The sequence below is a fragment of the Pecten maximus genome, chromosome 1, assembly GCF_902652985.1.
Source record: "Pecten maximus chromosome 1, xPecMax1.1, whole genome shotgun sequence".
NCBI lineage: Eukaryota > Metazoa > Mollusca > Bivalvia > Pectinida > Pectinidae > Pecten > Pecten maximus.
The window spans coordinates 15738494-15806179 of NC_047015.1; the positions used below are offsets into that span (position 1 = coordinate 15738494).

At 38.0% G+C, this 67686-nt stretch overlaps 5 protein-coding genes across 5 annotated transcripts; 2 read left to right on the forward strand and 3 right to left on the reverse strand.

The window, feature by feature from the left end:
* The first annotated feature begins 707 nt into the window (after positions 1-707).
* Positions 708-3359, forward strand: LOC117330517 (uncharacterized threonine-rich GPI-anchored glycoprotein PJ4664.02-like). The gene has a single exon (XM_033888922.1). The coding sequence runs from the start codon at positions 708-710 to the stop codon at positions 3357-3359; it is 2652 nt and encodes an 883-aa protein (XP_033744813.1).
* An 11416-nt stretch (positions 3360-14775) lies between these two features.
* Positions 14776-19477, reverse strand: LOC117325916 (ras-related protein Rap-2a-like). The gene is made up of 2 exons (XM_033882430.1): positions 19344-19477; positions 14776-15697 (listed from the first exon to the last, which is right to left on the reverse strand). The coding sequence occupies exons 1-2, from the start codon at positions 19386-19388 to the stop codon at positions 14978-14980; spliced, it is 765 nt and encodes a 254-aa protein (XP_033738321.1). The 5' UTR covers positions 19389-19477; the 3' UTR covers positions 14776-14977.
* An 11747-nt stretch (positions 19478-31224) lies between these two features.
* Positions 31225-48784, reverse strand: LOC117325925 (NAD-dependent protein deacetylase sirtuin-1-like). Its single transcript, XM_033882443.1, is given in 12 exon segments — positions 31225-33789; positions 34855-39520; positions 39522-39559; positions 40509-41378; positions 43528-43714; positions 44270-44349; positions 44544-44691; positions 45190-45342; positions 45930-46174; positions 46346-46445; positions 47172-47254; positions 48610-48784. Coding segments are annotated over 11 exon segments (2505 nt in total). The 3' UTR covers positions 31225-33789; positions 34855-39094.
* Positions 37556-38731, reverse strand: LOC117330590 (A-kinase anchor protein 5-like). The gene has a single exon (XM_033889041.1). It carries the CDS (start codon positions 38729-38731, stop codon positions 37556-37558), a length of 1176 nt encoding a protein of 391 aa, XP_033744932.1.
* Positions 48785-48909: 125 nt separating the features above from the next.
* LOC117325933 (J domain-containing protein-like) lies at positions 48910-55336 on the forward strand. The gene is made up of 5 exons (XM_033882454.1): positions 48910-49114; positions 51003-51081; positions 52398-52537; positions 53313-53436; positions 53816-55336. The coding sequence occupies exons 1-5, from the start codon at positions 48953-48955 to the stop codon at positions 53896-53898; spliced, it is 588 nt and encodes a 195-aa protein (XP_033738345.1). The 5' UTR covers positions 48910-48952; the 3' UTR covers positions 53899-55336.
* Positions 55337-67686: the final 12350 nt, after the last annotated feature.

Genomic DNA, 67686 nt, shown 5'->3' on the forward strand with positions numbered 1-67686 from the left:
CTAGGATAGCCCCAACCCCTACTCCCAGCCTCACTCCAGATCCCACACCATTACGACCCTAGGATAGCCCCAACCCCCAACCCCTATCCCCAGCACCACTCCAGATCTCTTACCATTACGGCACTAGGTTGCGCCCATCTCCCCGCCATAATTCCCACCACACCACACCTTTTGTATTACGACACCAGAATAGCACACATTTCCCAATCCTCACTTCTACCCCATCCCCATCTCCATCCTAGGTATCAAAACTATAGTTATTATATAATGATTGTGTTATCATATTACACCCACTAAAGAAACAAAAGAAAGAAAGAAACAAACAAACAAACAAACAATAGATAGACAGACAGACAGACAGACGGATAATAAAGAGATTAAAGTTGACCAATCACAGAATATATAACTAAGCGGCTTACTAAGGAGGTTGATATACGGTTTGTGTCTAACAGCCATTCCTAGAAATATCTACAGGGCCTTACCACTAATGGGTAAGCATTCTACGGTATTCTTTGGTCATCGACATTGTTGGGAAATTGATGTCGGGTCTGTAATAATAGGCTATTCCCCAGTTGTGTGAGTGACCGTTAGTCTGGACAATGGCCTACTCTTTTATATGTTCTATTGTTAACGTGAATTGTCCTATAAAGGAACAATTGATTACATGCATAATACCAAGTAAGATGATGGCTTGAACAGAAGTACGTATGTCACCGTCAGACAGCGCAAATCTGGTGGCTGTTGGTACTGTGTCATCGTCAGACAGCACAAATCTGGTGACTGTTGGTACTGTGTCACCGTCAGACAGTGCAAATCTGGTGACTGTTGGTACTGTGTCACCGTCAAACAGTGCAAATCTGGTGACTGTTGGTACAATGTCACCGTCAGACAGCGCAAATCTGGTGACTGTTGGTACTGTGTTATCGTCAGACAGTGCAAATCTGGTGACTGTTGGTACTGTGTCATCGTCAGACAGCGCAAATCTGGTGACTGTTGGTACTGTGTCACCGTCAGACAGTGCAAATCTGGTGACTGTTGGTACTGTGTCATCGTCAGACGGTGCAAATCTGGTGACTGTTGGTACTGTGTCATCGTCAGACAGCGCAAATCTGGTGACTGTTGGTACTGTGTCACCGTCAGACAGCGCAAATCTGGTGACTGTTGGTACTGTGTCACCGTCAAACAGCGCAAATCTGGTGACTGTTGGTACACTGTCACCGTCAGACAGTGCAAATCTGGTGGCTGTTGGTACTGTGTCACCGTCAAACAGCGCAAATCTGGTGACTGTTGGTACTGTGTCACCGTCAGACAGCGCAAATCAGGTGACTGTTGGTACTGTGTCACCGTCAGACAGCGCAAATCTGGTGACTGTTGGTACTGTGTCACCGTCAAACAGTGCAAATCTGGTGACTGTTGGTACTGTGTCACCGTCAGACAGTGCAAATCTGGTGGCTATTGGTACTGTGTCACCGTCAAACAGCGCAAATCTGGTGACTGTTGGTACTGTGTCACCGTCAGACAGCGCAAATCAGGTGACTGTTGGTACAATGTCACCGTCAGACAGCGCAAATCTGGTGGCTGTTGGTACTGTGTCACCGTTAGACAGCGCAAATCTGGTGACTGTTGGTACTGTGTCACCGTCAAACAGCGCAAATCAGGTGACTGTTGGTACTGTGTCACCGTCAGACAGCGCAAATCTGGTGACTGTTGGTACAATGTCACCGTCAGACAGCGCAAATCTGGTGGCTGTTGGTACTGTGTCACCGTCAAACAGCGCAAATCTGGTGACTGTTGGTACAATGTCACCGTCAGACAGCGCAATTCTGGTGACTGTTGGTACTGTATCATCGTCAGACAGCGCAAATCTGGTGAGTATTGGTACTGTGTCACCGTCAGACAGCGCAAATCTGGTGACTGATGGTACTGTGTCACCGTCAAACAGTGCAAATCTGGTGACTGATGGTACTGTGTCACCGTCAAACAGTGCAAATCTGGTGACTGTTGGTACTGTGTCACCGTCAAACAGTGCAAATCTGGTGGCTGTTGGTACTGTGTCACCGTCAGACAGTGCAAATCTGGTGGCTGTTGGTACTGTGTTACCGTCAGACAGTGCAAATCTGGTGGCTGTTGGTACTGTGTCACCGTCAGACAGTGCAAATCTGGTGACTGTTGGTACTGTGTCACCGTCAGACAGCGCAAATCTGGTGGCTATTTGTACTGTGTCATCGTCAGACAGCGCAAATCTGGTGACTGTTGGTACTGTGTCACCGTCAAACAGCGCAAATCTGGTGACTGTTGGTACTGTGTCACCGTCAAACAGCGCAAATCTGGTGACTGTTGGTACAATGTCACCGTCAGACAGTGCAAATCTGGTGGCTGTTGGTACTGTGTCACCGTCAAACAGCGCAAATCTGGTGACTGTTGGTACTGTGTCACCGTCAGACAGCGCAAATCTGGTGGCTATTGGTACTGTGTCATCGTCAGACAGCGCAAATCTGGTGACTGTTGGTACTGTGTCACCGTCAGACAGCGCAAATCTGGTGACTGTTGGTACTGTGTCACCGTCAAACAGCGCAAATCTGGTGACTGTTGGTACAATGTCACCGTCAGACAGTACAAATCTGGTGACTGTTGGTACAATGTCACCATCAGACAGTGCAAATCTGGTGACTGTTGGTACTGTGTCACCGTCATACAGTGCAAATCTGGTGGCTATTGGTACTGTGTCACCGTCATACAGTGCAAATCTGGTGGCTATTGGTACTGTGTCACCGTCATACAGTGCAAATCTGGTGGCTATTGGTACAATGTCACCGTCAGACAGTGCAAATCTGGTGGCTATTGGTACTGTGTCACCGTCAGACAGTGCAAATCTGGTGACTGTTGGTACTGTGTCACCGTCAGACAGTACAAATCTGGTGACTGTTGGTACAATGTCACCATCAGACAGCACAAATCTGGTGACTGTTGGTACAATGTCACCATCAGACAGCACATATCTGGTGACTGTTGGTACTGTGTCATCGTCAGACAGCGCAAATCTGGTGACTGTTGGTACAATGTCACCGTCAGACAGCGCAAATCTGGTGACTGTTGGTACTGTGTCATCGTCAGACAGCGCAAATCTGGTGACTGTTGGTACAATGTCACCATCAGACAGCACATATCTGGTGACTGTTGGTACTGTGTCATCGTCAGACAGCGCAAATCTGGTGACTGTTGGTACAATGTCACCGTCAGACAGCGCAAATCTGGTGACTGTTGGTACAATGTCACCGTCAGACAGCGCAAATCTGGTGACTGTTGGTACTGTGTCATCGTCAGACAGCGTTAAGTTGATTGGCGACTGTCGGAACTAATGTCACAACTTCAGAGCGCACGGCTGGTGTCTATTCTTGTGAACAATCACACGTCAAAATGCATAAAAATGTCAAACAACAGAAAGGGATTTTAATTACCACCAAATTTATCTAATTTTGATACATTATGCATATTAAGTAACTTACAGAAACACAAGGCCATAAAATGCACATATATATTTATTTATTTATTATGAACCACTATTCATAAGAATTCAAACGTGGCCAATAGTTTGGACAGCTGAGTTTATAGCGAAGCAATTGCAAACATTCAAGATCGTACAAAAGAAAAACAAGAACACTTTTAATATATGGATAATACAGTTCGTAAGTATGTCAAATGATGATCATATACATTCTAAAACTCGGGATGGGACCAAACGTGTGGAAATTCAGAATAAGCAAGTCAACCTGGGTTTAAGCGATGCTAAAATAAAGACTTATCAGTATTTGGTAATTCTGTCATCTTCCGCTAGACTGTTTTATCTTAGCGTGACATCTAACACTATATTCTCGCACTCAGTATGCATACTGACCTAGTTCTATAATGATCCTCCATGAGATAAATGCTGACACTGTGATGTTGGAAATTAACAAATCCCTTTGACAATACATATGCAATCTGAAATCAATGTAACCGATAATAATGTGTATCTCTTCACGGGTAATTAATCGTCTAACGATACTGCATTGATCAGTGCATTCGACCCTTTTAAGTAAGCTCTTTCTAAAACATAAAAGATCTCACTTAAACAATTAAGCGAAGCCTTATATGTGTTCATTAGTTCCGGAAATTCCGCAGGCTGACGCTCCACCCGCCATGACGTCGGTACACATAGGGCTTCTGCTTGTAAGTGTATAGAAGCTTGCTAACAGCCACGCTTCACTATAAAGTCCTGTTCTACTAGAAGGTTACCGAAAAGGTCAATGTCTCCAAGTGCCTGGTCAATCTTGATCGGAGCGACAAAAATCAATTACACGCTCAAACTGTAGACAATCTGACATTTAAAAGTTGTTTGGAAATCTCGAAAATGTAGCCTCGTTTGTGGTGATTAAGTTACCTCTAACTGGATCCAATCACCCTTCATCATTAATCAGACCGATACATTTTTGAAGATTTAACAATATACCAACAGTAATTTCACGTCAAGTTGCCTGGATGAAAAAAAAAATAGAAACAAACACACATGCACATACATGTACTTCGATTTTATAATATTATATCGAGAGCCGGAACGATTATAAATGATCGCTGTACCAAACATATTGTGGGGTTTGCACATGGTATAAATAGTCTTGTCTACTTTGATTGGCTCGCTAGCATTATTTATACGCAGGGATTGGTTACCTGTTGTCGGTGATGTTACTATTCGTAGAGGTACCATTGGGGAATTTTTGCAAAGAGAATTTGATTGATAAAATCAGAGAGATCCGAATGTTTAAACAGGTTTTTTGAACATTGTTCTGCTATTGCACGACAAGATGATGGTATTCGTTATTTCGTCATGCGGAGAGAAAAGAATGCATCAGCTGTCCGTCATGTTCGAACTACAGTGGAACTTCGTTAACTCGAACTCGAAAAACTCGAATACCCCGCTTAACTCGAAGTACCTCGTCAGTCCCGGCCGAATTCTCTCTTTATCTTAGTAAAGAAAACTCGAAAACTCGAAAAACTCGGATAATACGAAGTGAAAATTTGGTCCCAACAATAAAAATCCTATTTGAAATGATCGAATAACTCGAAGTATAATTTTCGTGTCCAACAACGATCGGTGGTAAACGCCGATATTTTTTAACAGCTAACTTCCGTTTGCAATACGGAATATATCGGCACTACAAACCTACTTGCTATTTATTATAAGTGTTTCATAAATTCATTAAAGAAATTGTCGGTGGAATCTTATAAAAACAACTCTTGGTGATAAAGTACTGCTTTACTTACATCAGGTAATTTCCTAAGGCGGTCACCGATATTAGTACACACGATAGTCAACAACTCATCTACCCGCTCGCTCAAGCGGAACTAATCTCTGACACACCGCCACCGGTAGATCTACTCGGCTGATGTTTTTACAGGTGTAGAAATGAAACAGTCACCGGTGCCTACTAAATCTTTAAACTATTGAAACAATAGCGTAATTACTGCCGAGGTGTTCAGAGTACGACTGTAACGGTCAGCGCTGTCTATTAATCGGATATAATGCCAACTCAGTAACAGTAACATTTTATATGCACATGCGCAGCCCAACTTCCGGTGCACATGGAAATTACGTGGTTATCAATAAAACGTAAGTAGGCCTATCAAACAGCATTTTATATGTCCAATATAAGGTAATGGTTCTGTTACGTTTTACATACGATCTGTGTTAAACTTAAACGGTTATTTGATTTGACATGAATAAATTGTTATTCTGTCGAATTCCGTTTTATCGTTATTCCTTTTGCAAACATGACTTGCACATCAGAAGATCGTTATTGAAGTGACTAAGTGAAAGGAACTTTATTGTGACTGTGTATCGACAAAACTACACCAAAGTACAAGTGACAGAACGAAACATTACATATATATTTACATGTATTGACCAGTCTTCACACTAAACTGATGAGCGACAGAGCGGAGTTATAATGATTATATAATTTTTGCCTCCACTGTAATAAAACTCTCTTCAAATTTATGACAAGTGCTTATCCTCCTCCCTTTTACAAATCAATTTGTTATTTGACATGTTACCTCCATGTTGTAGAGCTCTGTTTGCTGCATTGACTCATTCTAAACGCGTGTACCAAATAAAAACCAGCAAGACAAATGTGTGGCGATAAATTGGCTCACTTTTTTAGGAGTGGCCGCAATTATTTTATTTTATTTTCATTCTTTTATGTTGATAATGATAATTGAAAAGATTTTGATTATTAATAGTATTTCTTTGAATTCTTTGTATGAATAACACCTTATACAGCAAAGGTGAGCGGAAGATAGATTAGTCCGCTTTACAAACGCTACAATGCACCATAACATAATGGCAAAATAGCACACATACAAAACATTTCTCACATACAAAACATTTCTCACATACAAATATTGCTCACATACAAAATATTGCTCACATACAAAACATTATACAGATAAATCTAACATGTACATGCAATAAAATATGGGAGGGATGGGAGGGTAAGCAGTAGATTTGTGAAATTCGTTGACAAGATTTTGTTTCTTCCAAATTAAAATGGCGACTGTCCGAAATTTTTTTTCTCAGTGCTGGGATGCCCAGTTAGAATTGACCAATGAGAGATGACCTTTGCTCTATGACCCCGGATGTGACGCTTACCATATAAGGGTCACGGGGCGTGGTTTATCGTTATCGAACTATTGGTAATAAAATTCTGCCAGTTAGTGCAAAAACATGTTTGTTTGTTACAAACTATCATTTTTGCCTCCACTGTAATAAAACTCTCTTCAAATTTATGACAAGTGCTTATCCTCCTCCCTTTTACAAATCAATTTGTTATTTGACATGTTACCTCCATGTTGTAGAGCTCTGTTTGCTGCATTGACTCATTCTAAACGCGTGTACCAAATAAAAACCAGCAAGACAAATGTGTGGCGATAAATTGGCTCACTTTTTTAGGAGTGGCCGCAATTATTTTATTTAATTTTCATTCTTTTATGTTGATAATGATAATTGAAAAGATTTTGATTATTAATAGTATTTCTTTGAATTCTTTGTATGAATAACACCTTATACAGCAAAGGTGAGCGGAAGATAGATTAGTCCGCCAAAATGACAATATATAAATGATATATATTGTCATCCGCCACCCGAATGTTGACAAATATTGACCAAACTTTTCACCAAAAATGACAACTCGCTTAATTCGAACACTCGGATAACTCGAAGTTTCTTCGTGGTCCCGTCGACTTCGAGTTAACGAAGTTCCACTGTATTTTGTATTCGCTTCCCCTGCCAGTTTAACGTCCTGCTAAACATGTTTAGTGACCTTTGAGAAAGTACAGAGACCCCGTCAAATTATCGATAGCCTGTCCGTACACAAAGCCTCAATGATCCAGGCACTCGGCTCTTTTTTGAAAGTTTCCAACAAGGGAATAAATGATATTGATATCAGCAACATTCTTCAACACAATAAGTCTGAACAAGCTTATATAAACTGTACCGCCATGGGTTCGACACACGAGTACCTCTGTCATTTATTACAGTAATTCTAAACTCTTTGCTTCCTTACATTTTGATTAAAACAACAGCTGCGACAGCTGAATGTTGGCGTCCTTCCATTTACTCCTGCAGAAGAGGAATTTATGGAATTTGGATTTTGAAAAACTGATGGGGTGACAAACTTTGTAACATTGGTCGCAATCTTGAGGCGACATGTTTGCCACTGCTGAAGTGAGCATGTGTTTTTACGGACAAATGACCCATACAGATTATGATGTAATTCTGTAATGTTGGATGGTTGATTGTAGTTGCCATATAACAAACCTCTGGAAAGGTCGGTAACAAAGCTGGTCATTCAAGTGAACTTTGTAGTTTTTGTATGGCCCGAAATATTTTGATTAATCTTGAAATCCTACTCTTCCCCAAACAAAACAAAGGCGAACGATGTATTAAACTATTTTCTTTTGAAATTCAATGTTTCATCAATTTCACAGGATTACAAACAAATTGAATAACAGCTAAGAGTAACTTTTCTACAATCCTGTCAGAAGTATAGGACAATAATTTTCCAAAGAAGCGATTTTGATAACAACAGCGTGTCGCCCAAAGACATCCCAGATCTTCCAACAGTTCATGGGAGCAAACTGTGCCCCTCTCTTGGCCGACTTGATTTTGTTTTTAAGTAACAACACTTGCATTAACCAAGTCTATCGGATATACCATGTAGAACTTGAAATCAAGTACAAACTCTACAACGTCAGCCGCTTACCTTATCTTATGTCTACTCGGTGTTCAATGGCCTGTTCCCATTATCACGATTGTCGTATCTGATGTCGACGGCTGTCGGAGAAAATTAACAAAACAAGGTTTCGAGAAATACAGGTTGATGGACGACATCATGTTCTCACTTTACAAGTATTATAATACGATATGAAGCTTGCTGGTTTCCCTAGTGGTTCCGTTGTCACCCTCTAGTTCTAATTTTGAGAATGTGATTTCACCCAGATTTGACCTAGATTGATTCGTATGTAAACGACGCTTTCTCTCCCGGAGCACCAGGTCATGTTCTCCATGTGTTCGATCGTTTTGTGTCATGAAATATATGACGAGTGTAGCATCGAAAGTAGAATCTATTTAAATACTAATTTTTAACCAATTAATTATCTAACGTGTTCTTCCTATGTGTGTTCATCGATTCTGAACACGACACACGTATGTCCTTTGCGTTTCTTGGGCAATCTTAGAGTTTGTTTGGAACGCCAAACATCCAACGTACTGTTAAGGGATGTGTGCATGCTGAAATATTTTGCAAGAATATCATTCTATTTCGACCTCTCACGTTCATAATGATCATCAAGATATCATACGATTGGTGGCCACGAATTGAGCAAGATCGCAACGCTTAAATCTCTCATTTGATCCAGGGAAACCAAAAAGGCACCTGGCAGAAACGTGGTGACATCGTAATGAAACTCGGAAGAAATCGTGTTCCGAATTCACCCACATACCCTACGCTAGTGTATCAAGGTCTGCCGTGCATTGTTAAGGTCTGTTTAGTTCTAGTACACCGATTACCACGTTCTTCACGCTCTCCTAAGATTTGGCATCGAATCGGGATAATCGTGACAATATTTTGGACAATAAAATGTATTGTCACGGTCCTTATGCGAAATAACCACGTTAGCAGTCAACAGTATCTGTAGGAACAGTAACGACGTCAGTCGACAGCAGCTGTAACGAACAGTAGCGTTAGCACACGATAGCAGCTGTAACGAACAGTAGTGTTAGCACTCGATAGCAGCTGTAACGAACAGTAGTGTTAGCACTCGACAGCAGCTGTAACGAACAGTAGTGTTAGCACTCGACAGCAGCTGTAACGAACAGTAGTGTTAGCACTCGACAGCAGCTGTAACGAACAGTAGTGTTAGCACTCGACAGTAGCTGTGTGAACTACAAGGTTTTGTAGTCACTTGTAGAAATGTTGTGTATGGTGTAAGAGAGGAAGACGGAGTCCAAGTAGTTGTATCTTGGTTTATTCACGTGTGTAGAACTGCTCAGTCCAGTCCTTGGAAACCGACTAAATGGTACAATAATATCTAATCTTATATAGTCCTAGGTAGTCCTAGGGGTGAGTATGATTGATTGATACATGATAATACAGAAGACGTCTGTCATATAGCCTGAGACAATATTAGATAACCATGTACAACATGTTCTGTTAATATCAGATCAACTACGTCAACAGGTAAACAGAGTTGGTGCCAAAGGGCAAATATGTGTAATATAGACAGACCTAGGAACAGTTTTGGATATAAAATCTTATATATATTTTTAACTAAATTTTAAGATAATTTATTATATTTCATTCGTCCCTTTGTCAAAAATGATTTCAAATTAGATATAATTTCGACATCATATAAGTAGATTTTAAAATAATTAATTGTTTATTTTATTTCATTCGTCCCTTTGTCAAAAAATGATTTCAAATTAGATATAATTTCGACATCATATAAGTAGATTTTAAAATAATTTATTATATTTCAGCTGTAACGAACAGTAGCGTTAGCACACGACAGCAGCTGTAACAAACAGTAGTGTTAGCACTCGACAGCAGCTGTAACGAACAGTAGTGTTAGCACTCGACAGCAGCTGTAACGAACAGTAGTGTTAGCACTCGACAGTAGCTGTAACGAACAGTAGTGTTAGCACTCGACAGTAGCTGCAACGAACAGTAGTGTTAGCACTCGACAGCAGCTGTAACGAACAGTAGTGTTAGCACTCGACAGTAGCTGTAACGAACAGTAGTGTTAGCACTTGACAGTAGCTGTAACGAACAGTAGTGTTAGCACACGATAGCTGTAACAAACAGTAGTGTTAGCACTCGACAGTAGCTGTAACAAACAGTAGTGTTAGCACTCGACAGTAGCTGTAACGAACAGTAGTGTTAGCACTCGACAGCAGCTGTAACGAACAGTAGTGTTAGCACTCGACAGTAGCTGTAACGAACAATAGTGTTAGCACTCGACAGTAGCTGTAACGAACAGTAGTGTTAGCACTCGACAGCTGTAACAAACGGTAGTGTTAGCACTCTACAGTAGCTGTACCAACAGTAGTGTTAGCACTCGACAGCAGCTGTAACGAACAGTAGTGTTAGCACTCGACAGCAGCTGTAACGAACAGTAGTGTTAGCGCAGACAGCAGCTGTAACTAACAGTAATGTTAGCACACGACAGCAGCTGTAACTAACAGTAGTGTTAGCACACGGCAATAGCTGTAACTAACAATAGTGTTAGCACTCGACAGCAGCTGTAACTAACAGTAGTGTTAGCACACGACAGTAGCTGTAACTAACAGTAGTGTTAGCACTCGACAGCAGCTGTAACTAACAGTAGTGCTAGCACACGACAGTAGCTGTAACGAACAGTAGTGTTAGCACTCGACAGTAGCTGTAACGAACAGTAGTGTTAGCACTCGACAGTAGCTGTAACGAACAGCAGTGTTAGCACTCGACAGCAGCTGTAACGAACAGTAGTGTTAGCACACGAAAGTAGCTGTAACGAACAGTAGTGTTAGCACTTGACAGCAGCTGTAACGAACAGTAGTGTTAGCACTCGACAGTAGCTGTAACGAACAGTAGTGTTAGCACTTGACAGCAGCTGTAACGAACAGTTGTGTTAGCACTTGACAGCAGCTGTAACGAACAGTAGTGTTAGCACTTGACAGTAGCTGTAGCAACAGTAGTGTTAGCACTCGACAGTAGCTGTAACGAACAGTAGTGTTAGCACTCGACAGTAGCTGTAACGAACAGTAGCGTTAGCACTCGACAGTAGCTGTAACGAACAGTAGCGTTAGCACTCGATAGCAGCTGTAACGAACAGTAGTGTTAGCACTCGACAGTAGTTGTAGCAACAGTAGCGTTAGCACTCGACAGTAGCTGTAACGAACAGTAGCGTTAGCACTCGATAGCAGCTGTAACGAACAGTAGCGTTAGCACTCGATAGCAGCTGTAACGAACAGTAGTGTTAGCACTCGACAGTAGTTGTAGCAACAGTAGTGTTAGCACTCGACAGTAGCTGTAACGAACAGTAGCGTTAGCACTCGACAGTAGCTGTAGCAACAGTAGTGTTAGCACTCGACAGTAGTTGTAGCAACAGTAGTGTTAGCACTCGACAGTAGCTGTAACGAACAGTAGTGTTAGCACTCGACAGTAGCTGTAACGAACAGTAGTGTTAGCACTCGACAGTAGCTGTAACGAACAGTAGTGTTAGCACTCGATAGCAGCTGTAACGAACAGTAGTGTTAGCACTCGACAGTAGCTGTAGCAACAGTAGTGTTAGCACTCGACAGTAGCTGTAGCAACAGTAGCGTTAGCACTCGACAGTAGCTGTAACGAACAGTAGTGTTAGCACTCGACAGCTGTAACAAACGGTAGTGTTAGCACTCTACAGTAGCTGTACCAACAGTAGTGTTAGCACTCGACAGCAGCTGTAACGAACAGTAGTGTTAGCACTCGACAGCAGCTGTAACGAACAGTAGTGTTAGCGCAGACAGCAGCTGTAACTAACAGTAATGTTAGCACACGACAGCAGCTGTAACTAACAGTAGTGTTAGCACACGGCAATAGCTGTAACTAACAATAGTGTTAGCACTCGACAGCAGCTGTAACTAACAGTAGTGTTAGCACACGACAGTAGCTGTAACTAACAGTAGTGTTAGCACTCGACAGCAGCTGTAACTAACAGTAGTGCTAGCACACGACAGTAGCTGTAACGAACAGTAGTGTTAGCACTCGACAGTAGCTGTAACGAACAGTAGTGTTAGCACTCGACAGTAGCTGTAACGAACAGCAGTGTTAGCACTCGACAGCAGCTGTAACGAACAGTAGTGTTAGCACACGAAAGTAGCTGTAACGAACAGTAGTGTTAGCACTTGACAGCAGCTGTAACGAACAGTAGTGTTAGCACTCGACAGTAGCTGTAACGAACAGTTGTGTTAGCACTTGACAGCAGCTGTAACGAACAGTAGTGTTAGCACTTGACAGTAGCTGTAGCAACAGTAGTGTTAGCACTCGACAGTAGCTGTAACGAACAGTAGTGTTAGCACTCGACAGTAGCTGTAACGAACAGTAGCGTTAGCACTCGACAGTAGCTGTAACGAACAGTAGCGTTAGCACTCGATAGCAGCTGTAACGAACAGTAGTGTTAGCACTCGACAGTAGTTGTAGCAACAGTAGCGTTAGCACTCGACAGTAGCTGTAACGAACAGTAGCGTTAGCACTCGATAGCAGCTGTAACGAACAGTAGCGTTAGCACTCGATAGCAGCTGTAACGAACAGTAGTGTTAGCACTCGACAGTAGTTGTAGCAACAGTAGTGTTAGCACTCGACAGTAGCTGTAACGAACAGTAGCGTTAGCACTCGACAGTAGCTGTAGCAACAGTAGTGTTAGCACTCGACAGTAGTTGTAGCAACAGTAGTGTTAGCACTCGACAGTAGCTGTAACGAACAGTAGTGTTAGCACTCGACAGTAGCTGTAACGAACAGTAGTGTTAGCACTCGACAGTAGCTGTAACGAACAGTAGTGTTAGCACTCGATAGCAGCTGTAACGAACAGTAGTGTTAGCACTCGACAGTAGCTGTAGCAACAGTAGTGTTAGCACTCGACAGTAGCTGTAGCAACAGTAGCGTTAGCACTCGACAGTAGCTGTAACGAACAGTAGTGTTAGCACTCGACAGCAGCTGTAACGAACAGTAGTGTTAGCGCAGACAGCAGCTGTAACTAACAGTAATGTTAGCACACGACAGCAGCTGTAACTAACAGTAGTGTTAGCACACGGCAATAGCTGTAACTAACAATAGTGTTAGCACTCGACAGCAGCTGTAACTAACAGTAGTGTTAGCACACGACAGTAGCTGTAACTAACAGTAGTGTTAGCACTCGACAGCAGCTGTAACTAACAGTAGTGTTAGCACACGACAGTAGCTGTAACGAACAGTAGTGTTAGCACTCGACAGTAGCTGTAACGAACAGTAGTGTTAGCACTCGACAGTAGCTGTAACGAACAGCAGTGTTAGCACTCGACAGCAGCTGTAACGAACAGTAGTGTTAGCACACGAAAGTAGCTGTAACGAACAGTAGTGTTAGCACTTGACAGCAGCTGTAACGAACAGTAGTGTTAGCACTCGACAGTAGCTGTAACGAACAGTAGTGTTAGCACTTGACAGCAGCTGTAACGAACAGTAGTGTTAGCACTCGACAGTAGCTGTAGCAACAGTAGTGTTAGCACTCGACAGTAGCTGTAACGAACAGTAGTGTTAGCACTCGACAGTAGCTGTAACGAACAGTAGCGTTAGCACTCGACAGTAGCTGTAACGAACAGTAGCGTTAGCACTCGACAGCAGCTGTAACGAACAGTAGTGTTAGCACTCGACAGTAGTTGTAGCAACAGTAGTGTTAGCACTCGACAGTAGCTGTAACGAACAGTAGCGTTAGCACTCGACAGCAGCTGTAACGAACAGTAGTGTTAGCACTCGACAGTAGTTGTAGCAACAGTAGTGTTAGCACTCGACAGTAGCTGTAACGAACAGTAGCGTTAGCACTCGATAGCAGCTGTAACGAACAGTAGTGTTAGCACTCGACAGTAGCTGTAACGAACAGTAGCGTTAGCACTCGATAGCAGCTGTAACGAACAGTAGTGTTAGCACTCGACAGTAGCTGTAACGAACAGTAGCGTTAGCACTCGATAGCAGCTGTAACGAACAGTAGTGTTAGCACTCGACAGTAGCTGTAGCAACAGTAGTGTTAGCACTCGACAGTAGCTGTAACGAACAGTAGCGTTAGCACTCGATAGCAGCTGTAACGAACATGTACAGTAGCGTTAGCACTCGACAGTAGTTGTAGCAACAGTAGCGTCAGCAGTTGGCAGCAGACATCGCAACAGAAGCGTTAGCCATTGACTGTAGCTTGACTTTTGCTGTTGTTGGATAGACATAGAAAGGTATTGGTTAGTGTATAATGTTTGAATTTTTACATAATTTAGTCTGAATAAGTCTGAAAACATACATAAAATGTAGGTTTCGGCGTAAAATGTTCTGTTTACAGAAAACTTTATTCTAAGGATGTAGAATAAAGAGACTATGAACAGGATATGTGTATAGAAAACACCAAGTCTGGAATATAAATACGTTTTAGTGCGTTTTGTATTTGAATATGAATAATACTGCTGATTTCCATAATATTATTAAATAGTGACAGACATCATCAGTTATTATCGTTTTATTTGGGATAAGTTTTTATTTTCTTTATAAAATTTACATAATTACAAAATATTTATTTCTTATTCGCAGAAATATATAGCATATTTACATGATTTACTGAATGTGCATTTGTATACATTGTATATATATATATCATATAATATGTAATATTGCGATTGTTACGAGGGTCCTTGCTATGACACTGCACAGCTGTTTCTCTTTGGAGCCTTGGGTGTTTCGAAAACGTGATGAATTGTCGGTAAAGGCGCCGAAAGAAGTCGTTTTCGTTTTGTTCTCTGCCCTTCTGGTATCGTAAGGCAAGGAATATCACTGAGTCTTAACATTTCCGCGAAAATTTGCGGGATGTTTATATTTTGTTTGGCTGAAGCCTCAACATAACCACAGCCCCATTCCACACATGCTATAGTTTCGGCAGTCTCCTGTTCCATAATCCTGGTCTGCTCGTTCACATCCGCTTTGTTTCCCACTATCACAATAGGCACATTGACATCGTTTCTCTCCTCTATGATCTGTTCACGAAGCACTTTTACCTCCTCGAAAGAGGCATCGTTGTCTACAGAATACACTAGAATGAACGCGTCGCTAGTTGCTATTGCCAGTTTGCGCATGGCCGGGAACTCGTGAGTCCCAGCAGTGTCTAAAATGTCCAGGATTACTTTACTTCCGTTTATGTCAACAACTTTCCGGTGGAGATCTTCAACTGTTTCGTGATAATCTGAAGAAAATGTGTCATACAGGAACTGGGAAATAATTGCCGACTTTCCGACGCACGATGCCCCCATGACCGACAAACGACAATGGCGTTCCTCTTCACTCTTTTTCCCGCCAATTTGAATACTATGGAGTCGCTTGGAAAGCATGGTATCGTCGCCTGGCATCATTAGCGCAGGAAACTGAAAACATTAACAAGATAGCACATGAGTCGAGAACAGCAAACAGACGGCTTGATCTTATAAAATAATTACTGCCTTTGAAACTGAAGACAATGCTGACTCATCCCCTACCGGTAAGTCCATCACGGACAAACTCCAGAGAAAACCTTAATCGATTAAACTCTAACAAAGGCCTCTTTCAACACACGAATTGATACTCAAGATGGCATAAATATTGGACACATTAAATCGTTCAGCACGCACGCGTTTAAGGCACACTCTCCCGCTGACAATATATATATCTAAACACCAGTACAACACTCGTCACCGTGGCAATAGACATCGGTAATATATCTAAACACGTGTACAACACTCGTCACCCTGACATCAATTACAGGTAATATATCTAAACACATGTACAACACTCGTCACCGTGGCAACAGACATCGGTAATATATCTAAACACGTGTACAACACCCGCCACCTTGACAACAATAACCAGTAATATATCTAAACACGTGTACAACACTCGCCACCTTGACAACAATCACCAGTAATATATCTAAACACGTGTACAACACTCGTCACCCTGACAACAATTACAGGTAATATATCTAAACACGTGTACAACACTCGCCACCTTGACAACAATCACCAGTAATATATCTAAACACGTGTACAACACTCGCCACCTTGACAACAATCACCAGTAATATATCTAAACACGTGTACAACACTCGCCACCTTGACAACAATCACCAGTAATATATCTAAACACGTGTACGACACTCGTCACCCTGACAACAATTACAGGTAATATATCTAAACACGTTTACAACACTCGCCACCTTGACAACAATCACAAGTAATATATCTAAACACGTGTACAACACTCGTCACCCTGACAACAATCACCAGTAATATATCTAAACACGTGTACAACAATCGCCACCTTGACAACAATCACCAGTAATATATCTAAACACGTGTACAACACTCGCAACCTTGACAACAATCACCAGTAATATATCTAAACACGTGTACAACACTCGCCACCTTGACAACAATCACCAGTAATATATCTAAACACGTGTACAACACTCGCCACCTTGACAACAATAACCAGTAATATATCTAAACACGTGTACAACACTCGCCACCTTGACAACAATCACAAGAAATATATCTAAACACGTGTACAACACTCGCCACCTTGACAACAATCACCAGTAATATATCTAAACACGTGTACAACACTCGCCACACTGGCAACAATTACAGGTAATATATTTTAACACGTGTACAACAGTCGAAACCCTGACAACAATAACAAGTAATATATCTAAACACCTGTACAACACTCGTCACCGTGGCAACAGACATCGGTATAAATATATCTAAACACGTGTACAACACTCGTCACCCTGACAACAATCACCAGTAATATATCTAAACACGTGTACAACAATCGTCACCTTGACAACAATCACCAGTAATATATCTAAACACGTGTACAACACTCGCCACCTTGACAACAATCACCAGTAATATATCTAAACACGTGTACAACACTCGCCACCTTGACAACAATCACCAGTAATATATCTAAACACGTGTACAACACTCGCCACCTTGACAACAATAACCAGCAAACCTAAACACGTGTACAACACTCGTCACCCATACAACAATTACAGGTAATATATCTAAACACGTGTACAACACTCGCCACCTTGACAACAATCACCAGTAATATATCTAAACACGTGTACAACACTCGTCACCGTGGCAACAGACATCGGTATAAATATATCTAAACACGTGTACAACACTCGTCACCCTGACAACAATTACAGGTAATATATCTTAACACGTATACATCACTCGCCACCTTGACAACAATCACCAGTAATATATCTTAACACGTGTACAACACTCGCCACCTTGACAACAATCACCAGTAATATATATAAACACGTGTACAACACTCGTCACCGTGGCAACAGACATCGGTATAAATATATCTAAACACGTGTACAACACTCGTCACGCTGACAACAATCACCAGTAATATATCTAAACACGTGTACAACAATCGCCACCTTGACAACAATCACCAGTAATATATCTAAACACGTGTACAACACTCGCCACCTTGACAACAATCACCAGTAATATATCTAAACACGTGTACAACACTCGCCACCTTGACAACAATCACCAGTAACATATCTAAACACGTGTACAACACTCGCCACCTTGACAACAATCACCAGAAATATATCTAAACACGTGTACAACACTCGCCACCTTGACAACAATCACCAGTAATATATCTAAACACGTGTACAACACTCGCCACACTGGCAACAATTACAGGTAATATATTTTAACACGTGTACAACAGTCGACACCCTGACAACAATAACCAGTAATATATCTAAACACCTGTACAACACTCGTCACCGTGGCAACAGACATCGGTATAAATATATCTAAACACGTGTACAACACTCGTCACCCTGACAACAATCACCAGTCATATATCTAAACACGTGTACAACAATCGCCACCTTGACAACAATCACCAGTAATATATCTAAACACGTGTACAACACTCGCCACCTTGACAACAATCACCAGTAATATATCTAAACACGTGTACAACACTCGCCACCTTGACAACAATAACCAGCAATATATCTAAACACGTGTACAACACTCGTCACCCTGACAAAAATTACAGGTAATATATCTAAACACGTGTACAACACTCGCCACCTTGACAACAATCACCAGTAATATATCTAAACACGTGTACAACACTCGTCACCGTGGCAACAGACATCGGTATAAATATATCTAAACACGTGTACAACACTCGTCACCCTGACAACAATTACAGGTAATATATCTAAACACGTGTACAACACTCGCCACCTTGAAAACAATCACCAGTAATATATCTAAACACGTGTACAACACTCGTCACCGTGGCAACAGACATCGGTATAAATATATCTAAACACGTGTACAACACTCGTCACCCTGACAACAATTACCAGTAATATATCTAAACACGTGTACAACACTCGTCACCGTGGCAACAGACATCGGTATAAATATATCTAAACACGTGTACAACACTCGTCACCCTGACAACAATTACAGGTAATATATTTTAACACGTGTACAACAGTCGACACCCTGACAACAATAACCAGTAATATATCTAAACACCTGTACAACACTCGTCACCGTGGCAACAGACATCGGTATAAATATATCTAAACACGTGTACAACACTCGTCATCCTGACAACAATTACAGGTAATATATCTAAACACGTGTACAACACTCGCCACCCTGACAACAATCACCAGTAATATATCTTAATATATACAATATCATATAAGCACGTGATACTCTGAATAATGCTAAGGGTCACTTTCATATTAGATAATATTCTACTTCAAAATTCTGTATTTCAAAAGTTTTGATATTTTATGTTTAAACCTCCACACGTTAGCACTACGATACATTATAAGGTAGACAAACTTCAAACAACATGAAATACTTATCAGTACATTATCTATACTTACACGTCCATAACTGACAATTCTACTAAAGCGAATTACAGAGAGCGATATGTCACTTGACTACTTACTGTGAGCTGCAGTGAGGGGCTGTCGATGAGTGTAACTCGGTTCATTTACTGACATTCAGTCTGACAACATAACACCATATACCTAAAGAGTATGCAGCACTGTCTCGCGTGACGCATGCTAATATGGATGTGTGCGATAATAGGCCACGCCCTCCCGAATGACTGACAGCAGGCGTCGCGCGACCTCTCACGCTGGAAAGTCTATAATCCCCTTTCGCTGCTATATATATATATATATATATATATATTTCAATAAATAATCTGACATTCTCCTCCTGGCGAAGTTATGGACTGTCTGTAGGTCTGATATGTGAACTTTCTGTACCCAGAGTGCGTATTGAATGATTACTGGTCACTCCTGTGACCGGTTTGTAACAAACACGAGATATCGTTATATGTGTTCAAGTTAACTTTGTAAGTGTATATCACAATGGAGTCCCAACAACATTTTTATACAGCATACATAGGTAATTGACTAGTTCTAAAACAGACGAATGAGCAACAGACTCACAAACAACATTTGTGTCATGCAAAAAAGCAGAAAGTGGACTAACTCTGATTATTGAGAGGTTTGAAATGACAAGCAATGTTCAGTAAGAGGTCGCCCAATGAAAGAATTTTAAAGAATATGGAACAATCCGAAAATATTGTAGTAACACCGAATGTAAACACTTCATAAAATAGAATGGATAAGCATTGGGAGAACAAAGAACTCCATTATAATTATAGATAAGTAAATGATCCAAACGACGTCATTTTCATCTATTATTATATATTCAATTGTTATGATTTGAGTCCAGTGGAGAGGATATTTACAGATCCTGTATCGAGAAAATAACTTCACTACTACCTTATGAATCCCCAGGACTCCAATATAATGTCTTGGTGTTATGGGTTGGGTCCACACATACTTAACGTCATTTTATATCGTACGCTACGACTTTATATCATAGTCTTCATTTACGGTCCAAATAAGATACAGATGTACATGCCGGGTGTCGTTGTGATCTAGATCTGCATGCCGTGTGTCGTCGTGACCTAGATCTGCATGCCGGGTGTCGTCGTGACCTAGATCTGTATGCCGGTTGTCGTCGTGACCTAGATTTGCATGCCGGGTGTCGTCGTGACCTAGATCTGTATGCCGGGTGTCGTCGTGACCTAGATCTGCATGTCGGGTGTCGTCGTGACCAAGATCTGTATGCCGGGTGTCGTCGTGACCTAGATCTGCATGCCGGGTGTCGTCGTGACCTAGATCTGTATGCCGGGTGTCGTCGTGACCTAGATCTGTATACCGTGTGTCGTCGTGACCTAGATTTGTATAGCGGGTGTCGTCGTGACCTAGATCTGTATGCCGGGTGTCGTCGTGACCAAGATCTGTATGCCGGGTGTCGTCGTGACCTAGATCTGTATACCGTGTGTCGTCGTGACCTAGATCTGTATAGCGGGTGTCGTCGTGACCTAGATATGTATGCTGGGTGTCGTCGTGACCTAGATCTGTATGCCGGGTGTCGTCGTGACCTAGATCTGTATGCCGGGTGTCGTCGTGACCTAGATCTGTATGCCTGGTGTCGTCGTGACCTACATCTGTATGCCTGGTGTCGTCGTGACCTACATCTGTATGCCGGGTGTCGTCAATGACGCAGAAGACGCTTATCCTTCCGGAATTTCTGGTTTGTTGGAAATGGAGCTAAACTGGCCAACGAAATGTTGGCTATATTACAGCTTACGTGACCGTATACTTGTGTGACAGGGATTGGTACGTGACTGTTTACCTGTGTGACAGGGATTGGTATGTGACTGTTTACCTGTATGACAGGGATTGGTATGTGACCGTATACTTGTGTGACAAGGATCGATATGTGACCGTATACTTGTGTGACAGGGATTGATATGTGACTGCATACTTGTGTGACAGGGCTTGGTATGTGACCGTATACTTGTGTGACAGGGATTGGTATGTGACCGTATACTTTTGTGACAGGGATCGGTATGTGACCGTATACTTGTGTGACAGGGATCGATATGTGACCGTATACTTGTGTGACAGGGATCGGTATGTGACCGTATACTTTTGTGACAGGGATCGATATGTGACCGTATACTTGTGTGACAGGGATTGGTATGTGACCGTAAACTTGTGTGACAGGGGTTGATATGTGACTGTATACTTGTGTGACAGGGATTTGGTTGAGACCGTATACTTGTGTGACAGGGATTGGTATGTGACCATATACTTGTGTGACAGGGATTGGTATGTGACCGTATACTTGTGTGACATGGATCGGTATGTGACCGTATACTTGTGTGACAGGGATCGGTATGTGACCGTATACTTTTGTGACAGGGATGGGTATGAACTTTCCCACATGGTCTTTATCATCCCGCACGTTTACCGCAGTTGAAATATCTCGCGGAAATCGCGGTACCAGAATATTGAATAGTACAGTAAGGAACGAGTGTGACTGTCTAGAAATGGAAAATTAACAATTACACGGTGAAGAATCACGTGATCTGAAGTTACGAACTGAAAATGGGGGTCACTCGTGCAGAAAGCAAAAACGAAGTAAGACACTAAAGATACTCATTAGATAGACCTTATGTATGCTGGAAAAGTCCGTAGTTTTTCGTAACATTCTGACCAAAGTTTCGAATTGGAGCGATTCAACTGACGGATTCGGTTCGAAACTTTCAATCGGTGAATTTGAAAAATGAAATGATCACGCTTATCTTACTTGTATTTAACTTCCCACTGGTTACATTGTCAGTAAATATCGGGGTAAGTGGCTGATGTTAAAAGTCTGTAGTGTAATTGATTCTGCGAGGTTTATCCGGAAATGTAACCTGTAGCAATGTAATCAATACCAGTTAATAGGTTTGAGACAATGAGAACCCTATCAAGAGGATAGACCTAGTAAATTTGTTTAAGTCGTTGAATGGTACCTAATACAGTAATCTGAAGTGGAGAGCATTATGGTATATATCTACAACCACATTAAAAAAATCAACTGAAACTGGAATATGACACAGCACTACGAAACATGACGGAACGTTAAACGACTGCAAATAAAATATCGATTTCTACTTATAAGATATATCTTAAAATATTACAGCAATGATCCTGATTTATATCGCTATTCCTCAGAAACTTGGTGAAATTATTATTATAATTGTCACGGGAAAATAACACCATTTTCATAAAAATAATTAACATCAACAATATATATCTTCTCGTACATTATTTAAAATGGATGATTTTGTACATCATTTTACAAATTTTAATGACCGATTGATTCGGTAAAATCTATTGAAATCTCTCTTGAGAAAACCCATGTAGACGAACAAGTAATCCTTATGTTTTCACGTCCGAACCTGGGTTGTCTGGATGAAAGAGTGCGTTACCGCTGCGCCACCCGACCACCCTGGTGTTTTTCGAAAACATTATTTGAAAAAAAAAAATCTGTCGTGATACCGTGCACCATGTAGCAAGAACAATGTATCACATACACGAGATCGCGTGGTAGATTATTATATAGACAGAAGTAATATAGAATATGTCCATCATAATGTCACAGTCAAAAATGTAGCATCTATCTGTACAAAGCCGTCTCGGCATTTTTGTGAGATCTCAACACTCTCAATGTTCTGACCACTTCGCGGCGGCGACATAGGAACGTAACACTCATATTACCTTCACTAAAACCGAGCTACCAACTTCATATTGCACGTCTTGTATAGAGTCGTGGTGCCATTTTTATTATTATTATTATTATTATTCGTTTCAGACGTTTGGTAATCTTACATTCGGTTACACCAGACGCAATATTTCTGGAAGACGACGACGGCTGAGGACACCAGACCTCCACTTGACCTTTATCAATAAAGCCAATAGTAAACAGCTGTCACAGGGATTTACAGCTTTGTTTTCTCCTTAGAGCAGATATATATTGTATTGCCGCTAAGCTGTTTTATGAATTACAGCATTGAACACTGCCATACATGTATATAAAGTACTGGTGTAATTATACTATTACAATCGATTGGTTTTCTCTCTTCACCTTTTGACATCAGATTTACGGGAAATTAAGTGCTACATTTTCTTTATGTTAACCGATTGAATGATGAACCTACAAAATGTGAGCCTCGTATTGAAGGATTTGAATGTTGCCGGACATTCTGTATTGTTTTTTAACATTATCCCCTGCAGTATCTATACATTTTTGTGAGCGATATGTAAGGGCCTCAATGCCACTTTTATAGAACTCCTTTTCTTTGCTATTCAGAAAGTCATCCACTGCATGTTATTGTTAGGGATATGGTGCCTGAATAGCTGTTTTTGGTTTTGGAAAAAGATGAAAGTCTCTAACCATAACCGATTTTGTCCTTTGCAAAAGCCGCTTGTCTTATTCACTTTAGAGTGCTACCTCGTCGATATAAACTTGCCAGGATCCCAGGCCGAGAGGCCGACAACCCAACATTATCAACTACACCTGCTCCCACAATGTCCAATGTCAAAGCCTTCAATGAAAAACTAACAAAAAGAATACAAACTATTTTCAATAAGGGTATCTGTATGCAGTGTTTGATCATGATATAGACCATTTTGCGTCTATCGGGACAGGTTTAAAGTTCTCCCATTGTCGTTTGTAAGCAGTAATTTGATTGGTCAAATCAGAAAAAGTAGTATTTTTCACCAGTGAAAATATCACTTTTAAAGAATGAATAATTTTCGATATTTCATTTGTAAAAATGTTATAAATAAACTTGTTTTGTTTTTGTTTTGCTAGTGACACTAATCGGCTTTCTAGGTAGGGGATGGCACTGAAGGGAGAGAGAGTATGCCCTGTCAAATCATTACCGGGAAACAAAGTACGTGAAACATGGAGTCCCACTAAAGATGATGTACGTCTGTGTATGGATTTTTACAGTAGAAAGTAATCCAGTAATGGTGATACCATGTAGTACATTGGCATCAGACAACGTTGATACTTTTATCCTATAGTGTTACCTGAAGCGATTAAGTCATCTGGCGCAGTTCAGAAGTGCACGTGCCCCCGGGGAAGTACTGGTAATGATGGAAACACTTTTAAATGCTTTATATCGTCTCAAGGCCAGTAACACTGAGAAACGCCTGATGTATCTACACATACAATTCCACATAGTTAGCATCCGCTTATGATTTTATATTTGTTTTTCGGTTTTTGGCCAAATAAAGGAATCACGTCCACTATTTGTTGCGATCGAGTAATCCTTCTTGATGTAGATCTTCAAAAGGCTATGTGTCAATATATAAATTGAACAGAAACCAACAGTGACATACTCCGAAACGGGCCATGGATACGCCATTTTTGTGTTACCGAGTCCATGCATGTGACGTAGGTTCCTATCCCTGATATATAATTATATTAAACGTGATTTCACTGTAATTTAACAATTAACGTTTAGTACAGTTCTCAACAGTAAGTTCTAATAAACTTTAAACTCACCCAAAGTTAGCTTACTCGCATTTTATATATTTTGGCACATACATTGTCCGACGGATTCTTATCAAATTTAAGAAAATAAACCCTCTAACACTTTTGTTACTGTCGATAACCGAACATGGTGTAGTTATATAAGATATCTGATATATTTTTTCTGAAATACAAGATCGACATTGCTCCTTGAATAAATGTTAAGTTGGCTTGCCATAGTCTCAATGGCACTTTTATAGAACTCCTTTTCTTGGCTGTTCAGAAAGTCATCCACTGCGTGTATGACGTCATAATCGGACTGAAAGCGAGTGCCTGAGATGAAAGTCTGATGGAGTGAGGTAATAAGGCGGATGCTCAATCAATTTAAAGCCACAATCGTCGTTAATGGCATCCATGGCAATGACAGACTTGTGAACAGGAGCATTGTCCTGATGGAATAACACACCTTAAGTGAGCTTTCCGCGGCTCTTAAGTTTAATATTTTCCCATAACTGCCTCAGAAGTGAAGCATAGTATGTGCCATTGATTGAACGGAACACCATCTGCATCCCAGAAAACCCGAGGCCACAACCTTCCCGGCTGATGGAACAGTATTTGCCTTCTTTGGCGGGGGAGGACCAGGTTGCTTCCATTGTTTCGATTGTTGTTTGGCCTCTGGGATAAAATGATGGACCCACTTCATCCATAGTGACACATCTCTAAAGAAAGTTGACAGGATCTTCCTCAAAAATGTTAAGATTAACACGAGATAATGTGCGCCTGGTGTGCTTCTGATCAACTGTCAGAAGAATTGGTACCCACCGGGCCGGAAGCTTGTACTCTTTCCTGCGCAATGCCAACTCTACTGGCTATATATCTTTCTGTGACTCGTCTGTCAGTCATAACAATGTCATGAACTTTATTGACCTTTTCTGGGATTGCAACATTGACAGCTTAAATTCCGCCACCCACATTTACACTGTAGCATTTGAAGGTGCATCTTTCCCTAGTGTTGCTACCATACCATTATGGATACCCTTAGTTGTTAAACCTTTTTATGCAAATACTGGATCACTGCTCTTTCACCGATTTTGTCCATTTTGCAAAAGCCGTTTGTCTTGTTTACTTTAAAGTGTTACCTCGTCGATATAAACTAACCAAATGAGACCAGTCCTTGGGTACACGGCCCTATATAGTCAGAGAATAGTAAGACTTAAAAAGAGCATCATTGAGTACCTCCTTCAATACGAGGCTCGCAACATATCAATCATCCCTCGTAGGTTTTCAAAGAATGCTTCAATGGACCCACGGTTGTTTTTAAGTATTTCTAGACGTATTCCCATGCCATAAAATGAGTTCCCGGGGTATGGATTAATGGTGTACTCTATTGTCTTTGAGAGAAAGGGTGAGCCTGTCACAGTGAACCGTGGTTCCTTGTATGACTATAGTTCCTTAGACAACCTACACGCCGAAAAGATAGATCATAACGCTTTGAGTTATATTTCGTCATCAACTACACGAGAACAAAATCAAGTCGCTTCCAATGATCAAACGGCCCGGCAATATTCATATGGTGACCATCTTCACAGGTTGGAATGGACTTTTAGATTATTTGACCATATCTTCGGGAACCATACATATCTTTGTGCTCAATACCCGGATTGTTGTTGTGCGACTTCCCGAAAAGCCATCCCATATCCGGATCTGCTTTCGTCGCGGTCGAGGTACGCTAATTCGATCATTTGCCTTTACTTAAGTAATTGTGGATTCCGTTGAAGAATATGCCAGAATGTGGGTAAAACGAGAACATGTCGCACTTGCTGTCGGAGTGAAAATAATCGGAGTAACAGCGTTAATTCCAAAATGAAAACACAAGTCTGTATTTCTTGATCCCCGATGTGAAAACCACACTTAAAGATTAACATGACAGGTTTGTGCTCGAGCCTGCAGATACATGTGTAAGGCATCTAATAATTTAATCCTCGTTTGTAGCCACTATTACATTTCCTGCTCACAAAAATAACCAGGCTTTGCTTGATAACCAGCGTAACACTACCTACGCATTTTTTGTTGTTGTTTACTAAAGACGAAATACTGTCCAACCATTCTTAGTATTGAAATTATTGAAATTCTTTATAGTGAGAAGGATGCGGATCCCCCTCGTTTATATTGGATTTCTAACCTTCATAAGAATTCTTATAAACAACGTTATATTGCCGAGTGGAGTAGTCGGTCAACTAATCGACAACATCTTTGTTGAGTTTGATGACCTTGTAAAGGTCTTCAATTTCAGCATTATGAACATTGACGATGTCTTACCTTTAAATAACCAAAATATCAATAGACCAGGTCGATCGGATATACTCTATAGACCTTGATATCATGTCCACTAAATACTCATCAACATCAACCGCTTACCTCAATCTTCAACATGTAACCAACAGGGACAGGGACAGCTTACAATTAATCTTTATAATAAGCGTGGTGACTTCAATTTCCCCATTTAATTATTGTTAATTTTCCATTTATAGATATCAACATTACAGCTTCCCCTACCTACGGTGTAAGCATGTCCCTGTTGATTCAATATCCCAAGGTCTGTTCCCATTACCACTATATCCGTATCTGATGTCGGCTACTGACGGAGAATCAACAACACAATAGAGATGTCGGTTGATGGAGACATTAACAACACAAGGTTTCTAGAGATGTCGGTTGATGAAGACATTAACAACACAAGGTTTCTAGAGATGTCGGTTGATGGAGACATTAACAACACAAGGTTTCTAGAGATGTCGGTTGATGGAGACATTAACAACACAAGGTTTCTAGAGATGTCGGTTGATGGAGACATTAACAACACAAGGTTTCTAGAGATGTCGGTTGATGAAGACATTAACAACACAAGGTTTCTAGACGGTTGATGAAGACCGTGTGAAGGCTTTATCGCCGACATCGTGATTGTATGTGGATATACTCTGTTCCCTTACCCGATATGAAGTCAGACATGTTTAATGCTTGTTGTCATATCTAGTGGTTCTGTTGCCATCACTCATTTGAGATTGTCATTTGTATGGCGAGTGTCGTCGATGAAACAAAAGACGCATTTTCTTCCGGATCACCTGGTCTTAATAGTCCCCTACCGATGAAGCCGTGAAACCGGGGGGACTATAGGTTTCCTCTCTGTCTCGTATGTATGTACGCAACGCCGAAATTTGTCAGCGCTCTGGCGGCTTCATTCCTTTAAGGAGACTGATCAAATTTCACACTGTGTAAAAAGGACCATAATATCAAGTTTGAGTTTCAGGGATTCGGGGTCAAAGTCAGTGTTACTGTTACTATTTTAACGGGGCCAGTAGGGGACAAGTATTAGCCTTATCCGATTTGCTTGTTCTCCATGCACGTTTTCAGAGTTCCCATATAAATCTATATCTTTGTATTTTGCCCGCGTTTAATAAGTTTTGAGTTTGATGTTTTCCTCCCACATAGCTTGTGATCGATTGAAAGTGTAAAGTGCATACCGTACAGATAATGATAACTGATGACAACCAAATGTATTCTCCAACGGCTCCTTTCTTTTCTGGGAGTAATATAATTCGGTCTTCGCGCATATACATCTGTTTTCCTGGAGCAATCACCAGTTACATACCGGGCACCTCGAATATCAAAAGTATTACAAGCGCGCTTGCATTCCTGTGTTCATTTAACGTCATTAACCTTTTAAAAGTGGCCAAAGGCTCCAATATGGTAAGGTTCATATTTAATGTAAACTTCTAGAAGTGATTAACGTACCAAGTAAGGTCCCTCTGGTTTCAAAATTACCTCACCCTACATTGTACCTCATTGAAAGCTGGACCACTGGGGTCGGGATGCCGTGGAAAACGGAACCAAATATTAAATTTTCTTTACATACCCGTTGAAAATGGACTCCTTTGAATAGTGAACCACAAAAGTATTGGATCTCGGTACCAGTTTACATTGTCATAGACGTTGACATAAGATATGCTTACATGATACAATGTATAAGCGATATTGAAGAACATTTGTAAAATAAAATGGCCTGTGACCTTAGGTGACCTTTGATATCACATTAGGCTATAATGAGAAGTGTATATAAAATGTACATGTGACAACTAGTGACCCAGATAATGACTATTAGCATCACTTTAAATAAGATGTCCCCATACATGTATACGATTTATCGACATTGACCGATAATTTGACCCGTGACCTTTATTAAACCAGATAATGACCTTTCGTATAACTTTACACTATTCTAAAATATGCATATAAAATGTATACGATATTGATCGACATTGATTAATAATTTGACCTGTGACATTTGGTGACCCATATAATGACCTTTGGTAAAACTTATCACTGATATTAGATATTCATATGACATGTACACGATATTGATCGACATTAATAAACAATTTAACCTTTAACCTTTGGTGACCCCGATAATGACCTTTCGTATAACTTATCACCGTTCTAAGATATGCATATGAAATGTATACGACATTGGTCCACATTAATTGAGAATTTGACCTGTGACCTTTGGTGACCCAAATAATGACCTTCGGTACATATTCACACTGTAATATGATATGCATATAAAAAGTATACGACATTGGTCCACATTGATTAATAGTTTGACCTTTGACCCTTCATGACCCATATAATGACCTTTGAAATAGCTTAACACTGTTACAAGATATTCATGTAACATGTACACGATATTGATCGCCATTGATTAACAATTTGACCTGTGACCTTTGATGACCCATATAATGACCTTTGCTATAACTAACTCATCACCGTTATAGGATGTTCATATAACATGTACACGATATTGATCGACATTGATAAACAATTTCACCTTTGACCTTTGGTGACCCAGATAATGACCTTTCGTATAACTTATCACCTTTCTTAGATATGCATATGAAATGTATACGACATTGGTCCACATTAATTAAGAATTTGATCTTTGACCTTTGATGACCCATATAATGACCTTTGGTAAAACTTTCACTGTTATTAGATATTCATATGACGTGTACACGATAATTATCGACATTGATAAACAATTTAACCTATGACATTTCGTGACCCAGATAATGACCTTTCGTAACATTTTCAACGTTACACCGGCCCTTGTTGAACAAGACATCATCTATAATAGGTATTGATCATCTCTTAGAATGTTTTTCGTTTCAAACAACTTCCATAACTACCTACTAGTAGTGGGGGAAATGTCGGGTTGTACTGGCTAATGGCCTACCATAAGTTAGGATTAACGTAGACACCAGACGTTATATCTACTACGGACTTCGTTGGGGATGACCCTCGAATACATAACGTTTGTAGCGAGAGAGCAGGTGTTTTTCATGGTTTCAGAAAAACCACACGTTCTTCAGATTAATTGACGAACAGGAAACACTAGATATGGGGTATCATCTGCTTGGTGTGACGTCATCAGAGACCAGATATAAGATCCCAGTGCCTCGCTGTATCTTGAAAAGGCGTATTTAAAATATTTTGGCTAATTTAACTCTTTGAAACTTAAATCATGGCCAAGGTACATTTGAACAGACTTCCTAACCTTCACCGAAGCAAACTACAAGCAAACTATCAGATCTCTGAACCTTTAGTTTATTGAAAAGTCATGAAAATATTTTAGTCTATTTGACCCCTGTGACCTTAAATGAAGGTGAAGGTAATTCATTTGAACGAACTTTGTAGCCCTACAATTTGCACTAATTTAACCTTTCACTTGAGGTCAAGGTCACAGTTACATAACGGCAGTGCACTGCAGTCAAATGTTTCACCAGAAACTTTCATCGATAAAGACTTGGCGTGAAAGTATCAACATTTTGCTTGATATCGATATTCATTTTTTTCATACAATGCTCACTTGGAGGTACTATTTTCATCAGAAAATGCTAAAATTGCATTGACCAGTCCATTCAAAATGGCGCCGTCTTGTGAAGTGAAATATTGTAAGGACACAACATCAAAGATTATACTATTGATCCCCTCGGTTTTTAATTTCATTTTTTTCCTATATATACATTCTTTCATATTCATGATACACAATATACTCATTGGAAACCATTCCTACCCGTACATGACCTTTTATTCATTTTACAATATTACCTTTTTTGGACTATCAGCCTTCTGACTATCTGGCCTTTGGACTATTTGGCCTTTGAACTATAAGACATTCAGTATAATAGAAATCACCCTTCATTCGAAGGAGACGCAATTATAAGATCTCTATAAATGGGAACCTTTTCACATTTGATTGTGAATGGCACTGACTGGATGTCGGACACTGCAGGTAGGCAACACTAGCATGCTGATTTACAAATTAACTACAGCCAATCACTGAACAAGTAAGTATAGAAAGAGTATAACACATCACATATCAGGTAATGCTTTATTTTACCATTGGTTGTTATGTACAGTGTGTACAATGAGTGAGGTACCAGACAAGGTGTACAAAACATTCACAAACCTCTTAAATACTCCTCTGTACATCATAGCCATGTCCCAATGAAATTTTAGTTTGACTGATACAGTCCAGAAAACTTCATGTCAACGAAATGCAGTACTATTCATGCTAGAGTTTTGTACTGTTCCATCTCTGGCTCATTCAGTGAAAGTCAATTAGTATTAGTTTATCATTCAAAGTTATACAAAGGCCCATGGAGAAAGTTAATTACTAACAGCTTGTCAAGTATACCTGTATCAGCACCAAGTAGGATTTCCATCCCACAGTGTAAACTTTTATTACCAGAAAGTAAGTAATTACTATAGCTAGTTGTCCACTTGTGACAAATAATACTTCTTTTTTTTCGCCTTTCACTTTTCCAAATTATTATTCTCTTAAAATTATCAAAACTACATCAAAATGAAAAATGAAAATCATACATAATATGTAGACTCTAGCATGAAAAGCCAAAAGTATTCCATAAAAAATGCCCCTAGAGCTGTCCATTGTATACCACTTGTACACACATTTATATACATCACAACTTTATTACATGACAAGTGATCCCAGAGGGATCTTGGTGTCTACCAATGAATGATCCATATCAGTCAAATGAAAGACTGAACTTTTCTCTTCTTTTCCATTCTTTCACTCTTCTTTCAAAACATTTAATAACTTTATATAACATATAGCAGGAGCAACCTGCAATTGTCAAAATCCAAGATGGCTATCTGTCAGCTACCGTATGTTGTTTTCCGATCAGTCACAAGATCCCTTCAGCACTTTCTGAGAAAATGCGATAACAAGAATTGTTTATGGAGGGACAGACGAACAGACGGATGACTGATTAAGGATGCATGGAGATTAAATTTCTCTCGCCCTGGACAGGAATATCCGCAGGTTTACTTGGTCGAGATTTTCTTATCTCACCCTAGGGAAAAGACAAGCTACACGTGCTCTTTGAATGTGCTCTTGTTCTTGATAGGATGACGTCACTATGACCTGACCCGGAACATTTGAATGTTAAATATCAATATTATTCACACAAAAAATTAAAATAAGTATTAATTATCAGATTTAACCGAGAGTTTGGTGTTCTTTTTGACAAGCTAATCAGAACTATATTTTGTATGAAATCAACACCGTAAGGTGTAAAGCGTTTGCTGCAGCTTTATCACAACAGTCATCCGCCGTCCATGTGTTGTTGTTTACATACGATTGGATTTGGTTCACACTTAGATTGAAAAACAGGGCAAGAGAGAAATAATCATTCACCCCTTTTTGGGATGAGATAGGGGGATCTCAACCCTCAGAGGGAGATTGTTAAGTTCCTGAACACTCGGCAAGCCTCGTGTTTGGAAATTTAACGATCTCCCTCCTCGGGCTGAGATCCCCCTATCTCACCCCAAAAGGGGTGAAAGATTCTATTAATCTGATGATGGTGGATTAAAAAGCTGTTTGTCAGCTTTTATATGCTGCTAGGACAGACCATGGTTTTGCATTTCATGAATAAAAGCAAAATAAATCTGTCAGTTTTTATGTTCAAATAAACTTAATTAAAATATTTCAATTATAATCAGTAGCCACTTTATCACCCATTCTACCCTTTATCTCTCACAAAATATTTCAGCAGTTGTGGCTAAGCTTTCTTAATCAAGGTTATATTATATCTACCTTGCATGTGGACACCTTCAACATGTTAATACATGCATAACATTTGTTGTTCTGGTTTCAAAAATGATTAAAGAATGTCAGTTGAAAAAAAAACCCAATTATTGATAGTTTTAGAGCTCATTATTCCGCTCTGGGATGAACAATCCACACTTGAAATGTCACGTCAGCCATTCATCTAGAAAAAAAACCTAACCAAATTTTCAGTCAAAATAAATGCAAAATATCTGGACAAGAAGCTTTTGAAAGAAAGAGTTGACAGACTGATGTTTCACCATGGCAGGCATGCTAAATATAAGGCTTCTTGCACTTTTCTACATTTACTACTTTCTACAAATTAACTACAGCGATATCATATCCTACCCCTCAAATGACTAAATACAGTAATAAAGGCTAGTTACAGCGAAAGCATTAAACACAAATACCAGGCAACTGACTAACTACAGTAATTTAAACACACACACATACCAGACTATTGACTAACTACAGTGATATCACACACATACACCGGACTACTGACTAACTACAGTGTTATCCCACACATACACCGGACTACTGACTAACTACAGTGATATCACACACACACACATACCAGGCTACTGACTAACTACAGTGATATCACACACACATACCAGGCTACTGACTAACTACAGCGATATCACACACACATACCAGGCTAATGACTAACTACAGTGATATCATACATACATATCAGGCTACTGACTAACTACAGTGATATCACACACACACATACCAGGCTACTGACTAACTACAGTGATATCACACATACCAGACTACTGACTAACTACAGTGATATCATACATACCTGGCTACTGACTAACTACAGTGATATCATACATACCTGGCTACTGACTAACTACAGTGATATCATACATACATACCAGGCTACTGACTAACTACAGTGATATCACACATACCTGGCTACTGACTAACTACAGTGATATCATACATACATACCAGGCTACTGACTAACTACAGTGATATCATACATACATACCAGGCTACTGACTAACTACAGTGATATCACACACACATACCAGGCTACTGACTAACTACAGTGATATCATACATACATACCAGACTACTGATTAACTACAGTGATATCACACACACATACCAGGCTACTGACTAACTACAGTGATATCATACATACATACCAGGCTACTGACTAACTACAGCGATATCACACATACATACCTGGCTACTTACTAAATACAGTGATATCATACATACATACCAGACTACTGACTAACTACAGTGATATCACACACACATATCAGGCTACTGACTAACTACAGTGATATCACACACACATACCAGGCTACTGACTAACTACAGTGATATCACACACACATACCTGGCTACTGACTAACTACAGTGATATCACACACATATCAGGCTACTGACTAACTACAGTGATATCACACACATACCAGGCTACTGACTAACTACAGTGATATCACACACACATACCAGGCTACTGACTAACTACAGTGATATCACACACATACACCGGACTACTGACTAACTACAGTGATATCATACATACATACCTGGCTACTGACTAACTACAGTGATATCACACACACATATCAGGCTACTGACTAACTACAGTGATATCACACACACATACCAGGCTACTGACTAACTACAGTGATATCACACACACATACACCGACTACTGACTAACTACAGTGATATCATACACACATACCAGGCTACTGACTAACTACAGTGATATCATACACACATACCAGGCTACTGACTAACTACAGTGATATCACACACATACACCGGACTACTGACTAACTACAGCGATATCACACATACATACCTGGCTACTGACTAACTACAGAGATATCACACATACATATCAGGCTACTGACTAACTACAGTGATATCACACACATACACAGGCTACTGACTTACTACAGTGATACCACACACACATACCAGGCTACTGACTAACTACAGCAATATCACACATACATACCAGGCTACTGACTAACTACAGTGATATCACACACACATACCAGGCTACTGACTAACTACAGCGATATCACACATACATACCTGGCTACTTACTAAATACAGTGATATCATAAACAGCTTTTGACTAACTAGTGATATCATAAACAGCCACTGACTAATTAAGGTGATATCATAAATAGCTTTGGACTAACTACAGCGATATAAACAGCTATTGACTAACTATAGTTACTTTTTACATAAACCTATATATCTACCTACAGTGATATTGTACATCTGATGATTCATACAAAATCTATGATACTGACTTAGTAATGGAATACTCACAATGAATTTTCGGCACCTTCTGATTTTGACTTTGTAAGAAATATATATAGACATCTATATAACTTATTCTTACAAATGTAAAGATATATACAATAAATATCAACAAATACAACAAAAAGAAAAGGGAACATTCAAAACAGGTTTCCATATTTGTAAGAAAGAATTGACCACAGATATCCGAAAAAAATAATTAAGAAAGGATTAATGAAGTTCCCTGACATGTCAATTTCAATAAATTGAATCAACAGGCAAAGCAATATTCATTTTTGCTGAATTATATTTATACTTGTAAAGAGCCCTAGTAAGGAAATCTGACAGTTGTTTCCCAAATACATTCAAACTTAATACTGTAGAATCAAGAATATTTTGTGAACAATGATGGATAACTTTTTTAGACAAAAACAAATACATACATATGAAAAAATTATGAAAGTAGATATAATATTTCAATTTTCAAAACTTAAGGGCTGAAGAGGTGGTGTTCAAACTTGAAAAGAGGAAATACATTTACTGTTTTAAGTCTCTGAAGTGAGCTGACAGTCAATATAAACTCTCTTTCTCTCTCTCTCTCTCTCTCTCTCTATATATATATATATATATAAAACAATTCTATATACAAAAATATTTACATTCATCTATGTACATGTATTATTATACATAATGGTTTAGAAAACCATGTAAAAATACAATACTGTATTCATACATCTAAGTATACATACTTTATTTCTTATTTTACATCTATTGGAATTTAGTGATAGAATACAAAATTAGCCCCTATCTTCTCAAAACCTAGCAAGTTAGTTAGGCACAATAATGAAGAATTGATGCTGTAAAAATTCTTCCAATTTGACCTGATCGATAAAAAATTTGACAAACAACAATAATCAATGGTTTGCCAGGATCAATGGACATGGTGAACTCATCCTTAAATTTGTTTATTAGAAAGCTTAAGTCTAAAACCCAACAACTACCTGCTAATCGATGAGAAAAGCAGAACTAAACAGTGAGCAATATCTTGTCTAATATGTAAATGTCACGGTAGCTAATTTGACACCCTCCTAATCAGAAACATCAACAAATTCATACATGTATTGTAATAATCATTTGAATAAACTCTGTATTGAAACTTTTGGCATGAATGAAAATTGTATTCTGTGATAATAATTAATGATGAATACAAGCCCTCCCAAATCTGTAAGGTAACATTATCAAACAGTAACTAAACAGGCAAGTCTTTAACAACTACTTAACAACATTTTAACTGAGCCTTAGTGTGAAAAGCATCCCATCACAACCAGGGGAGACAATGCATACACATAACAACTGCACTACATCTCTATGAGCACAATTAATGTAAGCTGGTGTAATATGCTACAAAAATGTTGTAAAACAAGCATACTGGGTATTGCTAACACAATACAATTGTACATCCATATCCCACACTGGCCCCCAATTAAAATAGTAACAGTGACCTTGACCTCTACACAAAAACCCAGAAACTCGAACTTGATCTGCACCTACTCATCATAGTGAAGTTACATACCAACTTTCACCAACATACCTTGAAGGTCTTGAAGCGTGGTTGAGAAAAGTGCGGAAAACTGAGTGAACAGACTGACAGCTGGACGGGTAGACAGACAGGGATGAAGGCTTTAGGTTAAAGGCTGACTAATCAAACAGGCTATTGCTAACACAAATCTCAACCAATGCAAAAAAAAATTCTAGTTTAAGATTACACCATACATAACATCTGAACAGAGGGTTATTAAATTACTCCCAAAGTTTCTCTTTTGAACTTTCCAGTTGTTATTTAAAGAACTACCTTGAGAATGCTCCAATATAAATTTGCACATTTAAAATAACATTTTAACTCACAATCTATTTAAGATCATTTCTTGTATTGGTGTGTTGCATGAAAAAGATATAAAATATATGGTTTAAGCTTTGTATGATGCAACATCGAAGTTTCACTATTGCACTATTGTGCATGATGTTAAACCTTCTAAATTGCAGTGTTAATAGGTTTTGTTGGCAGGCTGCCAGGTTGTGCTTTCTCTGTTTCTGGACCAATGATAACTTCTGTAGACACAACAGGTGTGCTTTTTACTATTTTTGGACAGCTGATCGCTTCTGTAGACACAAAAAGTGTGTTTTCTCTGTTTCTGGCGCATTGACGACTTCTGTAGACAAGACTTGAGCTTTCTCTGTTTCTGGACCAATGATAATTTCTGTGGACACAACAGGTGTGCTTTTTACTATTTCTGTACTGCTGATCGCTTCTGTAGACACAAAAAGTGTTTTCTCTGTTTCTGGCCCATTGACGACATCTGTAGACAAGACGTGAGCTTTCTCTGTTTCTGGCCCATTGACGACATCTGTAGACAAGACGTGAGCTTTCTCTGTTTCTGGCCTATTGATGACTTCTGTAGACAAGATGTGAGCTTTCTCTGTTTCTGGCCCATTGACGACTTCTGTAGACAAGACGTGAGCTTTCTCTGTTTCTGGCCCATTGATGACATCTGTAGACAAGACGTGAGCTTTCTCTGTTTCTGGCAAATTGACGACTTCTGTAGACAAGACGTGAGCTTTCTCTGTTTCTGGCCCATTGATGACTTCTGTAGACAAGATGTGAGCTTTCTCTGTTTCTGGCCCATTGACGACTTCTGTAGACAAGACGTGAGCTTTCTATGTTTCTGGCCCATTGATGACATCTGTAGACAAGACGTGAGCTTTCTCTGTTTCTGGCCCATTGATGACTTCTGTAGACATGATGTGAGCTTTCTCTGTTTCTGGCCCATTGATGACATCTGTAGACAAGACGTGAGCTTTCTCTGTTTCTGGCCCATTGATGACTTCTGTAGACAAGACGTGAGCTTTCTATGTTTCTGGCCCATTGATGACATCTGTAGACAAGACGTGAGCTTTCTCTGTTTCTGGCCCATTGATGACTTCTGTAGACATGATGTGAGCTTTCTCTGTTTCTGGCCCATTGATGACTTCTGTAGACAAGACGTGAGCTTTCTCTGTTTCTGGCCCATTGATGACATCTGTAGACAAGACGTGAGCTTTCTCTGTTTCTGGCCCATTGATGACTTCTGTAGACAAGACGTGAGCTTTCTCTGTTTCTGGCCCATTGATGACTTCTGTAGACAAGACGTGAGCTTTCTCTGTTTCTGGCCCATTGATGACATCTGTAGACAAGACGTGAGCTTTCTCTGTTTCTGGCCCATTGATGACTTCTGTAGACAAGACGTGAGCTTTCTCTGTTTCTGGCCCATTGATGACATCTGTAGACAAGACGTGAGCTTTCTCTGTTTCTGGCCCATTGATGACATCTGTAGACAAGACGTGAGCTTTCTCTGTTTCTGGCCCATTGATGACATCTGTAGACAAGACGTGAGCTTTCTCTGTTTCTGGCCCATTAATGACATCTGTGAGCAGGACAGGTGTGCTTTGATTTGTTGACAGCTAGTGACTTTGTAGACATGACAGATCTGCTTTCTGTTTCTGGACTGCTGATGGCATCTGTAGTACAACAGGTGTGCTCAGAACTGTCTGAACAGGTGTGCTTTCTCTATTTCTGGACTGCTAATGACTTCTGTAGACACAACAGGTGTACAGTCTACTTCAGGACCGTATATTGATGACTTCAGCAGATATAAAAAGTTAGCTTTCTCTATTTCAAGCTTTAGTAGTTGAAAGAATATACATAAACACAACAGGTGCATTTTCTTCTGAGACATTCTAGTATAGGCTTCCGTATCATAATGTATGTGCTTCCTGTATTTTTGGATTTAGTTGCTGGCTTCAGAAGACATGATGCTTTCTACACTGGTGGCCTGAGTAGTTGACACCTCATTACTTGCTGACTGTAGACACTCGCTGGGCTGTGCTGATTGTGAACACTCACTGGGCTGTGCTGACTCTGGACACATGCTGGGCTGTGCTGACTCTTGACACTCGCTGGGCTGTGCTGACTCTGGACACTTGCTGGGCTGTGCTGACTCTTGACACTCGCTGGGCTGTGCTGACTGTGGACACTCGCTGGGCTGTACTAACTCTGGACACTTGCGGAGCTGCTCACAAGTTTCTGTGTCGCACTCATCGTTCTCTACTCTATCACCAAGCCTAGAGTCAATGGAACAGCAACTTGATGATGTAGAAGATTTCCCATCATCTCCTTCATCATCACTGCTATCATAAACCTCTGCTCCCGGGAAACACATACCGACAAGGTGCAAGGTACAAGAATTGATTTTCTGAAAAAGAAATACATTCATTATATATATATTTATTAAGTGATGATTTCAGGAACATTCACTAATTTCAATTATATACGTTATATCCAACATCTCAATAATGTAAAACTTAAATGCATCGTCACAATGTAAATCTTATAATTACTATACCTCACACTAAAATTAGGGGTCAAGTTCACCAACTGGAATCTATATGCTCTAATACCGATATATAAAAGTAAAAAAAAACAAAGTTTAAATTAGGTTTTGCATTAAATAGTTAGCATTGAAATTATATATCCTTATATATAATTATATTACTATATGAAACATGTTAAAAAAAGATATATTCTTTTTTCCAAAAATCATTCATTCCAACTGTGATTAGTAATAGTACAAACCCCTACGTATACAGTAACACTGAAACCAAATATCAGAACCCTGACCTTGCACCAAAAACTTAAACCAACGTTGATGCCTATACCAGGGTGACAATATAAGCTCCTCCTCTCTTTGAGAGGCGATCGCGAGCTTATAAAGGAATATATATGAGAATTATTTACAAGTTGTACCTGACAGCAGCTGGATTGGAGAAAAAAAACCTGAGGAAGTTTTATCATTTTTTTCCCCATTCTGGAGGGTATTTTATTTTTAGCCATTGACAATTATATTGTAACATCATGGTACCACATATTTTTTTCATGGATGCGTGATTGGGTCCAGATCAAAGCACTTGGTGCTATATATATATATATATCAACAGGAGGGGAATTGATATAATCACTACTGTTGCTCTAAATATCTTATACTGAGTGAATAATATGTGAGCTTGATTTGGAAGGATTTCCTCTACATTATCATTTCCTATACTTACTGGTATATAAAACAGTACCTCAGCTCATAATCTACTGAATTTACAAGAAATGTGACTTAAAACTCTCCTACCATTCAGCCTGTTATGATAACTTACCATCTAGTCGCTTAGACAGACTGTCATGGCGTTTTGGCTGCCACATGCTCCTCATCATTTCTAGTTCTGATATCTCTTTGGAGCAGCTTGATCCCTGCTGAAAAGTCCTACTAGTCTCCAAGTCTGAATTCAGATCTCCTTCAGAACTACAGGTCACAACCCCTTTGTGTACCTCTACAGGTGGACTAACACCACATTCTTTGAGCACCACTGTGTTTGTAGCAGTCTTTTCTGATTCAGGGGCTACAGTAGAAAGTGCATCTTTTTGCTGCAGATTAGATGTGTCAGGTTCCACAGCACTTTCCATCACACTCTGCTGAGGATGGTTTAGTAACTTTTCTGATTCAACCTTGTCTTGTTCCAGGACAGACACAGTACTACACACATTTTCCTGTAAAGATTGCAGACACTGAACTTTATCCTCTAAAGGATAAATGGTGTTTTGGTGATCTGAACTTTGACCCTGGCCATCCTCCACTATGTTTGGATCACACTCTGAACTTTGACCTACAACAGAATCATGTGAATGGTGGTCCGCTATCACTTGGTTAGGACAACTCATTGTCACCGACATCTGTGAATCATTTGATTTCTTACCCAGATGATCCAGTTTACTATCAGTTTTATCAGTAGTGCTCTCCACAGGAAACACATCGTCTGTTACAGGGTAAGGGGGCGGGGTCCTGAGTTGGCCTTTAGTCACTTCTTCCATAGGTGGTTCAGACAGACTAGAAATGCCCTCCCACTGAAGTCTCTTACACAACTCACTTACAATGGTATCACAGTTGCCAAGCAGTTCAACATCAAAGGTCATGTTCTTGAGTGGTTCACGGTTAATCAAGATTTGTGGAACATCAGGAGGTAAAGAATCTGTTCAAATTCAATACAAAAAGATTTAATTTTGAAAGAAATTCAATAAGATATATTTCTGAAATGAATATAATATGAGTATGTGTGGAGGAAATTATCTGGGTAAGAAAGAGGGAAGTACTTCTTGTAGCTTCCACCATTCAGTATTTTTTAGTGGGTCCTATTATGTCTGAAATAGTTACCAATAAAAATATAAAAGATTGTCACAATCCCACATTTATTAAGTGATTAGATTTATTAGCAAAAATATTTGATTTGTAAAATATAAATTTAAGAGATACCAGTATTTGAATTGCATTATTCATAAATGAAAAGAAAAGATAATTATGAAGAAAACTAGAACTGTTTTCAGGTCCCCAATCCACCCCCAATTCCCACTTTGCCCCAAACACAGTTTGTAAATTAAGATAAAAAGGAGCAAAATTTCATATCAAAACAGTTAGCACAGGTGCACAACAGTTACTGTCTGCAGACAACAAAAGCGAAGTTTTGAAACAGAGCTGTCCAAACAAGATAAAGTCTACATCATAGTAAAAGGGGAACAACTGCAATAATAAGAGCTGTTGGAGAACAGTATAGCTCGTCACGCAAATGTTTGTCAATAAATAATTAAAATATATTAGTTGGTATGGTTTCGCAAATTGCTTTAATAATATTTATATTGTTTACTTGATCAGATTGTGTTTTGTGAATTCATGCAATTTTCAAAACCATACCAATTTATATATATATAAATTATTTATTGACAAACATTCAGGAGACAAGCTATGCTGTTATAGATTGAATGCATATATTAAATACAAATGTAATTGCTTTTGGACCTATTTCTTCAATTTTTTGATAAAATATTATCCTTATGAGAGGTGTCTCCCTTGAAAAATGTAGACCGGTATAAATTGTCTAATGTGAGCATTTTCACAGTTTTTTTTTCAGTTTCACTCCAAGAAGGGATAGTGTAACTCCAGAGGGACTCTTTTACCAAATATCAGCACCCTAGTACAATCATAAAGTGATGTGTTAATAGCTTTCCACATTTGCACAAATTTTTTTAATCTGTTTTTCCCCAAAAACATCTTTCAGTTTAAATCTGGCAAGGGATAGTTTAACCCCCACAGGAAACCTAATACCATGTATTACTACGCCTTTCAACACTCGCAACATAAACTTAACACAAAGTCCAAAGATTTAAAACGAAAAACAAAAAAATACAGATTTAAAATTGAAAAAATCCTATTTTTATTTTTAAAGTTTTACTCCAGGAAGGGGTTGTCTTACTCCATAGGGACTATATTGCCAAATATCAGCACCCTAGTACAATTATAAAGTGATTATTAATACCTTTGAACACTTGCACCAAAAACTTAACGCAGAAATATTCAAGTCCAAAAATTTGAAAAATCAGTTTTTTTCCCCAAAAAATCTTTTAGTTTAACTCTGGCAGGGGATAGTTTAACTCCAGAGGGACTCTATTGCCAATTATCAGCACCCTAGTACAATTATAAAGTGATGTATTAATACCTTTTAACACTTGCACCAAAAACTTAACGCAGAAATATTCAAGTCCAAAAATTTGAAAAATCAGTTTTTTTCCCCAAAAAATCTTTTAGTTTAACTCTGGCAGGGGATAGTTTAACTCCAGAGGGACTCTATTGCCAATTATCAGCACCCTAGTACAATTATAAAGTGATGTATTAATACCTTTTAACACTTGCACCAAAAACTTAACGCAAACATTTTCTAAGTCCAAAAATTGTCTAAGTCCAAAAATTTTCAAAAATCTGGTTTTCAAAAATCTTTTCCCCCCCAAAAAATCATTTAGTTTAACTCTGGCAGGGGATAGTTTAACTCCCACAGGAATCATATAACCATAAATTACTATGCCTTTCAACACTTGCACCAAAAACTTAACATTTGAAAAACCAACGCCGACGCCGGAGTGACAACATAAGCTCTCACTCTTCTTCGAAGAGACAAGCTAAAAACTAGTGGATCCAAAATATAGGCACATGTACACAACATGAGGATGTGATGACTACATCACTGATTTTGTACAAAATTAAAGATACATTTCCATCTTCCCTTCCCCTATCATATAAATCTGACAATAAACAACTTAACATGGAAGCAAATCTAACTGAAAAAATCTTACTTGGAATGAGAGCAACCGGACGAACTTTCAACGATGACCCAATGACGATGAGAAGGTCACAGTTATCCTTATCAGCGGCCATCTGCTGATGGAATTCTTCGGGGAGACTTTCTCCAAAAAAGACTATGTCTGGCTTCATCACTGCTGTAGTGTCCTCTAAGGGGCACTTAGGACAGTGGGGGATCACCTGTCAACATAAATCAGTCCACATACATTACCACACAAAATCCCCAGAATGTAGTATGTACAGTACAGAAACATTCTTGTGCTACACAGAATCTAATAGACAATGAATAAACCAACACTAGAAAAAAGCTTCCCTTATTATCAACACAGAATATTTGGTTATCAAAGTTCTTCATTTGGCTATTGTATTGTTTTATAATAAGGGGAATAATTCATGAAATGATTGCAATGAACAAGAGGGCTAAATGCCTTCTTCATGTCGATTTTGTGTGTGCAACCCACTCCCCTTGCAGACACTGCCTGTCAATAATTAATTAAAAACAAGTCAGTAATTGCCCCTGTTACGATTGACATTTATATTAAATTAGTCTTATGTAGTGATCAGTGGAGGGAGGTGTTTCTTTATTCAGCATCACAGCACTGCTAGTGACAGCCATTCATTGGTCACTTGGTAATTTAATTATCATGATATTTAGACCAACAAATGATGTATAGTACCAAAATAACAGTTTACTCCTTGCTAGAAATTCACAAAATATTCAATCTTAGAACATACCTGTTTGAAAATATCTGCCTTAATATCATCTGCAGTCATCTTGTGCTTGCAAACCATACAAGTAGCATTGGCAAATGATCCTAGAGGAAATCAATAAAATGTATTATTCAGTAAATCAGTACTTAAATTAGCATTTGATTTCATCATATATTTGTAAATGAAACAAGCCATCACATACCTGTACTAATAATTGATGAAGCACTATATGGCTGAACATATTTTTATTTCAGAATTTAATTTGATCACTCAAGACAAGACTTGTTGAATCTCTTACCGTGGCACTGAATGACACTGGTTATGCCTGCCACTTGCTCCAGAGTATCTATATTCTGTGTATAGTTACGAAGAAGCTTTCCCTGCATTTCCAACATTTTGATGAATTTGTGAGATTTGGATGGTTCAAACTGGCCTGGGTAGATTTCCTATGAATAAATCACAAGCTGATTGTTGTAGAAAATTTACATTTTGTGTCAACTTGGTAAACTGGTACATTGAAGATCTTTTTAAAGTCATTGAATATGAAAATCAAATTGTAGTAACCAACTTTTCTGTGTGATGGAATGATGACCTAGAAACAACACAGCATGCTGACTTCCGTTACTGTATGCTAGCTCTTAGTGAGCTCCAACAAATCAATAGCAAAACCAGAAAAAGGTCTGATTTTTATACTTCATGAGCATTGCAATTGAGCCAAAAATGTTCCCTTCATGTAGACGGATGAGTGAGGCGTTTTTTATGAACCTTACCATTTACAAATTTTTAGGGGTCCCCTATCCACAAGTGTAACCAATCATCTATGTATTTTACTTTAATAACATAGTTATTTGTTAAACCACCCCTCCCACATGCATTCACCCGCCCATGTATTCACATATATATCTGTCATTACATGCAGCTACAGCCATAGAACCATTAATTACCTTTGCAAATTTGAAAAATGGTCTGGGGTCAGCTCTGAAGTATTTGATATCAAACATTGCCTGAGGATCAGGCAGATCTGGAAAGTCGACAGCTAGTCGGGCATAAATTCCATTTCTGGACCTGAAGTCGGGAATACCACAGGACACTGACACCTAAAACGAAGACGAAATGTTACATCATACAAAAACTTATATTACTTTTCAGTGGATTGTCGAGATAATTATGGTAATATACAAAACAGGAAATAAACATTATAACAAACAAAATGAGGTTATATCAGAAATATACCGCAGTAATACCAGCCATTTCCTTATAATTTTTTTTTAGAAAACTTAATTTGTAATATTAATGTATTACAAAGGGTACGAAGGCTCCGTAAGTATCATTTTAAGACATATCTACATCAATATGTCTATCAGAATGAATGATGAATTTCAATGAAAAACTCTTGAATAAAATCATACAATGAAAAACTCTTAAATAAAATCATCTGTATTTTAGAAAGGTGAAAATTCAGAGTGGTATATACTTCATTGGAAAGGGGGATAATTGCAACAAACAGGTTGTTAAACATTTTATTTCTGCTTCAAAATGGAGACCTTTTCAATTTAACACTTCAACATCAATTTTAGAACAGATTTATTAGGGAGTTGATTACAAGGTTAAAATACACAGCTTAAAAAAGAAATTACCCTGTCATATAATGAAAATACTATACAGATTGGTGGATATGCCTTACCCCTGCTCCAGTCAACACCATGATCTTACTGCAAGTCTTCATAAGATGTAGAACATCCTCCAAGGTATTAACATGGGGCAGTTTCTTCCTAGGTGGAGGTTCAGACATGATATTGACAATTATTTTCCACAGTGTAAAATCATCCATGTCTTCTGGGATGAGCACATCTGACATTATTAGGTCATTGAGAATAATACGAGGATTTATTCCTGTCATCATCTGATCCTGAACCCACATCATGGAACCTGGTTTATAAACAGTAGAGACATTATGTGTGTGAATGTTTTAGACTTGATAAAGTAATTCTGAAACTTAAGCTGCCATAAACAAATTGGCCGGGATATACATGTACTGAAATCCAAACACCCTCTAGGAGATGTTTTCTCACCCACTCTTGACACATCACATGTACCTACCAGGAGATGTTGTTTGCCAGGCATCCTCACTCAGTCCAGACATGTCACTGACATCACTCAAGTTGTCTGTATCGTCCACTTTAGCATCATTATCCTCCTCCTAGACAAAGATAACCTTACATTGAATAGTTTGACCTACATCGTGTTCATAACTTCATACAAAATTATCAGCAGTTATACCAATACACTGTTCTTCTAACATCAGGGATAAGAGATAATTTGTATGGTATATATATATATTATGACACTGAATTTCTTCTCAGCTATTTTCTTTGATCATGATAAACAGAAGGAAATAGGCCCACTTTAATTTTTTTTTTTTTTTTTTTTATAAAATTTCAATTAAATTTCATTGAAAAGAATTCATGTTAAAAACTTGACCTATGACATTTGTAACAATAGTTTGTGAAATAAGTGTAAGGATGATAAGGATTATGAATTGTTAGATGTTCAAATTTAATAGGCTAGAAGGAAACAACTTCATCATGAAACATAACAAGCGGGCTGAGATTTGTTATTGATATATATCATAATCATAGGAACATGTGATTTAAGATCACATAACAAATTTCGCTCATGCCTTATTTTGATTTCCGAGATAAAAATATATTACTGAAAGCAAACTAAAATACACAAATTATATAACTTTTATCATTTCATTTTGAATTTATATACAATTAAAAGTACTTTTTTTAGATAATTTTTTTTTCAACTACCACATAAACCATGTCCTGGTATCCTGTAGATTAAACTATTGTTTTCATTGTGAAGTCTGCATACTAATTTATACTAAAACACTGGTCACAAATACAAATGGTATACTCACAACACTTTTCTGTTCATGGTGTCCTAGGTCGACAGTTTCCCCATTTAAGCTGTCCTGCTTAGTCACTTCATAATTACCATTCACTAAAATCAGAAAAGTTCATACATTATATATAAAGATTATGAGAATAACCATTTGAAAGTACCACAATAAGACAGATTTTCTAAGAATTTGTGTTACAAAGTTTATTAAATTAATCTCTTTCGCAAAGAACTATTGTACATAGTTAGAGAACAAATCAGAATTGGTGATAACCATTTTAGTATTGTAAAGGTTGTTTTTTCAAGTGGTCTTATTGTTGACTATTTTTCAAAACCATTGATCATGAACATTATCAAAACAATTTCTTCATGTTGACATTTTGATACATGAGAAACATGCAAGCATCACAAAACTTTTATATTGTATCAAAACTATAGGTGACATCATCAGTTATTGACATTGTGTCACAATCAATCGTGACAAGAATTGATCTCTGAATTGGTTTTAAATTATGGTTAATTTTTCTGGTCGTTTTCATTAAAAAAGGCATTTATGGAAATTATTCATCTGCAATACAATGTTATATTTAAGGTATACACATACATTTGTAATCTATATAGCTATCAACTAGTTCAATATGTGGCAAATGGTTACACTGTTTATTTCTGATAATTATATAGTAGTGAGTGGTTTGTTTGAAAAATGAAAAATTGCCATGAAAAAAGTAGCCCAAGTTTTCTCTGGCACTAACATTCCAGGTCTGGTGTAGGGCCAGATCTAGAGCGCACTACTATTTGGAAATGTGAAATTATCCAACCCTATTAAACAGGGTTTGGAGTCGTTACCTACCTTACATGTATGGATAAATGATATATTTATATCCCCAAACACCCATTTAATTCAATATATTGGTTTCTTTTCCATCATATAGACCCTTGCAATTGCCTTACATTGGTAAATATTTCTCACCATTTTGTAAGTGACAGTGCAACTAACCACCTAAATCGGAATGCAATGGAGCAAATATATAATAGCCAAAATGTTAATTTTTAGTGATATAAAAAGGGGAGGTAATTTCCAGCTGATGTTGGGACCAGATGCAAGTCTCGTCCCACAGCCATGCTACACAATAATAAAATACTGGTTTATACTTGTACATTTGCTGGAATTCTCAGTGTGTACAACACAACTTTCAGTATCTTCAAAACTCCACTGATCTATATGGTGAAACAACATAATATAGGTCACCATGACCTAGTTTATATCAAACATAAACATTGACATATCATACATTCTACTAACCATTTTATTTGAGTATTGATAAAAAAGGAGTTAAACCCTTTCGATCCTACATTTTCATTAAGGTGTCATCAAATGTATGCCCATAAAATATGGTTTATTTACTAATTTCCCCAATTAAAGGGACATAACACAAACTATTTCCAAACTCCGATACCTATATCGGAAGAATTCACGTTGCTATGGTTCGTATGAGATCCATGTCCATTTCTTACTCCTGGTGAATCGATATCAAATGTACAGGAAATGTCACAGTCGCCAGAAGTGCTATCTGGTTCTATCCTTTGGCGTTTTGATGGGACCTCTTCCAAAATCTTCACGTCTTCCGCCATTTTCTTCTTTGGTAGCAGCACCGCATGCGCACTGGGAATTTCTAATTTTCAGGGGAGTCATCATTATTTATCTTGATAGTAAAATAGGACACATATTATCTGAATATACACATCAACTTTGACTAACTTATTACTTTTGTAATATTTTTATTACGTTTGTTTTCATCCATGAACCATTTAGATAAGTTTTACTTATTTGGAAAGCCCCTATCGTCTGTTCGCTCCCTGGAATATGTAAATGATAGCCCGACGATGGAAGCGATCTTACAACATGAATGTAGAGAAGAAGATGATTTCTACAAAATTCTTAATTGTAGCGAGCATTCGTCGGTATGTTATGTTAACGCGATCAAACATTCTATGTAAAACCATGTCGTGTTGTCAATAATTCATAGAATCGTAAAATCATGATCTATCTATCATACTTCAGGCCTCCTAATAATTAGGTCAAGCATCAATCCGAAAGTAGGCGCCTGTCAGTTCACTAATGCAACAGAGCATTGTGTCAATTCAAGACATTCAAAAACAAGATAAAATTATAGAAAGTATTTTCAAAACCACGGATTCACAATTGCAAGCTGACACTATAAATGTATACATGTAAAAGTAGACCTACTATGTTGTAGGCTGTCTAAGACTAGGCCCAGTACACCACTCGCTTTAGTGTGTTGAACTGGACTGAGTTGATGGGCGGTAAATGGTTAGAGTGTCTGTCTAGAATTTCGTGGTTACAGGTGCAATATGCTAACAATGTAACAGGAGGGGAAAATTCAACAAAAAGGTACAACAGCTAGAGTACGTATTAGTACGTTATTAAACTGCACAAAATAAATCTATGATAAGAGTCATATAATACAATGACATATGTCACTGTGCACACAGTGGTGACCGTAATATATTCTACGGTCATCAAAGATGGATGCAGGCGAAATCGGTGAGTTTCGTTTTTTTACCGAATTTGCTAGTTTATGACAACATTGAAAGTTTCTGAGGCGAGTCGTAGGAAGATTTTAACATGCTGTTTCGAAATATCATATAATATATTCTTGACAATAACCCATTTTAAGGTAGGAAGCGTTGGAAAAATATGTCCGAGATGGTAATAGACTTGACAAAGCGTAGCTGATTCTACTGCTATACATCATACCAACTTGTATACTTCTTTGATTCTATTTAATTTCACTATCTCGTCACACTGTTTTAGAACCTGGCATCATAAGAATCATGATAGAGATGAAAATCCTAAAAAAAAAAATTGGTTGAGTCTTTAACCATCTCGGACACTATATAAATAAGTGCTAGTATGCTTCACATTGGTCAATAGTCTGAAGAAGGTGACAGTGTAGTCATTGAAACGTCACAATCTTAAATATCATATTGGTTGTGTTATATAATTTCTATCATATTTACATTATCAACCTGAAGAAAATGTTCCAGAATATACTAAACAACTGTTATTAGCTCACCTGGTCTGAAGTAACGTACCAAGGCTAGCTTATGCCATCCAACTATTGTATGTCCATACATTCAAACAAATTGTTCTTAACCACTGATTTAATGTTAACCTAATTTAGCTAGAAGTATCCCTAGGTGGTGGGGATTCAAAATTGTGCAAATGGTGATCAAGGTTGCATGACTGGCCAAACGGAGGGAGCTATCGGGAACAGAGCAAAACGGGGCAAATTACTTCTCTTACACAATGCACTTTATATCACTCATACTTAACTGGAAACATCCATAGTTGGTGGGGATTCAAATGGTGGGAGAGGTCTGAGAAATGAGGCCAAAAAGGGGCCAAAAAGGAAGTCAAAATTAGTTACCAGGTATTAATGTTGAGTGCTTTTCAGCTTAATTTGCTTTGAATGTATCTTCTTTGGATCCAAAAGCTAAATGTTTGTTTAAGAACATTGCAATATTTGCTTAGTACCAAACTGGAAAAAGGATTTGTAAAATAACTTACAGGGGAGAGTTTTGCTATAATCACAGAATTATCCAAGTGAACGATACAGGCCTTATGGGTCCTTGTATTTTGATAATTTGGAGAAGTTATGGATACAACAGAGTATCGGGCATTGTACTACAGAGCACCTGGATTAATATCTAACTCAAAATATAATCACTGCCTTAAAAGTAACAGCCACGACCACCATATCTACAACCTACTTCTCCAATGCCTTAACAAAACTTTATAGTTTATTGTTCCATCTGATCTTTACAGACAGAACAGATAAATACAGAGTACAAGATCCTTGCATTGGAATGTCATCCTGATAAAAATCCTAATGATCGTGCTGCAGGTAAGTCTCACATAACACTAATGTCTTCATTTAGATTTAGTTTCCCTCTGTGTTCTTACATCAGTTTAGTAATACACTGTATATACCCGTATTGATTTAATGAAATAACAAAATATATCTATAATAAACCAGGCACCCCCAGACCAGATGGGTACTCTAACCAAACTGTCTTTAGCTGAAGTGTGTGGTTATAGACACCCCTAGATGTTCTTACCAAGTATGTAGCAAGTGAATAGAGATTTGCATCTCTCAACTAAATGGATGCTTAAAATTGAGCTATATACCAGTGACTGATGATTGATGATGCAGACAGTGTCCTGTTTTATAGGGAAATTTTATTAAATTATCAAATTGCTCTTAGTCCGGCATATGTCTGCATGACTTCTGCCATCCTTAAACAGTTCTTATTATCGTTATTTCTTGAGAAGCACTGGATTGACCATTGTCAAATTTTATATGTAGGTTTCCCCAGATCCCTATAGCTGTGCATGTTTAATTTTGAGACTGATGGGAAAAGTTGGAATTTGTTATCACTACTTCGCAGAAAGTTCCTCATGGATCTTTCATAAATTTTGTATGTTGGTTAACCTTGATGTCTAGTTTCGCATATTGAATTTGGTGACTGATTAGAAAACAAAATGGCTGACAGCTGTGACCATCTTTGATTTTGATAAAGACTTGTTATCATTAGTTCTTCAGAAGTATTAGGGTAATATTTCTCAAACTCGATGTGTAGGTTCCCCTTGGTCCTTAGTTGTGACCATTTAATTTTGATTTGAAAACAAAGTGGTTGACAGGTGGCCATCTTTGATTTAGGCAGTCGAAGTTCGTTATTGCTATTTCATGTTCACAGAAAGTTCTTCTTTGACTCCTCTAAGATTTTATTCTTTGATTCTTCTTGGTATTAAATAATTTAAAGGAAAAAAGAAAAAGTAGAGAAATGATTAGTTTTACATATACGTAACCCAATAAAGTTCCTTCACCGTTGGGCACCAAGGTCTCTTTGGGATCTATTGTTTAAATATTCACCTGCAAAGACAAGACTATCTACATCCTTAATTTCCATGTATTCTACTTGGATAAAAAAGTGTTTTCATTAGTTTGAAATTTGAAAAATCTTACGTTCATATTTTGGTTTGTGCAAGTACATGAGCAATGTTTATATTCCCGTAATTTCACTGGTTTCTTGCATGTGTGAAAAAAATAAAACTGTCTTTGAAAAGTTAATAGTAAGTGGATAATATCTCTACCTACCTGGTACATGTACTAGTTCGGTGTTTGCTATAAGAAACTTACAGCTTTGTTGCTTTTTAAAGAAGAAAAATTTGCACGAATTCAAAGAGCAAAGGAGGTGTTGAGTGATCAGGAGACAAGGAAAAAATATGATCAGTGGAAGAATTCTGGGATCGCAATGTCCTATGACCAGTGGTGTGGTTTACGGGATTCTGTCCAGACGGTGAGTTAATGATAGTGAGAAGAGGATTGTAAACTTCATATTTTATCATTTCGGAAATGTGTCGGTACACTGCAATCCTTTTTGGACATATTCTATTTCCTTGGTCGATATGAAGTCAGAAGTGTTTGATACTTGTCGATATGAGTGGTTCCGTTGTCACCACCTAGTTCTCATTTTGAGAATGTGACTTACCCAGATCTGTATGATACTTACCCTTTCTGGAAACCTTGTATTCTTATCCTACATTTTCAGGGGTCGCCATAAAAATCTAGATTTTTTTTTTTTGTATTTTGCCCTCAGTTTATCAATTTTGAGTTAGAATAGTGGGTTCTTTGTTATATTGGTACTCTCTATTGTTTTTGTTCTTAACATTTCATCAGTGACAAGTACTCAAGTCACTGAAGTGAGTGATATGTTTTGACCTGCTTACCTAATTTAAAAAAAACTAATTTCGAATTTCAACCCACTCGGTGAGCTAGTCATATGTTGTCTTCTAACAACTCTAGTTATTATTAGGATCACTTGTATTGTAGTAGTTTTAGAGTAATAATACCATGCCTGATTATAATCCAACTATAACATACTCTTTTACCACCCTGTAATAAACTCCTACTTTGAGTCTGAGGTTATGTGCTGCCCCCTATTGACTTATACCAGTAATGAAATTAAATGACCTCATTTAAAATTACATCTAAATATCATAACGACAATAATTCACATTTTTTAAAATCTTGATGACCTATTTGGTTGAACCACTACAAGGTTTTTATTGTAGTCCATGCACTGGGCATCGGTTAAACCTCAACCCATGTTGGACCACCCTGATCACAAGAGAAATGAACCAAGCCACCGGCCAGTCACGCATGTTAATCCTGCCACAAACCAGTTCAGTAACCAAGGTACAGATAAAATATACCCAAAACATACATAAAACAATCCAAGATCTAATTAAATTTCTAATATTCATATCTCAGAAATGTAAGTTTCAATATCACCAGTAGAGTGTCATAATACTATCTATATATATTTTTTTTTTGAGAGAGTAAAGCAGTTGTAACTGTAATCATCTGTGTAAACATTTCAGAATAAAACGGATGTTGAGTGCCTGTTTAAATTACGTATATATACTGCCCTAATGTATAGTACACAGCACTGCATTGATATCTGAAACTAGGTTGACCACATTGGAAATCATAATGGAAGTTTTTCATTTTTTGCTACTAGTATTAGAGAAATGCATGTAGTCTACAAAGTGAAGACATTGCTTTACTGTTACAGCCAAAAGAGACCCTTCCTCAGCTCCGTGGGAGAGGGATGCAGCTTCTGATACTTTGTCCAAATTTAGAAACTATGAAATTTGATGACGATCATAGCTGTAGACAGCTGTAGTAAGGAGGAGGATCAAGAGTTTGTGATTACCTGGTAATTCTTAGAGATAATTATTTAAATTCATTTTATGCATGATATTTTATTATTTACCAGTATTTCATAAAAGGGTTTAACTTGTCTGGCATCATTGAAAAAGTTTTTTGAGAATAGAAAAAAATATGTATGTGTAATGCTGTATTTACCCTATTTATCAGCCATCCCCATATTAGAGCTATCTCCCTCGACGGCCCTACCTGTATCTAGTTCGAGACCAGCTCAAGATGCTATGTATTAAACATCTCTTTGTCTGCATCATAATCTATAGTTATCTCCCCTTTATCCAGTCATTTTATAACATGGCTGATTCAAAGTGTCCTTTATTTCCCCAAAGTTTCCTGGTGATACTGATAACATCACAGTATCAGTCTCACCCAAGCTACCACTTTAAAATCTTCTGTATAACTTGTGAAGTGGCTATTGACCATTACAATATGTATGTGTGGTGCCTATAAAATTGTCATGAAAATTGGTAAAAATTCATTAAAAATAAATGTTTAGGTCATGGGTGTTAATGATAGTGAATGTGATAATACAATCCAATGATGATTTGAAGTACAGTATTGGTAATGTCATTTAAAAGCTGGAATGAGGAAGTGCTGTGCTGGAAAGACAAAGGATCATCCAGTAAGTTGGGAAGGATTTTTTCTTAACAAAATGAATAAACTGTTTACCATTTTCAATAAAAAAAATGTCAATAGTTAAATTTCAATATTTTAATACACTTACTCGTGAGAATTCAATGCTGCCATCTTGTTTAAATTGTTTTAAAATTTAAAATTTAAACATACAGTTGAAGAAAGTCTGTGTCATTTTTGGTGCACATTGATTCTCATATCATCATTTGTAGACCAGTCAGAAGTAAGACACTTTTGAGGAAAAAATAATCACTTGTTGCCAAAAACTGAACAGATCAGCAACAGTTTATTGGCAGGTGCATGTTAACAAATTTAACAGAATATACTTTCAGGATAACACAAAAAATATTATTGTGTGTTTTTGTTTGAATTTTTGTTCAGTACTGTATTTTAAAATGTGTTATATGCATAAGTGCACATTTATAAATGAATACTTTTAAAAATAATTTTTCATTCCAGTATCTATATCTGATGTAGCAAGTTTGCTCGATCAGAATTTCTTTATCAAGCATTCCATTTGAAAAGTTTTTTGTATTACGTGTCCATTGTAGTAATTTATGTACTGGTACATGATTACTTACAGTAACTTGTATCTGTGTTACAGTAATTTGTGTCTGTGTTACAGTAACTTGTGTCTGTGTTACAGTAATTTGTATCTGTGTTACAGTAACTTGTATCTGTGTTACAGTAACTTGTGTCTGTGTTACAGTAACTTGTATCTGTGTTACAGTAACTTGTATCTGTGTTACAGTAACTTGTATCTGTGTTACAGTAACTTGTGTCTGTGTTACAGTAACTTGTGTCTGTGTTACAGTAATTTGTGTCTGTGTTACAGTAACTTGTGTCTGTGTTACAGTAACTTGTATCTGTGTTACAGTAACTTGTATCTGTGTTACAGTAACTTGTGTCTGTGTTACAGTAACTTGTGTCTGTGTTACAGTAACTTGTATATGTGTTACAGTAACTTGTGTCTGTGTTACAGTAATTTGTGTCTGGGTTACAGTAACTTGTGTCTGTATGTGTTACAGTGACTTGTATCTGTGTTACAGTAAGTTGTGTCTGTATTACTGTAACTTGTATCTGTGTTACAGTAACTTGTGTCTGTGTTACAGTAACTTGTATCTGTGTTACTGTAACTTGTGTCTATGTTACAGTAACTTGTGTCTGTGTTACAGTAACTTGTGTCTGTGTTACAGTAACTTGTGTCTGTATGTGTTACAGTGACTTGTATCTGTGTTACAGTAAGTTGTGTCTGTATTACTGTAACTTGTATCTGTGTTACAGTAACTTGTATCTGTGTTACAGTAACTTGTGTCTGTGTTACAGTAACTTGTGTCTGTGTTACAGTAACTTGTGTCTGTGTTACAGTAACTTGTATCTGTGTTACAGTAACTTGTGTCTGTGATACAGTAACTTGTGTCTGTGTTACAGTAACTTGTGTCTGTGTTACAGTAACTTGTGTCTGTATGTGTTACAGTGACTTGTATCTGTGTTACAGTAAGTTGTGTCTGTATTACTGTAACTTGTATCTGTGTTACAGTAACTTGTATCTGTGTTACAGTAACTTGTGTCTGTGTTACAGTAACTTGTGTCTGTGTTACAGTAACTTGTGTCAGTGTTACAGTAACTTGTGTCTGTATTACAGTAACTTGTGTCTGTGTTACAGTAACTTGTGTCTGTGTTACAGTAACTTGTGTCTGTGTTACAGTAACTTGTATCTGTGTTACAGTAACTGGTGTCTGTGTTACAGTAACTTGTATCTGTGTTACAGTAACTTGTGTCTGTGTTACAGTAACTTGTATCTGTGTTACAGTAACTAGTGTCTGTGTTACAGTAACTAGTGTCTGTGTTACAGTAACTTGTGTCTGTGTTACAGTAACTGGTGTCTGTGTTACAGTAACTTGTGTCTGTGTTACAGTAAGTTGTGTCTGTGTTACAGTAACTTGTGTCTGTGTTACAGTAACTTGTATCTGTGTTACAGTAACTTGTGTCTATGTTACTGTAACTTGTATCTGTGTTAGAGTAACTTGTGTCTGTGTTACAGTAACTTGTGTCTGTGTTACAGTAACTTGTGTCTGTATACAGTAACTGTGTCTTGTTACAGTAACTTGTGTCTGTGTTACAGTAACTTGTGTCTGTGTTACAGTAAGTTGTGTCTGTATTACTGTAACTTGTGTCTGTGTTACAGTAACTTGTGTCTGTGTTACAGTAACTTGTGTCTGTATTACAGTAACTTGTGTCTGTGTTACAGTAACTTGTGTCTGTGTTACAGTAACTTGTGTCTGTGTTACAGTAACTTGTGTCTGTATTACAGTAACTTGTGTCTGTGTTACAGTAACTTGTGTCTGTGTTACAGTAACTTGTATCTGTGTACGTAACGTTGTGTCCTGTTACAGTAACTTGTGTCTTGTTACAGTACTGTGTCTGTGTTACAGTAACTTGTGTCTGTGTTACAGTAACGGGTATCTGTGTTACAGTAAATTGTGTCTGTGTTACAGTAACTTTGTGTCTGTGTTACAGTAACTTGTGTCAGTGTTACAGTAACTTGTATCTGTGTTACAGTAACTTGTGTCTGTGTTACAGTAACTTGTGTCTGTGTTACAGTAAGTTGTGTCTGTGTTACAGTAACTGGTGTCTGTGTTACAGTAACTTGTGTCTGTGTTACAGTAACTTGTGTCTGTGTTACAGTAACTTGTGTCTGTGTTACAGTAACTTGTGTCTGTGTTACAGTAACTTGTATCTGTGTTACAGTAACTTGTGTCTGTGTTACAGTAACTTGTATCTGTGTTACAGTAACTTGTATCTGTGTTACAGTAAGTTGTGTCTGTGTTACAGTAACTTGTGTCTGTGTTACAGTAACTTGTGTCTGTGTTACAGTAACTTGTATCTGTGTTACAGTAACTTGTGTCTGTGTTACAGTAACTTGTATCTGTGTTACAGTAACTTGTGTCTGTGTTACAGTAACTGGTGTCTATGTTACAGTAACTTGTGTCTGTGTTACAGTAACTTGTGTCTGTGTTACAGTAACTTGTGTCTGTGTTACAGTAACTTGTGTCTGTGTTACAGCAAGTTGTGTCTGTGTTACAGTAACTTGTGTCTGTGTTACAGTAACTTGTATCTGTGTTACAGTAACTTGTGTCTGTGTTACAGTAACTTGTATCTGTGTTACAGTAACTTGTATCTGTGTTACAGGAACTTTTGTCTATGTTACAGTAACTTGTGTTAGAGTAACTTGTATCTGTGGTATAATAAGCTGTGTTACTGAACATATTTGGTGTTTTTTTCAATTTTTACATTTCTGTTGAAGAAATCATTTCTCCTATGTTATTGTATAGGTACAATTGGTTGTTAAATCCATTACAACTTGATGATCTGACTTCTTTTTTTCTCTCACATTTTCTGTGAAACTTTGTGTTTGTATTTGAAAGTAACTCTGAGTTATGGTTTTTTTACAGGCCGGGATGAAGTCTAAGAGAGCTTTTGCTATACCCCGGCATCGGCGTTGGCGTCATTCGTAGACATCTTGGTTTAAGTTTTTATGAAACAGTGTTGAGTCAATACGAATGAAGATGCAGCTTAGGTATTTGACATGTGTATTCCTTGTAACATTTTAGACTTTTGCTTTGGTACTGCATTCACAGATCTGATGACATTAACTGTCACCTTTGACCTACTTTTAAAAAACTTAAACCTTGGCCGCAGTTTGTTAACCAAGTTGGATAAGGCTTTTATATTTGACAGTGTGTTCCGTGTGACAAGGTCTTTCCATTGGTACTATATTTGCAGGCCTACTGACCTTGGGCCTGACCTTTGACCTACTTTAAAAAAAACTAATTTCAAATTTCAACCCACTCAATGAGCTATGTTGTCTTCTGACAACACTTGTTTGTGTTTTTAAATATGCTCCTATTTTCTTATCCTAAAACCACTTTTCCACAATGCCTTATAAAGCATTTCCTTGCAATTTTCAAAACATACTTGTCTTGTAATTTTTTATGAAGTTATATCCTTTTAAATATTATAATAGTATTACTGGTAATACATTATTATGTTATTGTAGAATTGAAGGGTTAAGTTTTAATTTTGTTTTGTCTATACTTTTGTTATTTATTAATGTATATGATGTATGTTTTTGTTGACATAATAAACAGAATGAATTGTTGAGTATTAGAGTGTTTTTACTGCTGTTATTATGTGATATTTTTGTAATTGAACAGAACAGTTTTACATGGTAAACAAGAGAATGCTTACATATCAAGTTTCTACGAGATCAGTCAATAAATGTAGGAGGAAATCTGAAGACCATTAAAAGTTTACGCCGGCCAGCTGACACCATACCATAATACTCCCATCAAATTGAACAGGTGTATAAAAAGGCAAAATATCACTTATTATATAATAAAGAATTTTAGCTCTTCACTTGTATCCCTTTCAAAGGCATCTTGTCCAGAACTGCTGAGTGGATTTTGACCGGATCTAGAAATGTTTGCTGATAGTGTTGACAATATGATCTAGACTAGGACATCAAGGTATGGAAGCATGCCATTGATTTACAGCAACTTTTATACTATTCACCTATTTACGTTCACTCCTATTTGTCACCTATTTATGGCCACGCCACCAATAATTTACAATGTAACGAGTTATTGTTTGAGGAGGTAGAGCTATAAAGGTATGCAAGGTGATGAAATGAAATATAAAAATCAATCCAAGTCGTTTCAATCACAACATACCCAAGGGTTACCAGTAAGAGGGTAATTTATCAAGGGTCACCAGTAAGAGGGTAATTTATCAGGGGTCACCAGTAAGAGGGTGATTTATCAAGGGTCACCAGTAAGAGGGTAATTTATCAGGGGTCACCAGTAAGAGGGTAATTTATCGGGGGTCACCAGTAAGTAAGAGGGTAATTTATCAAGGGTCACCAGTAAGAGGGTAATTTATCAAGGGTCACCAGTAAGAGGGTAATTTATCAAGGGTCACCAGTAAGAGGGTAATTTATCAAGGGTCACCAGTAAGAGGGTAATTTATCGGGGGTCACCAGTAAGAGGGTAATTTATCAAGGGTCACCAGTAAGAGGGTAATTTATCAAGGGTCACCAGTAAGAGGGTAATTTATCAAGGGTCACCAGTAAGAGGTAATTTATCAAGGGTCACCAGTAAGAGGGTAATTTATCAAGGGTCACCAGTAAGAGGGTAATTTATCAAGGGTCACCAGTAAGAGAGTAATTTATCAAGGGTCACCAGTAAGAGAGTAATTTATCAAGGGTCACCAGTAAGAGGGTGATTTATCAAGGGTCACCAGTAAGGGGGTAATTTATCGGGGGTCACCAGTAAGAGGGTAATTTATCGGGGGTCACCAGTAAGAGGGTAATCTATCAAAGGTCACCTGTAAGAGGGTAATCTATCAAAGGTCACCTGTAAGAGGGTAATTTATCAAGGGTCACCAGTAAGAGGGTAATCTATCAAGGGTCACCAGTAAGAGGGTAATTTATCGGGGGTCACCAGTAAGAGGGTAATTTATCAAGGGTCACCAGTAAGAGGGTAATTTATCAAGGGTCACCAGTAAGAGGGTAATTTATCAAGGGTCACCAGTAAGAGGGTAATTTATCGGGGGTCACCAGTAAGAGGGTAATTTATCAAGGGTCACCAGTAAGAGGGTAATCTATCAAGGGTCACCAGTAAGAGGGTAATTTATCAAGGGTCACCAGTAAGAGGGTAATCTATCAAGGGTCACCAGTAAGAGGGTAATTTATCAAGGGTCACCAGTAAGAGGGTAATTTATCAAGGGTCACCAGTAAGAGGGTAATCTATCAAGGGTCACCAGTAAGAGGGTAATTTATCAAGGGTCACCAGTAAGAGGGTAATTTATCAAGGGTCACCAGTAAGAGGGTAATCTATCAAGGGTCACCAGTAAGAGGGTAATTTATCAAGGGTCACCAGTAAGAGGGTAATTTATCAAGGGTCACCTGTAAGAGGATAATTTATTGGGAGTCTGGTTTCGCCTCTGTATTCCAAGCTTGATCAGGATCAGCTAGTGCTTATTGATACATCACTAACATACAATTACATATTATTTATTTATGATCACATGTCAGCTTATCAAGATATTTGGCTTGTAGGTTTCTGGGATAACACCTGGCAATGTATGAGGGAAGAAATGAAATCAAGGTCATCAGTGTTAGAAGTTAAAACACTCGTAAGTTATTTTTTAAAAGTTGCAAAAAACACTGGCTAAAGCTCGTGTCTTTTGTAACTTTTCAAAAATAACTTACGAGTGTGAAATAAATTCCATATCCAACAACCACTCGTTGTGTAACCTCTATATACACTGTAGGTTTACATTATCATTATACACTGTAGGTTTACTTTATCATTATACACTGTAGGTTTACATTATCATTATACACTGTAGGTTTACACTATCATTATACACTGCAGGTTTACACTATCATTATACACTGTAGGTTTACATTATCATTATACACTATAGGTTTACATTATCATTATACACTGTAGGTTACATTATCATTATACACTGTAGGTTTACATTATCATTATACACTGTAGGTTTACATTATCATTATACACTGTAGGTTTACATTATCAGTATACACTGTAGGTTTACATTATCATCATACACTGTAGGTTTACATTATCATTATACACTGTAGGTTTACATTATCATTATACACTATAGGTTTACATTATCATTATAACCGTATGTTTACATTATCATTATACACTGCAGGTTTACATTATTATTATACACTGTAAGTTTACATTATCATTATACACGGTAGGTTTACATTATCATTATACACTGTAGGTTTACATTATCATTATACACTGTAGGTTTACATTATCATTATAACCGTAGGTTTACACTATCATTATACACTGTAGGTTTACATTATTATTATACACTGTAGGTTTACATTATCAGTATACACTGTAGGTTTACATTATCATTATACACTGTAGGTTTACATTATCATTATACACTGTAGGTTTACATTATCATTATACACTGTAGGTTTACATTATCATTATACACTGTAGGTTTACATTATCATTATACACTGTAGGTTACATTATCATTATACACTAGGTTTACATTATCGTTATACACTGTAGGTTTACATTATCGTTATACACTGTAGGTTTACATTATCATTATACACTGTAGGTTTACATTATCATTATAACCGTATGTTTACATTATCATTATACACTGTAGGTTTACATTATCATTATACACTGCAGGTTTACATTATTATTATACACTGTAGGTTTACATTATCATTATACACGGTAGGTTTACATTATCATTATACACTGTAGGTTTACATTATCATTATACACTGTTGGTTTACATTATCATTATACAATGTAGGTTTACATTATCATTATACACTGTAGGTTTACATTATCATTATACACTGTTGGTTTACATTATCATTATACACTGTAGGTTTACATTATCATTATACACTGTAGGTTTACATTATCATTATACACTGCAGGTTTACATTATTATTATACACTGTAGGTTTACATTATCATTATACACGGTAGGTTTACATTATCATTATACACTGTAGGTTTACATTATCATTATACACTGTTGGTTTACATTATCATTATACAATGTAGGTTTACATTATCATTATACACTGTAGGTTTACATTATCATTATACACTGTTGGTTTACATTATCATTATACACTGTAGGTTTACATTATCATTATACACTGTAGGTTTACATTATCATTATAACCGTATGTTTACATTATCATTATACACTGTAGGTTTACATTATCATTATAACCGTATGTTTACATTATCATTATACACTGTAGGTTACATTATCATTATACACTGTAGGTTTACATTATCATTATACACTGTAGGCTTACATTATCATTATACACTAGGTTTACATTATCAGTATACACTAGGTTTACATTATCATTATACACTGTAGGTTTACTTTATCATTATACACTGTAGGTGTACTTTATCATTATACACTGTAGGTTTACATTATCATTATACACTGTAGGTTTACATTATCATTATACACTGTAGGTTTACATTATCATTATACACTGTAGGTTACATTATCATTATACACTAGGTTTACATTATCATTATACACTGTAGGTTTACATTATCGTTATACACTGTAGGTTTACATTATCGTTATACACTGTAGGTTACATTATCATTATACACTAGGTTACATTATCGTTATACACTGTAGGTTTACATTATCATTATACACTGTAGGTTACATTATCAGTATACACTATAGGTTTACATTATCATTATACACTAGGTTACATTATCATCATACACTGTAGGTTTACATTATCATTATACACTGTAGGTTACATTATCATTATACACTGTATGTTACATTATCATTATACACTGTAGGTTACATTATCATTATACACTATAGGTTTACATTATCATTATACACTATAGGTTTACATTATCATTATACACTATAGGTTTACATTATCATTATACACTGTAGGTTACATTATCATCATACACTGTAGGTTTACATTATCATTATACACTGTAGGTTTACATTATCATTATACACTGTAGGTTTACATTATCATTATACACTGTAGGTTTACATTATCATTATACACTGTAGGTTACATTATCATGATACACTGTAGGTTACATTATCATTATACACTAGGTTTACATTATCATTATACACTGTAGGTTTACATTATCATTATACACTGTAGGTTTACATTATCGTTATACACTGTAGGTTTACATTATCATTATACACTAGGTTTACATTATCATTATACACTGTAGGTTACATTATCGTTATACACTGTAGGTTACATTATCATTATACACGGTAGGTTTACATTATCATTATACACTGTAGGTTACATTATCGTTATACACTGTAGGTTACATTATCATTATACACTGTAGGTTTACATTATCGTTATACACTGTAGGTTTACATTATCATTATACACCAAACCAAAGCTGTCAACACATATATATGTACACTACCTCTTTGTTTATTATCATGATAGTTTTTTATAATTTTCACTAGATAAAAACAATATTAATGTATACTGTACATACAGATAAAAACATTATTTATGTATACTGTACATACAGATAAAAACATTATTTATGTATACTGTACATACAGATAAAAACATTATTTATGTATACTGTACATACAGATAAAAACAATATTTATGTATACTGTACATACAGAAAAGACAAAGAGTATAATTAATTGAAAAGTGGCGACCACAAGGTGACAAGTTTATTTCAAAATATTGACATACAGGTATGAGTATTCTCGAAAACATATATACGGTAAGTATGATAAAACGTACACTGTCTATGCCATCTCGCACTTTATATAAAGATAGGGGTTCGGCCTTCCCGCATATCAAAACGTTTCTACAAAATCAGGGTCCCTGACAAAATATAGACACCATTCACATTTGATGTAAACGTGGAGGTTTGGTAGAACACCGCTCGCCAAAGTATTTAAATAAGTTATCATTCATCATCTGGACACCATTTGAAACTAATAAGTACATGTGGATAGTTCTTGCCCAATGAAGGATAACAATTAATGCAGGGGATCAAGAAACATGGACAGTTATGTGATATTTTGACGGTGCCACATTTTACGAAATGTAAATTTTGTCCATCTGAACTTTCCGGGTTCATTTCACTCCAGGAATACACAAACACAGCGTATACGTTCGGAGGTCTTGGAAGTGTTTATGATTCCGACACAATGTAACAGGATTAACACTACCAATGTTAAAATATTTGATACAAAAATGTAGTTTGTCCGTCAGTCTGTGTGGCGTGGTGGTTATAATATTTGATAGTTTGTCCGTCAGTCTGTGTGGCGTGGTGGTTGTAATATTTGATGGTTTGTCCGTCAGTCTGTGTGGCGTGGTGGTTGTAATATTTGATGGTTTGTCCGTCAGACTGTGTGGCGTGGTGGTTATAATATTTGATAGTTTGTCCGTCAGTCTGTGTGGCGTGGTGGTTGTAATATTTGCTGGTTTGTCCGTCAGTCTGTGTGGCGTGGTGGTTATAATATTTGATGGTTTGTCCGTCAGTCTGTGTGGCGTGGTGGTTGTAATATTTGCTGGTTTGTCCGTCAGTCTGTGTGGCGTGGTGGTTGTAATATTTGATGGTTTGTCCGTCAGTCTGTGTGGCGTGGTGGTTGTAATATTTGATGGTTTGTCCGTCAGTCTGTGTGGCGTGGTGGTTGTAATATTTGCTGGTTTGTCCGTCAGTCTGTGTGGCGTGGTGGTTGTAATATTTGATGGTTTGTCCGTCAGTCTGTGTGGCGTGGTGGTTGTAATATTTGATGGTTTGTCCGTCAGTCTGTGTGGCGTGGTGGTTGTAATATTTGCTGGTTTGTCCGTCAGTCTGTGTGGCGTGGTGGTTGTAATATTTGCTGGTTTGTCCGTCAGTCTGTGTGGCGTGGTGGTTGTAATATTTGATGGTTTGTCCGTCAGTCTGTGTGGCGTGGTGGTTGTAATATTTGCTGGTTTGTCCGTCAGTCTGTGTGGCGTGGTGGTTATAATATTTGATGGTTTGTCCGTCAGTCTGTGTGGTGTGGTGGTTGTAATATTTGATGGTTTGTCCGTCAGCCTGTGTGGCGTGGTGGTTGTAATATTTGATGGTTTGTCCGTCAGTCTGTGTGGCGTGGTGGTTGTAATATTTGATGGTTTGTCCGTCAGCCTGTGTGGCGTGGTGGTTATAATATTTGATAGTTTGTCCGTCAGTCTGTGCGGCGTGGTGGTTATAATATTTGATAGTTTGTCCGTCAGTCTGTGTGGCGTGGTGGTTGTAATATTTGATGGTTTGTCCGTCAGTCTGTGTGGCGTGGTGGTTGTAATATTTGATGGTTTGTCCGTCAGCCTGTGTGGCGTGGTGGTTATAATATTTGATAGTTTGTCCGTCAGTCTGTGCGGCGTGGTGGTTGCAATATTTGATAGTTTGTCCGTCAGTCTGTGTGGCGTGGTGGTTGCAATATTTGATGGTTTGTCCGTCAGTCTGTGTGGCGTGGTGGTTGTAATATTTGATAGTTTGTCCGTCAGTCTGTGTGGCGTGGTGGTTGTAATATTTGATGGTTTGTCCGTCAGTCTGTGTGGCGTGGTGGTTGTAATATTTGATGGTTTGTCCGTCAGCCTGTGTGGCGTGGTGGTTGTAATATTTGATGGTTTGTCCGTCAGTCTGTGTGGCGTGGTGGTTGTAATATTTGATGGTTTGTCCGTCAGCCTGTGTGGCGTGGTGGTTATAATATTTGATAGTTTGTCCGTCAGTCTGTGCGGCGTGGTGGTTATAATATTTGATAGTTTGTCCGTCAGTCTGTGCGGCGTGGTGGTTGTAATATTTGATGGTTTGTCCGTCAGTCTGTGTGGCGTGGTGGTTGTAATATTTGATGGTTTGTCCGTCAGTCTGTGTGGCGTGGTGGTTGTAATATTTGATGGTTTGTCCGTCAGTCTGTGTGGCGTGGTGGTTATAATATTTGATAGTTTGTCCGTCAGTCTGTGTGGCGTGGTGGTTATAATATTTGATAGTTTGTCCGTCAGTCTGTGTGGCGTGGTGGTTATAATATTTGATGGTTTGTCCGTCAGTCTGTGTGGCGTGGTGGTTGCAATATTTGATAGTTTGTCCGTCAGTCTGTGTGGCGTGGTGGTTGCAATATTTGATGGTTTGTCCGTCAGTCTGTGTGGCGTGGTGGTTGTAATATTTGATGGTTTGTCCGTCAGTCTGTGTGGCGTGGTGGTTGCAATATTTGATGGTTTGTCCGACAGTCTGTGTGGCGTGGTGGTTATAATATTAATAGTTTATCCGTCAGTCTGTGTGGCGTGGTGGTTATAATATTTGATAGTTTGTCCGTCAGTCTGTGTGGCGTGGTGGTTATAATATTGAATAGTTTGTCCGTCAGTCTGTGTGGCGTGATTATAATATGGATAGTTTGTCCGTCAGTCTGTGTGGCGTGGTGGTTGTAATATTTGATAGTTTGTCCGTCAGTCTGTGTGGCGTGGTGGTTGTAATATTTGATAGTTTGTCCGTCAGTCTGTGTGGCGTGGTGGTTGTAATATTTGATGGTTTGTCCGTCAGTCTGTGTGGCGTGGTGGTTATAATATTTGATAGTTTGTCCGTCAGTCTGTGTGACGTGGTTATAATATTAATAGTTTGTCCGTCAGTCTGTGTGGCGTGGTGGTTGTAATATTTGCTGGTTTGTCCGTCAGTCTGTGTGGCGTGGTGGTTATAATATTTGATAGTTTGTCCGTCAGTCTGTGTGGTGTGGTGGTTATAATATTTGATAGTTTGTCCGTCAGTCTGTGTGGTGTGGTGGTTATAATAATTAATAGTTTGCCCGTCAGTCTGTGTGGCGTGGTGGTTGTAATATTTGATAGTTTGTCTGTCAGCCTGTGTGGTGTGGTGGTTATAATATTTGATAGTTTGTCCGTCAAACGTGTGGCGTGGTGGTTATAATATTTGATAGTTTGTCCGTCAGTCTGTGCGGCGTGGTGGCCATAATATTTGATAGTTTGTCCGTCAGTCTGTGTTGTGTGGTGGTTATAATATTTGATAGTTTGTCCGTCAGTCTGTGTGGCGTGGTGGTTATAATATTTGATGGTTTGTCCGTCAGTCTGTGTGGTGGTGTGGTTATAACATTTGATAGTTTGTCCGTCAGTCTGTGTGGCGTGGTGGTTATAATATTTGACAGTTTGTCCGTCAGTCTGTGTGGCGTGGTGGTTATAATATTTGATAGTTTGTCCGTCAGTCTGTGTGGCGTGGTGGTTATAATATTTGACAGTTTGTCCGTCAGTCTGTGTGGCGTTGTGGTTATAATATTTGATCGTTTGTCCGTCAGTCTGTGTGGCGTGGTAGTTATAATAATTAATAGTTTGTCCGTCAGTCTCACTGGGAGACACGAATGTACTAGTTTTTTCATATTTTCTACTAATTCTGAAATTTTCACCAATTTTACCAAAAAAGATCTAATTTAACCCAACCCAGTCCATTTTTTCAGCATCGT

What these genes read in the sequence shown, in the direction of transcription:
- LOC117325933 (XM_033882454.1), top strand. Translation starts at nt 48,953, where the DNA reads ATGAACCATTTAGATAAGTTTTACTTATTTGGAAAGCCCCTATCGTCT. An exon ending in ATTGTAGCGAGCATTCGTCG is followed by an intron (nt 49,115 to 51,002) that starts GTATGTTATGTT and finishes TGATCTTTACAG; the next exon opens with ACAGAACAGATAAATACAGA. An exon ending in AAACCAGTTCAGTAACCAAG is followed by an intron (nt 53,437 to 53,815) that starts GTACAGATAAAA and finishes TTACTGTTACAG; the next exon opens with CCAAAAGAGACCCTTCCTCA.
- LOC117325916 (XM_033882430.1), bottom strand. Translation starts at nt 19,388, where the DNA reads ATGAACCGAGTTACACTCATCGACAGCCCCTCACTGCAGCTCACA. An exon ending in GCCCCTCACTGCAGCTCACA is followed by an intron (nt 15,698 to 19,343) that starts GTAAGTAGTCAA and finishes TAATGTTTTCAG; the next exon opens with TTTCCTGCGCTAATGATGCC.
- LOC117330517 (XM_033888922.1), top strand. Translation starts at nt 708, where the DNA reads ATGTCACCGTCAGACAGCGCAAATCTGGTGGCTGTTGGTACTGTGTCA.
- LOC117330590 (XM_033889041.1), bottom strand. Translation starts at nt 38,731, where the DNA reads ATGTCATTAATGGGCCAGAAACAGAGAAAGCTCACGTCTTGTCTACAG.